Genomic DNA, 72,089 nt, shown 5'->3' with positions numbered 1-72,089 from the left:
CTCAATAATTTTTCTAGTGTAATTATTTAGCTTATTGTCATTCAGTTCCAAGTGTCCGAATTATGTGACTTCGGTAATATGGTCGGTTTCATTAGTTCGATTACTAAAGATTAATTATCATTATAATGAATCGGGGTATTGTTTTTCCCCGTTATGCTCAGTACGGGTAATATACTATTATCAGAAGTATTTTGTCTTTTACCAATCGTAACTCGCTATGTATATTATAACAACATCATAAACGAAAATTGTCCCGCTACAAAGCACAAACCCAAAATACTCGTTAAACTAACCAAAGAAAATTATACATAACATAAGTCCTTTGAGTCTTGTTTTACTCAATGCAGCCATACAAATATTAATGATCACATCCTTCATCTGTCGGTTAGTAGTCAGTAACTACACTATATACAAACAACAAACAAAGAAATATACAACAAACCATCTACCCAATCAAGATTGAAATAAACAAATAATCACAAGGATAATCATTTTTTGTCCATTTGGACATTTGGTATTTTCAGTTCGGGAATTTAATCCATATAATTACCATTTTTTTCTTTATCTTTTTTATGAAACGAAGAAAAAACTAACAAAGAGCTGAAATGATGACTAAGCCAAGTTTGGGGTTACGGGTAGGAGGAAACATGAGTTGTGTTGTAAACAAGGACGATCTTGTGGCTAAGTATACGAAAACACCATCAATTTGAAAAGCAAACCTTCTATCTATCGGCGGTAGACTAACTTTAATAAAAGCGGTACTTGGTAGTTTAGGCATTTATTACTTTTTTCTATATAAATGTCCGGTAACTGTAATTGATAAGCTTGAGAGGTTACGAGCTAGATTTTTTTTGGGATTGTTCCGGGAATGAAACTAAATTACCTTGGATAAAATGTGAATAAGTCATAGCTTCTCGAGAATGTGGTGGGCTCGACATTGGTAGCCTATGTGCATTTAACGACGCTCTTTTATTTAAATGGATTTGGCGATTTCATATGAATGAAGAGGCGATGTGGGTAAAAGTCATTCGAGTTATTTTTGGCATTGATGGGGGGAGTGAATGGATCTATTAACAGTTCCAGTAATAGTTCCTGGCCACCAATTGTTCGCTGTTTCTTAAAGGCAAAACACGATAATGTTATTTCGCCAAATACGTTACGTGTGAAGATTGGTGATGGTCTCTCGGTGAAATTTTGATCGGACAATTGGAAAGGAGACGAGACGTTGAAATCTAAATACAATCGCTTGTTTCACTTAACATCGAATACTGATTGCAGTCTAGCATAATTGCACCGAAATGGATAGTGGAAGTGGGCCTGGACCTGTGATATTGGGCCGAGGAACCAATCACTTTTGCATTAGCCGACTTTGTGTATAGGTGATATTACACTGTCAGATTCTAGAGATTCTAGAGGTTCAGGAATGATATTCTTTTTGCTAATAGGTCGATGAAGAAAGATTATTTGTTTGATTCTATTCAGTTGGTTTTTTTTAACTGGATTCGTAATAGAAGTTCATGTAATGTTCATTGGGATTCGTGGCTTATGAAGCCTTTGTATTGGTTGTATGTTTTTCGCTTCTCCTCCCTAGCTCCTTGTTACAGGGAGTAGGTTTGTTATTAACAAAATTGTTGTTCTAAATAAAAAGAAAAAGCCAAAATTTTCAATTACTCAAAAAAGAGTCTAACAAAATCAAATACATCGTTCTTTTTCTTAAACTATTATCCTTTTATACTAACTAGTTTTGGAGCCCTCGCTTCGCGTCGGGGGCTCCTTTTTGAATGCGAGTTAAAAAAAAAGTCTTGATCTTTTTTGTAAAAAAGAATTTTTTTTCGACATCTAGCATTGAAGGGTTGTTCCTTTTGCGAAAGTTGCTTCTTTTAGCGTTCCTCTTTTTTTTTTTTTATAAAGTTAGTTGATCTATTTTGTAAAGAAGAATGTTTTTCGACATCTTTTGGTAGCATTGAAGGGTTGTTCCTTTTATGAAAGTTGCCTCTTTTATCGTCGAGGGGGAAGAAAAAGGTAGTTGATTTATTTATATAAAAAAATTTTTTCGACATCTTTTGGTAACATTGATGTGACACCCCGTACAAAACCATCATGTACGATTCGTCAACAACAGGATCCTTACACGGTCAAACACTAAATGTTGTTTGAAAACAGTTTTGCATTCATAAAAAGATAGTGTTTACAAAAGATAACGTGACACAGAGGTCATTACAAAGCCATTATTCAAATAACACAAGTTGCGAATGCAAGATAAAAGTTTCATGATTGAGACATCTCTAAGTAATGCAGCGAAAATCTAACACAGCAGGTCCATAACAGCAATTCTATAACACCAAGACAGCAAGTCTAACAGCGGAAGCAACATCGTCTAAGCACCTGAGAAATACACGCTTAAAAAGTCAACACGAATGTTGGTGAGCTATAGTTTGTTTGTAATAAGTAATGTAATGTAGGCCACGAGATTTCAGTGCTTCAACCGGCGGTTTAAATCAGTAATTTAAATCAGTATGATAAAGTATATGCTTATCTGTGGGCACCCGGTAACTAACTTAACGTAATATTACCCCCTAAAAGTACACTTGGTGAGTGCGTAAGTTTACGAAGTATTAAACACCCGTTAAACGCTAGCGCGACTAGCCCGAGTGGGGATGTCAAACCCTATGGATCCATATCTAAGATTCGCGTTCACCGGTTCAAAAACCAATGACTAAACGTTACCGAGCTAAGGGGAAAGTTTATGCCGTTGTATAACCCACACATATATAAAGTTTAAGTACTCGTGCCTAGTATGTAAAACGTAAAAAGCGCATGTATTCTCAGTCCCAAAATAGTTAAAGTAAAAAGGGATGCTATAACTCACAGTGATAAAAGCGGTAAAGTCGATAATGAAAGTATGCAAGTAGTAAGTCGTCCGAAAGGTCGTCAACCTAAGTCAAAGGTCACTAAGTCAGTATGCTGTCCCAAAAAGGTTTGAAAGTGCATAAATTAAGTTTAAGTGTCATCATCATCATCATCATTCATCATCGTAAAAGCTAAGCAAGTTTAACAAGTGTAGAGATCGAAACGATAGGCTGACTTGGATCAGCTGCTACGACCTCTACGTAAATCAAAAGATGCAAAATCAGTGGCTATGGCTCCGTATGGGAGTCCTCTAGTTTCTGACCAATTTCCAGAACCAAACTCGTCTTCGTTTGACAGTGGTGATGGTTTAAGTGTGAGTAGATCAGAAATTTCAGCACAACGTTACAAGGGTGTAGTGATTTTGAAAATGCCATAAATCCCAAATCGTAACTCGGATTGAGACGAGTCTTAAACGGAAAGTCATCTAATCGAACCAGGCTATCTGAAAATAAACTTTTCCAGTAGCCCAGGAGCCTGACCAGATCCCTAAAAACAGTAACAAGTGCTCCGGTGGGGTTCTTAGTGCTTGATGCTCATCACGGTTCTCATCCTTGATGCTTGTAGCTTCAAGTGTACAACTCGTTGATGGGTTAGCATCACCTTGACCAAGATTCTACCATCAACACACAATATGTTAAGACCAAGTAAGAACACAACTCATTTAAGAGTCTTAGATGGATGATGAACCAAGGTTACATCATATCCTTAGTCTTAACACAATTACAAGTTACATTTACAAATAAAGCTACAAACATTACTTCAATCAAACAAGTATGAACATAATCTAAGTCAAATAAAGTGATGGAACCCTAAGCTAGAGAGCTTGGATCCTTTTCACACAAGTTATAAGGTCACAAAGCTTGAAAGCTTGAACCTTTAGTGTTCTTGAAGACCTTGAAGCATAAAGCTTAGATCTTTAAGTTACATGAAGACCATAAACACAAGTTTTGATCTTTACAACAAAATAATGAGATCATAAGTTAGAAAACTTAGATCCAACAAAAGATATGAAGATTCAAGCTAGAAAGCTTGCATCTTGGTTGTTCTTGAAGATCTTGAAGCATAAAGCTTGGATCTTTAAGTTACATGAAGATTACAAACACAAATTTGAATCTTTATAACAAAATAACAAGATTAAAGTTAAAAGATTTAGATCTACAAGTGATGTGTGCGAGGTGGGGTACGAAATACTATTATTTTTATTACAAAATACGTTACAAATTACACAATTTTTAATTATTTATTTACAGATGGGATATACCTAAACCTTGCTACAACACAATATGCAGTGTACCTAATCGTAGAGTAGTATAGTTTTTAGTAAGTCCGGTTCGTTCCACAGGGAGACGACTTATTTTACACTATATTTTTTTAAACAATTATATTTGTACAAAATATATTATATATATTAATAATATATAAAAGGGGTTTACCGTTTAATGACCGGTTTGTCGATTTTATATTTTAAGTCACAATTAAAACCTAATGCAAAATATAAATGACGATAATTAAAGTAGCGAAAATTAAAATGCGATAAGAAATAAAATAAAGGAATTATGCTTAATTAAACTTCCGTAATCATGATGTTTGACGTTTTAATTTATTACCCTGGGTTAATTGTCTTTTGTCCTGAATTATTCGATAAGTCCATCTGGTTTTGTCCATAATAGTCCATCGGTCATAATTATAAAGTGCGAGGGTCTTCACCAAATTAACCTTATACCCGAAATCAAATATTCCAACTAATTGGGGATTTAAACCGTAATAAGGTCTTAATACTTTGTTTAACGATTACACCAGGTTATCGACTGCGTGTAATCCAAGGTTTTAATACTTTATTAAAAATTACACTAATTATCCTTGTATGTAATCCACCCCTGTTTTAATGAGTCCATTGATTATTAATTCATCCCCGTATCCGGTCAAAAGAACAATAATTTGTATTTATAAATATTCCGCTCATCGTATCCGATCGAGCGTATGTGGTTATATATAACTACGTCAAATTGTAAATCTCTATATTAATCAAATATAAAGTCCATTAATATCCCATAGTCCCATTTCCACAAGTGTCGTTCTTTTGTCCAAACCCAATTATGGTCCAAAGCCCAATAACCCCGTCTTTAATATTTAGTCCAACATCATGATTACTTCGGCTTAAATAAGCATAATAATAACTTAAGTACGAGACATTAATTTAAAAAGGAGAACATAGCTTACATTGATTATTTATCGCGTAGTGTTACACGGGCAGAACTTCGACTTCAAAACCCGTAAAATAACCGTTACATTACCTAAACTAACTAATATAAAACTAAACTAATTTATATTATATATATAAATATTATATATATATATATATATATATATATATATATATATATATATATATATATATATATATATATATATATATATATATATATATATATTACAGAGATAGAGAGTAATTGAATTGGTGTAGAGAACTCGGCAGAAGGTCGTGCCTTTTATAGGCAAATTCTGATTTTGGCTGCTCCGCGAGTGCAGAGTTTTGTAGGCAATTTGCTCTGCGAGTGCGGAGTTCCCTGGGCCAGCTCAGCAACTTTTGGATTTTTACTTGTCGACATATTATAAATATAAATATAATATATAAATAATTTATATAATTATTTAAATATTATATTATATTTATGTGCATAGTTGACTCATAATTTTGGCTCCGTTGTTTCGTACGTTTACTCCCGGTTTATGTCTCAGTTCCGGTTTTTCGAACGTCTTTTCGTATATTTTAATATCGTGTAATTTGCGTTCCGCGACTTGCGTTCTTGTCATTTTTAGAAGTTTCTTATCAATAAATTGAACCACTTGGATTGTATCTTGTACATTTGAGCTTTTTGGACGTTTGTGTCTTCAAATCTTCGTTTTCGCCTTTTGTCTTCGCACTTATTTATTTAAACGAATATTACATAAAAATAGAACAATTGCAACTAAAAGCTTTACATATTGGAAGGATATTGCTACTAAATATATGTTCATTTGGAGCACTATCAAATATCCCCACACTTGAACGTTGCTTGTCCTCAAGCAATACAGAACTTGAAATTAAATCACACTTCACTTGAATCACTTTTTTTATTCTCACACTTTATACATCAGTGATTTTGATACGGCGGTATAAACAATGATAGTAACGATGTGGTTTACAGTCTCACATGACTATGAAAATTTAGATCCTTTAAGGAAATTGGATCTTTATGAAAACATTTGATCTTTTGAAAATTCATTCTAGTTTTCACCCTAGATAAGTTTTCTGATTTGAACCACCATCGGTGTTGCAAAATATATTTGTGAATCAATATTTTAGCTAAAAACTTTTAGGTTCGTGTAATCCACTGCTATCCCTGTATCAGAAAGCACACATCCAGTTTACTTGTTCTATATGTTACCTTTCGGCAAACTACCGTCCGGTTGTAAAGGAAAGCGATGAACAAGAAACTGTTAAGGCAATGTCTAATGACATGCATTTATTCATGGTCTAAAACGTGTCGGATGCTATTACTATCCTTTGTAGGAGCAATAGTAAAGATCATCCTATGATTTTTCGGTCTGGCACAAGGTCCTGTCTCCGACCATGCTATGCAACCACCGTTCTTACGGTTGGCACCCGATTTGGTTCAGGTGACCTAATGAATTCCAGGTGAATTCCTAGGATTTTATGTTCAATGGTAATGAACGCATTGAAAATAGGTTTTCAGAAAACAAATCGGTTTTAATTTTGATCAAAATATTTTCTCGTTCAAGCTCGAGTTTAGATATCATCGAATTCCATGAGTTTGTAATTCTCAATCTTTAAGGTCAATCTCAAGGATTGAGTAATATCAGGCTTAAAAGCTGATTTTTAATCTTTAAGGAGATTATCCTTTCTGGGGGTCTGATTCATTAGTCTTATCAAGCTAATTTGCACGGCGCCCTCCCCATTTTATGAGACAGATCCTCTCATAGTTAGGATAAGTCTGACCACATGGCGACCCTGTTTGATGCTGAGGTCCGTGGATTTCCTGCTGATTTTAGAGATGACTTTTCTAGATTTTTCGTCAACCTACAGCTGGTCTGGATGACAACTTCCTGACCTAAATCAAGAAGCGCGTGTCTTTTTCGGAAGACTTTACTTCCTTTTAATGATGGAATTGATTCATTGTGTAGATCCATCTTTTCTTTTCATTCATCGGGTAAAACAGTTAATTTAGTCCAAAACAAAAGCACCTGCAATAACTTTACGGAAACATGTGATAGATAGTTTTTAATTGAATAACTTGGTACATTCTCCCCACACTTGGCTTTTTTCATGCGTCTTTTTATTTCTAATAAATAAATTCAAGCGTTTTAGTTGTTTCTCAATTTATGTCCTCTTTTTAGGGTAACAATAATTTCGGTATTACCACCTAGTTTTATCGTTCATAAATATGTACAAACATGATTTTGAATACATTTAGTTGAATTTTTTTTTTAAATTTTCATAAAATTTAGAAAATAAACCAAGTATAAACCCGAGAGAATTTATAACCCTTCCCCACACTTGAGATCATGCAATGCCCTCATTTGCATGAAATCAGACTCTAATTATAAATTCATGAGGGTGATTAGTGTAGAAAAGTAGTTAAAGATACCATAGATTTGCAGGATGATAGATGTTGCACCTCATCGTTCATTCCTTCTTGTATTATCACACATGTTTTTCTTTAAAAACGGTTGCTTTTCTGAACTGTTTGCTAATCTTTGAAAATGCGTCTTTTACCCTAATCATGCATTTTTATTAATGAGTTATGCACTAACCCGAACCCCTAGTTTAATGTTAAGTGGGGTTAGACTTCCCCACACTTAGCTGACGACATGTGAAGTCGGTAGAATAAGTTCCACGAATTAGAATAGTGAGCCAGTTATTTAAATCTCGGGTGTTGTATAATATATCAATGGGTTTAAAGTTTTGACTCACCCGATCGTCACTAAGTAATTCTTTTTTAAGTGTAGCTTTTAGTAAATGGATATGTCTCTTTTATGGTTCTTGGTCAAATGGATCGATATACACCGACATACATATTTTTATTTGGTGGACAAATTCTAACATTTCCTTTCGTTCATTCTCGGGATCAAAGTTTTCACCTCTATTACCCAATTGGGTAAAATTTGAGGTGTCATTATCGATTACAGCTCTTAGTTCATCTTCAGTGGATAACTCGTCTATTGAGAATATTGGGTTGGAAGGTTGTGGAATGGTGAATTTCGGGATCGAAGTAGATTCTTCTTCATTAACGGTACTTATTGGTCCCACTATTTTGGTCTCGGGGGTAAAATTTTCAACGTTATTGTTTTCCCAAGAGTACCAATTTGTCACCCTTACTTCTTCTTCATCCATTGATGGATCGATGATATTATCGGTAGAGGCTAATGTGTCGATATGTTGTGAAATTGGTAAAGCTGAATAAAAAGTATCATCGGGATAATAGGTGATTTCGGAGCTCTCGAATTCATCAAAATTCGATGATATGAGATTTTCTTGCACAATACTCCTCTGATCAACAGGTGTGTAGTCTGATAGAGTTTCAGCTTGCCTATTTACAAACTCGCTCATATGTTCATTTTGAGCATCAAGTTCTTCGAGTTTGATTTTCATATAATCTAAAATATTTTCAGACACATAATTTTCCCCGTCCTATGGTTGTTGAGTTTGGATATATTCTTGGGAATAATCCCAATTTGAATTGTATTCCTCATAATCATTCCATTCAGGTTCTATGGGTGCATAATTTTCCATAGGAACGTAATAATAACATTCCCATGTTGAGTGATAATCTCCACAGATTTCACAACCAATTATTGTTTCGTCATTCGTGATCCAAGATTGACCGAACGAATTGTCATCTACACCCGTTTGAGAGTATTGATTTCGTATGTCATAAAGAGTTTCCAAAATATTTTCGAGATTTTCCATACTACACTTATTACCAAATTTTAGCTACAATGTGGTGCATTTACTAATTATCCTATTAGTTATAAACTAAAAATTATATAAGTTATCAAATTAATAGATTTTTCTGCTTTTACCCACGTTTCGAATAGCCAATAGATGCAGCAGGTAGCCAGGACCCTTTAAATCGGAAGCCCACAACTCGCCACTAAAAAATACAACTATTACTACGAACCAGAAAATTTTGGATGTCTATCAATTTAACCACTTAAAATAATTTTTCGTCGAAATTTAAAGATTAAAAATTCTATGTCCTAAAACGAGCGCGTAGAAATGAAAAAGAAAAAGAGCGTCGAAAAATGTCAAAAAAAAAAAAATAAATAAAAATGAGAAAGAAAAACATCGAAACTTAAAAGTCTAAAAATTAAATCTAAAAAGTTGCGCCTAAAGGTCTAAAGGTAAATGCAATTTTATTCGAAAAACGACAATTACTTAAGTTGGCACTAAAATCTATTAAAAACTAAAGAGAAAAACGGCGTTGCAAAATTCTAAAGCATCTAAATCTTAATCTAAAAAAAAGCACTTAAGAGATTTTACGAACGATAAAAATACAAATGTTTAAAATATACAATTTATAAAAAGAGACAAAAAAATGATAAAATTACTTATTTTAATAAAAATATTATTTTATATTATTATTTTATAAAAGTATTAATTTTATAATTAATAATAATATTTAAACTTAATATTACAAAATAAATATTAAAACTAGAAATATATATGTTATTTAATTAAACCCTAAATAATAAATAATATATAAAAATTTAACCCTAAATTCGTAATAAATGCAAAGGCTTGACCTGTCAGACCTTGTCCCGCGATTGCGTGGATTTATAGGTGTTACTCTCCGAGATCGCGGAGTTATGTAGACTCAGATTTTAACTGTAGGTTCAAACGCGTTTTTTTTATTGTTTTTCTCAAACTTAAATATAAATATATTTTTACAAATATATATTAAAAATATAGCGTTTCGCCGAGTCCCCGGCAGCGGCGCCAAAAACTTGATGTGTGCGAGGTGGGGTACGAAATACTATTATTTTTATTACGAAATACGTTACAAATTACACAAGTTTTAATTATTTATTTACAGATGGGATATACCTAAACCTTGCTACAACACTATAGGCAGTGTACCTAATCGTAGAGTAGTATAGTTTTTAGTAAGTCCGGTTCGTTCCACAGGGAGACGACTTATTTTACACTATATTTTTTTAAACAATTATATTTGTACAAAATATATTATATATATTAATAATATATAAAAGGGGGTTTACCGTTTAATGACCGGTTTGTCGATTTTATATTGTAAGTCACAATTAAAACCTAATGCAAAATATAAATGACGATAATTAAAGTAGCGAAAATTAAAATGCGATAAGAAATAAAATAAAGGAATTATGCTTAATTAAACTTCCGTAATCATGATGTTTGACGTTTTAATTTATTACCCTGGGTTAATTGTCCTTTGTCCTGAATTATTCGATAAGTCCATCTGGTTTTGTCCATAATAGTCCATCGGTCATAATTATAAAGTGCGAGGGTCTTCGCCAAATTAACCTTATACCCGAAGTCAAATATTCCAACTAATTGGGGATTTAAACCGTAATAAGGTCTTAATACTTTGTTTAATGATTACACCAGGTTATCGACTTCGTGTAATCCAAGGTTTTAATACTTTATTAACAATTACACCAATTATCCTTGTGTGTAATCCACCCCCGTTTTAATGAGTCCATTGATTATTAATTCATCCCCGTGTCCGGTCAAATGAACAATAATTCGTATTTATAAATATCCCGCTCATCGTATCCGATCGAGCGTATGTGGTTATATATAACTACGTCAAATTGTAAATCTCTATATTAATCAAATATAAAGTCCATTAATAACCCATAGTCCCATTTCCACAAGTGTCGTTCTTTTGTCCAAACCCCAATTATGGTCCAAAGCCCAATAACCCCGTCTTTAATATTTAGTCCAACATCATGATCAATTCGGCTTAAATAAGCATAATAATAACTTAAGTACGAGACATTAATTTAAAAAGGAGAACATAGCTTACATTGATTATTTATCGCGTAGTGTTACACGGGCAGAACTTCGACTTCAAAACCCGTAAAATAACCGTTACATTACCTAAACTAACTAATATAAAACTAAACTAATTTATATTATATATATATATATATATATATATATATATATATATATATATATATATATATATATATATATATATATATATATATATATATATATATATATTACAGAGATAGAGAGTAATTGAATTGGTGTAGAGAACTCGGCAGAAGCTCGTGCCTTTTATAGGCAAATTCTGATTTTGGCTGCTCCGCGAGTGCGGAGTTTTGTAGGCAATTTGCTCCACGAGTGCGAAGTTCCCTGGGCCAGCTCACCAACTTTTGGATTTTTACTTGTCGACATATTATAAATATAAATATAATATATAAATAATTTATATAATTATTTAAATATTATATTATATTTATGCGCATAGTTGACTCATAATTTTGGCTCCGTTGTTTCGTACGTTTACGCCCGGTTTATGTCTCAGTTCCGGTTTTTCGAACGTCTTTTCGTATATTTTAATATCGTGTAATTTGCGTTCCGCGACTTGCGTTCTTGTCATTTTTAGAAGTTTCTTATCAATAAATTGAACCACTTGGATTGTATCTTGTACATTTGAGCTTTTTGGACGTTTGTGTCTTCAAATCTTCGTTTTCGCCTTTTGTCTTCGCACTTATTTATTTAAACGAATATTACATAAAAATAGAACAATTGCAACTAAAAGCTTTAGATATTGGAAGGATATTGCTACAAAATATATGTTCATTTGGAGCACTATCAAACAAGGTAGGTGAAGATTCAAAGATAGAAAGCTTGAATCTTCCATGTTCTTGAAGGATTCAAATCCAAGTTCGAATCTACAAGATATAACAAGATCAAAAGCTAAAGAGCTTGATCCTTCATTGATGATGATGAACACGTGAATGAGAAGGGAAGAAGAAGAAGAAAAATAAAAAACTTACAAGTTTTAGAGTGAGAAAGACTAGAGAGGAAATAAGAGAGTAAGTGTATGTGAAATGCAAATGAGAGCAAGTGTAAAATGGATGGAATAAGGCTTGTATTTATAGGTGGTGAGGGCATGGGGAGGGTGTCTAGGCCGTGGGTTATGGGAGGGGACAAGGGAGACACCTTTTTGCTTTTTGGTTAATGGTTGTCTAAAGTTGGTGCTTATGTTAGGATCCCATGCAACAATAAGGATAATACTTGACATAAATGCTAGTATGTTCCCTCTAATAAATGGGCATTTGTCTTACTTATTAATGGGTCACTAGCTATTAATAATTGGGCTAATTAAATAGTCCACTAACTAGTGTAGGGTGGGCTAAGGTCCAATAAGGTAGAAAGTCCAACAAGACTAACTAGTGTGCTCTAGCAAATTACTAAGCGTAATTAAGCATTCAAAAACCCAAGTAATTGTTATTATAAAATAACAATTAATATTTCGTAGAAGTAATGTTCCGGTTACGACAAAAGTTAAACGTATACGCAGTACGCAGTTCGTTAAAAACGTTAAGTGACACCAACGGTCGTAAAAGCATTCGGGGATCAAGTTAAGTGATTACACACTTAATAGCACGTTGTAAGATATTAATGAAAGTAATTAATCATTAAATAAGATCCCAGAGCATAAACTAGCTAAGTACGCACATATACGCAGTTTCGCGAAAGCAAAAAGCACAAAAGCAAGTCGAAAAAGTCAGGTCGTTACAATTGAAGGGTTGATTCTTTTACGAAAGTTGCTTCTTTTATCGTTGAAGACCAAAAAAAGAAGAAGGTGAAATAACATAAATACCCCTGGTTACTATTGATGAATAGTGAAATAGTGTTTTTCTTTTAGAGAGACCAAAAAGGTGAAATGTCAGAAATACCCCTAGTTACTATTGATGAATAGTGAAATAGTGTTTTGTCTTTTAGAAAAAAAGGTGAAATGACGGAAATACCCCTGGTTACTATTGATGAATAGTGAAATAGTGTTTTGTCTCTTAGAGAGACAAAAAAAAGGTGAAATGACAAAAATACTCCTGGTTACTATTGATGAATAGTGAAATAGTATTTTGTCTTTTGGATAATATATAAATATAAATACTAAAAAAACTGTTCATAGTATTTAACATTGCTAATTAACTAGATAAAGAATGGCCGCGCGTTACAGCGGCTAGAATACAACGATCGATGTTGTGTGTTTCTTATGTAGTCAGGCATATTTACATAAACTAAATACCTATAACAATGATACTATCCGAAATACTTACAGTCATACGTAAGTAGTAGTAGAGCTCAAACTTAGCACGACTACCACCATAATCTCACCAGGCACACATACGTTATCACTACATTCCTTTTTCCCTTTGAACTGTTTTCAGTTGACTTGCTGAATCATCGTTTGATGTTGTTAAATGAATCCAAATTCCTCAAGTAAAATCAGATTTACGAAATACATAAAATGAAGTATATCTACAAAAGCAATATGAAAAAAGGACAACCATAAAACCCCCATGTTTGAAGCATAAGAGCAAACCTAAATAAATCTTGAGCTCATATCGACTACAACATAAATCAATTATCCTGAGTATGAAATTAAACAGAATATCAAATGCCTTGTGTGCATCTGCAAAACCATAGTGTAATCTTACGGATAGCGAAAACCTCATCGAACAGACACTCTTTATTGGCATTGCCTTTTCTCGTCTGCCATTATGTTACTTACAATATATCCTCAAGCTATTAAAAAGTTTCAAATTCTCAAAAAAAAAAAAAAAAAAAAAAAAAAAGGTCGAATACCCCAAAACGATTGCACGACAACCTACAAATGATAGCAGATATTAGATATTTTTCGTTTAAAGGAAACAAACTAAAACAAATACAAATCAAAGCAGCCGACAATATAATCACCAAACGTAAACAACTGCAAAAAAATGGTTCAAGAGTCGACATTTTTGTCATAATTCAATTTGATAGCTATTTGCTAAAACAGATTTACGTTTGTAAAAGGTGCAGATGTACAAAGCCAAGTCTCTAACAAAAGAGACATTGGGTGGTGGCTTGCAAGAAACATATGAGTTTCTAATAATTGGAATGACAAACTATTAAAACATACAACTTAAAAAAAAAAACAATTAAACTTATAATTCTAACATCAAAAGGTACGTATGTGGTGGCTCACCACGTGTGGACGATAAGCTAAAAGAGTAGGAACAAAAGGTTTTCGAAAGACTTAAACCCATGTCGGTGCGTAGACGTAAACACCTAACAACCGTTGTGCCAATCAATTAATTCATTAACAAAGCACCTAATATTATATTTATATGTTATTTAAATGAGACATGAAGACCACGCAAAAAACTTAATACAACACAAATTCGGGCACACAATAGGGATGTGCCCGAAAGAAATCATGGTTATGACACATGGTTTAGTCGAAACGCTACTTCGTTAGGTACTGTAATGACAAATTTGTACAAAATGAGCATGACATATGAAACAAAACTGTACCACTGTATATCAAGTCTTGAAGGCAAAGCAACTGAGTGAACATCAGATGTAGTTGTGCCATGCTGCAAGATCATGACATAAACATGCAGACTATTAAATTGATAAAAAAAAAAAAAAATTATGCCTCCCAAGTAGAAACATTTGATATTTTGGGAAAAAAATAATTAAACTACTCACCTTCTTGCAGAAGAAGCTCACGTTCTTTAGAGTTATAAAACAACTTAGCAGGTCATCAATCTTTGGATAATCGTCAGCAGAATTCTTTAGAGTTTTCATTCGAGCAATCATGTTATAGAATAGATTCTAAATCTGGTAGAAGCACACACATCATCCAATTAAAAGGAGATCTTTAATACAAATTCCGAATCTTACTAATCACAGAACAAACTAAAGTCCATATCCCTTTGTTTACTACTACGTAGATTTAGTTTTCTAAAAGTCAAAAGTGTTACTACAATAACATCCTTCCCGAAGATGCAATAATTTCTCATGCCAATTTAACAAAATTTCCATTCCACACACACATCGAAACTTCTAATCACCATACATTATGTTATGACTTCAAATATTATCAGAACCAAAAAAACAGCAAATATAAAAGTTAAAAGGTCTCACCACTATTTGAGTCCCCTTCACAGCAGCATAAGGCTTATTTTCATGCTCCATCACACCATCTCTGTATGATACCCTAGTACATAAAAATAATAAAAGAATAAAAGTAATACATTTATATGAATTAATTCTATATCCTCATGTAAAAGTGTGACGACCCGAAAATTTTCGACCAAATTTAAACTTTATTCTTATATAATTTCGACGCGATAAGAAAAGTCTGATAGGTTGAGTCTCAAAAAATTTGAACTGTTTCATATATTCAATCACCCTTCGACTAGTCCGGACGATTCACGAACACTTAATTGTAAATAGATGTGTGTATATATATACATGGTAATTAAAATTCTAATTTGTAATATTATATGTTGTAATATATATTAAAATGTAAAAAAAAATAATACTAAATAAAAGTTATTATATAATATATAATATATAATCATTACAAATTTACATGATTAATAATACATAATAACAATGTATTAAATTAAGTACAAGTTAAAAAAAATAAGTTGTTGTAATAATATAATTACTGTTGTCATTATTATTATTAATACTAATATCAATGTTAGTATTATTTATATTATTATTATTATTACTGTTATTAATAAAATTCAAATAATTTTTGGGTTATCAAAATAAAGATTTCTAAATTTAAATGTTATTGTAAAAATAATTAAAACTATAATCTTAATTATTATTATTATAATTATTATTACTATTATTATTACTAAAAATCATCATTACCATTTTACTCTTATCATTATACTTATTATTATTAAGTATTATTTTTGATATTATTATTAATATTATTATTATTAATTCTATTATTAATATTATTACTAGTATTTTGATTATTATTAATATTAATATAATTATAATTACTAAATATTAATTAATATGAAAACTCATACAGATAGATACAAGAATATGTTTCCTTTCACAAATAAATTTTAGTAAATTACATTTCTTATCTGATCGAATCTTCAATCACATTTATTCAATTGTACAAACCAATTGAATTTAAACAATCTGTATCCGTTTTATTCTTCTTCTTTTGTTTTGTTCTGCTTCTTTTTCTGACTCAAATTGATTCTCTGTCGACCACCTTCTTCGCTGCAAAGCAATCAAGATCAAAATTTTTTAGCTGTCAATAACAGTTAAAGCGTACGAATCCGTTGCAAGTCTCTATCTATTTCTATTTTCTTATTTCCTTCTCTTGCTCAAGATTCTTCGTCGATCTCAATTAAACACTACAAAACAAACAGATACAAAATTATGAGATATTGATATCAAATGTAGTACGAATCTGTTAGCCATCACTTTATACTTTCTATTCTTTTCTTCTTGAGTGATTCTTCTGGTCGACTGCTCCCAAGCTATTTAACAAAATATGTCAGAAATAAATATCAAATAATTGTACGAATTTGTTACATGTCACTATCTGTTTTGTTTTTCTTTCCTGACTTCTTCTGCTGGAGTATTATGACGACACCTTCTTGAATATAAAACAATCGATCGTACATTTGAGTTCTATTACAATCATTTAAATGTACAATATATATACTGCAATTGTAAATATATAGGAGAGATATTAAGATACATATACATATATTACGTACACTCAAGCAATTGCAGAGAGATATTTAGGAGTCATAATCGAAACTCAACCCACCATCTTCATTTGATTATCTTCACGGCACCACTTGAAATCACCATCACCTTATTGATGAAACCTTTCACCATCTCACCACCCATTTGTTCTTCTTCCTTATACCAAACGAAACCCACCTTTAATTCACCACCACTTCACGACCTCCTGTTCTTTTTTTTTTTGTTTGAGAAACAACCATCAATCACCACCTTTCTTTATAATCACCATAACCGGACATCACCTTCATCAAACTCACCATAGATCACCACTATTGTGATGACCCGGAAATTTTCGATCAAATTTAAACTTTAATCTTAATATTATCTCGACATGATAAGCAAAGTCTGTAATGTTGAGTCACAAAATTTTTGAACTATTTACATCGATTCATTTGACCTTTAACTATTCCTGATGATTTGTAAAGACCCGTCCTAATCCATCTGGACGAAGTCCATATCGATTACAAACGATTCACAATAGTTGATTACATCGCGAGCTACTTGACCTCTATATGATATATTTTACAAACATTACATTCGTTTTTAAAAGACAAACTTGCTTTACATCGAAAGTTGACGGCATGTATACGTTTCATAATATATCCAACTATAATTGACTTAGTAATAATCTTGATGAACACGACGACTCGAATGTAACGTCTTTTGAAATACGTCATGAATGACTCCAAGTAATATCTCTAAAATGAGCAAATGCACAGCGGAAGATTTCCTTCGTACCTGAGAATAAACATGCTTTCAAGTGTCAACCAAAAGGTTGGTGAGTTCATTAGTTTATCATAATCATTCATTTTCATCATTTTAATAGACCACAAGATTTCTGTTTATAAATATATGTACACTCGTAAGTGTATAAAAGTATTCTATAAGTTGTAGGCACCCGGTAACAAGCCTTAACGTTCACGTTTTACCCTCTGAAGTACACCAGATCAGGTGTGTTTAAAATAACCTCGAAGTACTAAAGCATCCCATAGTCAGGATGGGGTTTGTCAGGCCCAATAGATCTATCTTTAGGATTCGCGCTTACCGTACATAGACAAGTAGTTTAATGTTACCAAGCTAAGGGTATATTTCTGGTTTAAACCCACATAGAATTAGTTTTAGTACTTGTGCCTATTTCGTAAAATATTTATAAAACAGCGCATGTATTCTCAGCCCAAGAATATATATAAAAAGGGAGTAATGAAACTCACCTAATGTATTTTGTAGTAAAAATACATATAACGTCATTGAACAAGTATAGGGTTGACCTTGGATTCACGAACCTATATAATTTGTATATCTATTAATACACACACCCGTAATCGAATACATTCATATATATATATATATATATATATATATATATATATATATATATATATATATATATATATATATATATATATATATATATATATATATATATATATATATATATATATATTTAATTTATTAATTATATCATTTTTATTTTAATAATATATATATACCTCATATATGTTTTTTCGTATATGAAAATATTTATTTTTGTTATGTTATCTGTTTTAAATATGTTATATATATATATATATATATATATATATATATATATATATATATATATATATATATATATATATATATATATATATATATATATATATTATTGGTTTATTATTAATAGTAATTTTAATGATACAAAAGTTATATTAATATTGAAAATAATAATATTGATATTTTACTAAAATAATAATGTTAATAACTTTATTATTGGCAATACTAATGATATTAATTATAATAACTATAAAAATATTAATTTTTCTGTTAATGATTGCTGTGAATATAATTTTAGTAATTACATAATAATAATACTCGGGTTAAATAATAATTCTAATAATCATATTAATGATAATAATAATAATCTTAATATAAATACTAATGATAATAATAACAAATTTAGTTATGATAATAATTATAATACTTGTCAAAATAACAATAATTAATAATAATAATAATGAAAATCATAAATAAAATTTTAATGTTCATCTTACATAAACATAATATTTACAATAATCATATTACTTACTTACAATAATAATAATAATTATAATTGTAACTATTTTTATAATAATAAGAATGTTTGATAGTTAATGCTTTTATTAGTAATAACATATTAATAATAATATACTTACCATAATTAAAATAGTGATAATAATAAATAACAACACTAATAACTATAACATTAATAATAATAACAATACTAATAATAAATAAACTTTTTATATAAAGAACTACCTTCTAAGGCTTTTATAAAAAGAATTGCACCGAACCGGGATCGAACCCGAGACCTCTCGTTAACCCAACACTACACCAAACCATCCAATCTATTCTGTTTTCTGGAATAATACACGTTTTACATTTATTTAAACCAGTTATAATTTGTTTCCTTCATCTTCTACCCATGACAGTTCGATCTCAGGTACCATAATCAAAATTTTGAATTAATTTGTTGGGTTTGGGTATTATAACAGAAACAGATAGGTTCGGTTTTTGTGTAATTGAATTAACAAATAACAACAAAACAAAAATATAAAAAAATTAAATCAAACAGCAGTAGCTGTTGTTCGAAGAAAAAAAAATATGAACACAATCTCTGATTCAAAAATCTAAACGCTTTTATGCTAAAATTTCAACACGAAATACGTTGTAAATGACCCCTAGAAACTATTTGCATCATTAATTGATCATAAAACATGAAACATAATTCGAATTTCACAATGAACTCTTCGGTTGACTTTGAAAACCAAACCTTGACTCGAAAAATTAGAATTCAATTTAAAGAATTGGGGTTTCAAACTTTGCAGAAAGTTAAACCTATAGTTTCATAACAAGACTACATTTAAAAATTTTGAAATTTCAATCAGTATCGAATTATGAGCGAAAAGATGAATATACATAGCAGTCTTTTTTTTTTCATTTATATTTTTGGTTTTAATTCAACAATTTGAATTAATTATGAATGGTAATTGATAAGGATTTTGGAGAGAAATTAAAATGACTGAATCACACAAGAATTTGTTGATTTTTATATCGAATGAAACTTCACAGATGGTACGATTAATAATAGAAAAAAATAAAGTAGATTATGATCTTAACTGATTTTGGTGTTTTGTGTGGATTCAATCTCGACTGAATCTCCTTTAAGGACAGAAAATAAAGTATGAAAGGTGCTTGTAACAAAATGGTACCCTTTTTATTATTTATATAATTTTCATAATTATTTTTAATAAATAATTAAATATACTAGTAATATTAATATTGATTAAATATAATTTATAATATTGATTAGTAGTAATAGGAATACTAATTTTATTAATGTTGCATTAATAGATTGTATTATTTTCCAATAACTATAATGATATTAATGATACTAATATTGATAAGGATAATAATAATGATAATAAATTTGTAATAATAAATAATACTGATATTAATGTTAATATTTATGTACTGAATTATATAATAACTTTTATTGAATATTTACATATATTATTTTTTTACATTACTATACTCATGTAATATTAATTGTGTACAAAATTCATATATATTTCTATGTATATTTGTTTTGATAACATCTTAATTATTTAGTATATTACTTAACATATCTAATTCAAATTAATATATATATATATATATATATATATATATATATATATATATATATATATATATATATATATATATATATATATATATATATATATATATATATATATATATATATATATATATATATACTTATATTTATATTTACATATATTTATTTATTTTATATATATAATTACACACAATTTTTCGTGAATCGTCGGGCATAGCCAAAGGTCAAATGCATATATGAAAATAGTTCAAAAATTTTGAGGTTCAATTAATTAGACTTTGCTTATCATGTCGAAACCATATAAAATTAAGTTTAAATTTGATCAGAAATTTTCGGGTCGTCACAGTACCTACCCGTTAAAGAAATTTCGTCCAGAAATTTGAGTGTGGTTGTCATGGTTGACCATAAAAATGTTTTCATGACGAATATGGGTCGATAAATAGAGTTTTATCGTTATTGATTAATATAAATAAAATGATTTGATTATGCGGAGCGTACGAGTGAAGCTGTTACAAAATAGTGAAATGAAAGGATAAAGATTTGTCTTAGCTTTTGACAGAGTCAGGTTTGAATTTAGAAAATAAGGTGCGTCTTAACTTTTGACGTTGTCTTGGTTGTATTCCAGAATTCAAGAGATTTAAAGAAAATCTTCGAAATCTAAAAGATTTGATTCTTCGGCGAGTAAGGAAATTAAGATTTCTATAATTAAATACAGTGATCTGCCTCGATTACTCTGTCTGATATTTCAATTATAAATTTAACTCCTCCGTTCCATTTTTCTCACCATTCCAATGCTTTCTTTCTTAGTTCATACATCCTAAAGATTGTGAAAATGCTTAATCCCGCTCTGATCCTTGATATTTTTCCAATTATTATTTCTGTCATCCTTCTTTTCAATCTTCCACCAGAAAAATCTGTTTACTTCTACTATCGCCTTGGGGTGATACTATTCTTACTTATACCGTGTCTTTATATTGCTATTCGTATTAATATCCATGGTTTGTAATTTCTGTGTTGTTGTCGAGTTTTATATCTTCCCTTATGTTTCGGAGCTCTTTGCCTTTTTCTTCTCTTCTCGACCTCTAGTAAAGCGAATAATGGTCCAGAATTCGTATATAGAGAGTTTCGAATGATTATAATGTTCTAAGTAGGGTGGGACGTGATAGCACAATTTGATTTTCAAATTTATCAAAATTACAGAAGATAGAACTATCAAGAATATATTCTTCTTGATATGTTCGGAGGTTATGTAGAATAAAAGAGTTATGTAACATAACACATGATGATGGTATGATCTAATGTGAGCTATCATCACGTTTCATTAGAAACTCAGCATGACTTACTGTAATATAACCACGTTGGCCGGGCGTCATTATATTATACTAACCCATGCTTCAATTCCCAACACTTCTCCACAATTCATTCATAATTTATATTTGAATTTTACAGAAGTTTCCAATATAATGGAATACAGAAAACACGAAGAGGTAGATAATTTCGGACAAGAATATTTATGGAAATATCTTCAGAAATATCGAAGATATTTGTGATGATATTTTGGAAATTTCTAAGTTCGAAAGTTGATAAATAAAATTTTTTCGTAAGATTTTAACATGACTTCGGAGCAAAATATTCTCTAAAGATTTCATCGGGTCCAGAATTATCTGGGTTCTTTAAATATAGGATTTGGTCCTTGTATTTGTCCTTAATCTCCTTCATGATTTGCTCAATCCATTTTTCAATACCAAATTTTCTATCGAGTGTTCCCAACACTTAATTCTTTTGTCATCACTTTTGGCCATTAAGACCATTTACTACATGCTGCTTCGTCAGCATTTTCAAAGTTAACGGATCTGGATCATTGATTATCAAGCGGAGGGTTTCAAGAGAATTGTGTTTTAGATGATTAAACGCTGATGGTAACATGGTGGAATATAAAAGGTTCTCTGGTAACAATGAATGAGCACGCATATATATCAAGGTTATAATAAGGTTGTTTCGAACGAAAAGTCGAAGTTGATTTGCTGGAGCTGTGACAAAATTTGCTATTTTGAAAGGGATTACCAAATTATTTTGGGTAATAATAACACTAGAGGAATTAGCACAGCTACGTGTTAAACGTTTACTCAGTTTTCGAGAGTTTTTCAGGTGTATAACTATACGCATAAATCGTTCCTTCCGTAGATGATGTGCGATCGGTTCATCCTCTCAATTATGGTGTTTTCAAGAATCACGAAAGGTTTGAACGCAGATTGTAATCGTCAAGATACAAATGAGATTTAAGATGAAATCAAGTGGCAAACTTGAAAAATTTGTTTAGTTTCATATGTTATAATCAATATTTTAATTCATTTTTAATTGTCCAATCTTGATAGTCCACAGTCGATAGTCCACAGTTAATAGTCCAATAATTCATATATAGTTTAATTTATAATATTCGAATTAATTAATAGGTATCGTGACCCGTGTACATGTCTCAGACTCGATCACAACTCAAAGTATATATATTATTATAAAATCAACCTCAACCCTGTATAGCGAACTCGATCATTACAGCATATAGAGTGTCTATGGTTATTCCAAATAATATATATAGATGCGTCGATATGATATGTCAAAACCTTGTATACGTGTCCCGATATTTAAAGTGCGTAATAATAAATAACAGAAATTAAATGACGATAAATAAAGTACGTAATGTAAATAACAGAAATTAAATGACGAGAATGTAAATTGCGATAATTAAATTACGATAAATAAAATGTAATCAGTTAGCTAGGAACAATTAGCTAGGAACAGTTAGCGTGGATTCTTAACAAAATTTCTCATAGTTAATTTGTTTGTTTCTAACAAATTTTATTTTGTCCAATGTTTTCTTCATTATGCCACTTGTTGGATTCTGATAGGTCAAAATCCGAATGTGAAATTGAATAAAAATGGTTATTCTGCGGTGGACAAATTCGTATATCTGTGGATGTAAGTAGGATAGTAAATGACTATTGAATCAACTTCGACGAATGTACAGTGTAACTTATTAAGGTGAAATCTAAATATTCCTCGGGTATTACCTACCCGTTAAAATATTTTTACCATTAACAGTTTGTACAAAAGAATTTTTAATTGTAATCTTTATGAAAATATGTATACATATATATTTTTTTCAAATGAAATCATGAATTTAATGAGTTAATATAGTATTAAACTCATTTGGTTTACCGTCAAAACTAGAATACATAATCTCTAAAACATTAGAGATTACATAATCGTCATGTCGAACGAAGATAAATGATGTAGAATAATACGTAGAACGATGATTATACTCGAGGTACAGAATGAGATGTTGAGGCATGGATTATTGATGGTACGGGTGCTGTTACTGATGGTACTGTTGGTGCCGGTAATGTTGCCGAAGCTGGTATGTTTTGCACCATATTTTCCAAAAATCATTACTCAGGCAAGAAGCTCGTTGACTTCTTCGATTACTCCTAGATGATTGTCGGTAAGAACGAGCGAATGAATAAGGTTTAGAATCTGAGATAGTATGTAATCATGACGAGATATTCGGGAAATGAGGGTGAAAATGGTATTTCGGACTGGTCCACTGGTAAGTGCTTCAGGTTCATCGCCAAGAGGTAAATTCGGTTGGTGAAAAGGATCTCCTTCTTCGCGTCTCCATAGATTAAGTTGACTACGAACCTATCGCCAATTCATCCCGAATTGATGATGATTGATTTTGTTGATCCATTCCAGTTATACTACTTTCGAAGCTCAAGTGTGTTTCCATATCGGAATAGCTGTCGGAATTCGAGGAACTTGAACTGGTTGAGGGATTCATCTCGTACGATCAGATGAAGGATTTTCGATAAGAATTATATTATAGGATGTAGATTAGTACCCTGCAATACATAATTTACATATGCATATATACTACTAAAATCTCATAAGTTACGGAGGAATCTACGGAAGTTGTCAGGCAAAGTCTACGGTAACAGATATGCTAAGATATGAATTTTGTCTATACACTATTCATGCAATCATTGCAGTAAGATGTGTCTAGACTAAGAATGATATGAAGGTAATTTCCTAAGGATGATAAACAGATGATTTCCGACAAAAATTATAAGCAAAACTTTTGACATGCAGACACGGTCGAAGTCCAGACTTACTAATGAATCCTAATGACTATAAGTTAGACACACTAATGCAAGACCTGGTTCACTAAGACCACCGCTATGATACCAACTGTAAAGACCCGTCCTAATCCATCTGGACGAAGTCTATATCGATTACAAACGATTCACAATAGTTGATTACATCGCGAGGTACTTGACCTCTATATGATATATTTTACAAACATTGCATTCGTTTTTAAAAGACAAACTTTCTTTATATCGAAAGTTTACGGCATGTATACGTTTCATAATATATCCAACTATAATTGACTTAGTAATAATCTTGATGAACACGACGACTCGAATGCAACGTCTTTTGAAATACGTCATGAATGACTCCAAGTAATATCTCTAAAATGAACAAATGCACAGCGAAAGATTTCTTTCGTACCTGAGAATAAACATGCTTTCAAGTGTCAACCAAAAGGTTGGTGAGTTCATTAGTTTATCATAATCATTCATTTTCATCATTTTAATAGACCACAAGATTTCTGTTTATAAATATATGTACACTCACAAGTGTATAAAAGTATTTTATAAGTTGTAGGCACCCGGTAACAAGCCTTAACATTCACGTTTTACCCTCTGAAGTACACCAGATCAGGTGTGTTTAAAATAACTTCAAAGTACTAAAGCATCCCATAGTCAGGATGGGGTTTGTCAGGCCCAATAGATCTATCTTTAGGATTCGCGCTTACCGTACATAGACAAGTAGTTTAATGTTACCAAGCTAAGGGTATATTTCTGGTTTAAACCCACATAGAATTAGTTTTAGTACTTGTGCCTATTTCGTAAAATATTTATAAAACAGCGCATGTATTCTCAGCCCAAGAATATATATAAAAAGGGAGTAATGAAACTCACCTAATGTATTTTGTAGTAAAAATACATATAACGTCATTGAACAAGTATAGGGTTGACCTTGGATTCACGAACCTATATCAAATGTAAAAATTATGAGATATTGATATCAAATGTAGTACGAATCTGTTAGCCATCACTTTATACTTTCTATTCTTTTCTTCTTGAGTGATTCTTCTGGTCGACTGCTCCCAAGCTATTTAACAAAATATGTCAGAAATAAATATCAAATAATTGTACGAATTTGTTACATGTCACTATCTGTTTTGTTTTTCTTTCCTGACTTCTTCTGCTGGAGTATTATGACGACACCTTCTTGAATATAAAACAATCGATCGTACATTTGAGTTCTATTACAATCATTTAAATGTACAATATATATACTGCAATTGTAAATATATAGGAGAGATATTAAGATACATATACATATATTACGTACACTCAAGCAATTGCAGAGAGATATTTAGGAGTCATAATCGAAACTCAACCCACCATCTTCATTTGATTATCTTCACGGCACCACTTGAAATCACCATCACCTTATTGATGAAACCTTTCACCATCTCACCACCCATTTGTTCTTCTTCCTTATACCAAACGAAACCCACCTTTAATTCACCACCACTTCACGACCTCCTGTTCTTTTTTTTTGTTTGAGAAACAACCATCAATCACCACCTTTCTTTATAATCACCATAACCGGACATCACCTTCATCAAACTCACCATAGATCACCACTATTGTGACGACCCGGAAATTTTCGATCAAATTTAAACTTTAATCTTAATATTATCTCGACATGATAAGCAAAGTCTGTAATGTTGAGTCACAAAATTTTTGAACTATTTACATCGATTCATTTGACCTTTAACTATTCCTGATGATTTGTAAAGACCCGTCCTAATCCATCTGGACGAAGTCCATATCGATTACAAACGATTCACAATAGTTGATTACATCGCGAGCTACTTGACCTCTATATGATATATTTTACAAACATTACATTCGTTTTTAAAAGACAAACTTGCTTTACATCGAAAGTTGACGGCATGTATACGTTTCATAATATATCCAACTATAATTGACTTAGTAATAATCTTGATGAACACGACGACTCGAATGTAACGTCTTTTGAAATACGTCATGAATGACTCCAAGTAATATCTCTAAAATGAGCAAATGCACAGCGGAAGATTTCCTTCGTACCTGAGAATAAACATGCTTTCAAGTGTCAACCAAAAGGTTGGTGAGTTCATTAGTTTATCATAATCATTCATTTTCATCATTTTAATAGACCACAAGATTTCTGTTTATAAATATATGTACACTCGTAAGTGTATAAAAGTATTCTATAAGTTGTAGGCACCCGGTAACAAGCCTTAACGTTCACGTTTTACCCTCTGAAGTACACCAGATCAGGTGTGTTTAAAATAACCTCGAAGTACTAAAGCATCCCATAGTCAGGATGGGGTTTGTCAGGCCCAATAGATCTATCTTTAGGATTCGCGCTTACCGTACATAGACAAGTAGTTTAATGTTACCAAGCTAAGGGTATATTTCTGGTTTAAACCCACATAGAATTAGTTTTAGTACTTGTGCCTATTTCGTAAAATATTTATAAAACAGCGCATGTATTCTCAGCCCAAGAATATATATAAAAAGGGAGTAATGAAACTCACCTAATGTATTTTGTAGTAAAAATACATATAACGTCATTGAACAAGTATAGGGTTGACCTTGGATTCACGAACCTATATCATTTGTATATCTATTAATACACACACCCGTAATCGAATACATTCATATATATATATTTAATTTATTAATTATATCATTTTTATTTTAATAATATATATATACCTCATATATTATTTTTCGTATATGAAAATATTTATTTTTGTTATGTTATATGTTTTAAATATGTTATATATATATATATATATATATATATATATATATATATATATATATATATATATATATATATATATATATATATATATATTATTGGTTTATTATTAATAGTAATTTTAATGATACAAAAGTTATATTAATATTGAAAATAATAATATTGATACTTTACTAAAATAATAATGTTAATAACTTTATTATTGGCAATACTAATGATATTAATTATAATAACTATAAAAATATTAATTTTTCTGTTAATGATTGTTGTGAATATAATTTTAGTAATTACATAATAATAATACTCATGTTAAATAATAATTCTAATAATCATATTAATGATAATAATAATAATCTTAATATAAATACTAATGATAATAATAATAAAATTTAGTTATGATAATAATTATAATACTTGTAAAAATAACAATAATTAATAATAATAATAATGATAATCATAAATAAAATTTTAATGTTCATCTTACATAAACATAATATTTACAATAATGATATTACTTACTTACAATAATAATAATAATTATAATTGTAACTATATTTATAATAATAAGAATGTTTGATGGTTAATGCTTTTATTAGGAATAACATAATAATAATAATATACTTACCATAATTAAAATAGTGATAATAATAAATAACAACACTAATCAATATAACATTAATAATAATAACAATACTAATAATAAATAAACTTTTTATATAAAGAACTACCTTCTAAGGATTTTATAAAAAGAATTGCACCAAACCGGGATCGAACCCGAGACCTCTCGTTAACCCAACACTACACCAAACCATCCAAGCTATTCTGTTTTCTGGAATAATACGCGTTTTACATTTATTTAAACCAGTTATAATCTGTTTCCTTCATCTTCTACCCATAACAGTTCGATCTCATGTACCATAATCAAAATTTTGAATTAATTTGTTGGGTTTGGGTATTATAACAGAAACAAATAGGTTTGGTTTTTGTGTAATTGAATTAACAAATAACAACAAAACAAAACAAAAATTTTAAATCAAACAGCAGTAGCTGTTGTTCGGAAAAAAAAATATGAACACAATCTCTGATTCAAAAATCTAAACGCTTTTATGCTAAAATTTCAACAAGAAATACGTTGTAAATGACTCCTAGAAACTATTTGGATCATTAATTGATCATAAAACAAGAAACAGAATTCGAATTTCACAATGAACTCTTCGGTTGACTTTGAAAACCAAACCTTGACTCGAAAAATTAGATTTCAATTTAAAGAATTGGGTTTTCAAACTTTGCAGAAAGTTAAACCTATAGTTTCATAACAAGACTACATTTAAGAATTTTGAAATTTCATTCAGTATCGAATTATGAGCAAAAAGATGAATATACATAGCAGTCGTTTTTTTTTTCATTTATATTTTTGGTTTTAATTCAATAATTTGAATTAATTTTGAATGGTAATTGATAAGGATTTTGGAGAGAAATTAAAATGACTGAATCACACAAGAATTTGTTGATTTTTATATCGAATGAAACTTCACAGATGGTACGATTAATAATAGAAAAAAATTAATGTAGATTATGATCTTAACTGATTTTGGTGTTTTGTGTGGATTCAATCTCGACTGAATCTCTTTTAAGGACAGAAAATAAAGTATGAAAGGTGCTTGTAACAAACTGGTACCCTTTTTATTATTTATATAATTTTCATAATTATTTTTAATAAATAATTAAATATACTAGTAATATCAATATTGATTAAATATAATTTATAATATTGACTAGTAGTAATAGGAATACTAATTTTATTAATGTTGTATTAATAAATTGTATTATTTTCCAATAACTATAATGATATTAATGATACTAATATTGATAAAGATAATAATAATGATAATAAATTTATAATAATAAATAATACTGATATTAATGTTAATATTTATGTACTGAATTATATAATAACTTTTATTGAATATTTACATATATTATTTTTTTACATTACTATACTCATGTGATATTAATTGTGTACAAAATTCATATATATTTCTATGTATATTTGTTTTGATAACATCTTAATTATTTAGTATATTACTTAACATATCTAATTCAAATTAATATATATATATATATATATATATATACTTATATTTATATTTACATATATTTATTTATTTTATATATTTAATTACACACAATTGTTCGTGAATCGTCGGGCATAGCCAAAGGTCAAATGAATATATGAAAATAGTTCAAAAATTTTGAGGATCAATTAATAAGACTTTGCTTATCATGTAGAAACCATATAAAATTAAGTTTAAATTTGGTCAGAAATTTTCGGGTCGTCACACGATTCACGAACAATTGTTGTAAATAAATATGTAAATGTATATATATATATATATATATATATATATATATATATATATATATATATATATATATATATATATATATATATATATATATATATATATAATAATTTGAATTAATAAAGTATTCATTAAACGATTAGAATTAAAAATGTAAAATAATAAACAAAATAATTAAGTTATTATTACAAAGAATATATATAAATAGATATATAATATTTTTATGAACCTGTATAGATATATATAAAAGATTTCTATTAATAACTAATGTATTGTAATATATATATATATATATATATATATATATATATATATATATATATATATATATATATATATATATATATATATCAAATATTAAACTATGATATTATATAATATAAGTAATACATAATTAAAAATATATTAGATTCAATCATATAAATAATTATTATAATAATATTGTTATTACTTTCAATATTAATATTAATATTAGTGATATTAATATTATATATAATCTATGGATACGAAATTGTTATATATAAATGGTTATAGTAATATTATTACGAATATTATTATTAGCATTATTATAATTAGTATTATTATCATTAATAATATTATTACCATTTTCATTATAATTATTATTATTTATTATAATTATTATTTTTAAGATCATTATTAATATTATTATTAATAATTATCAATCTACTTAATATTAATATTAGTATTATTATTTTTAGTATTATTAATGTTAAAGGTATGATTATTATTATTAATATATTTATATTTATATATACTAAATATTAATATAAATTTATAAATCCAATAGAAACCAAATGAGTTACACATTTCTATCAATCTGTATACAATTGTTTTCCTGTCTCCACCAGTTGAAATCGAATCATAGATATAGCCAAAAATCAGTACAAATCAATTTCAATTTTTATTTGTATCTGTTTAAATTTTCTTCCAGTTACTGCACAAGATTGAATTTTCTGTCCAATCTGTTACAAGTCGATTTCAGATAATGCAGTCATGTTTCTACTTCAATTATTCAACATATTATATAAATCCTTAACTGCAATTGGAAATGGAAAAAAAAATCAAAAACCCATACGAAAAACCTCTGTTCTTACACTTTTTGGTCTTATTTCGAATACGAACGAATTTTCAAAATGTATAAATGTAAAGTTGTTAGGAATAATTCATTTAAACTTTATGCAAACTCTCAAATCCCAATTCCTAATAACGAATTCGAATTTGCGAGTCAAAGTTATTTTCTCAAAAGTCAACCAATTTGTTCATCAAGAAATTAGAGCTTGTTTTGATGTTTTAAATTCAATTGACGATTCCAATAACTTTTATATATGATTAGCAAACTAATTCGTGTTATAATCTGTGGTGACCCGAACTTTTCCGAACCTTTCTATGATTATATATTTAATGAAAACTATATTTACATGATTAAATGTTTCCAACATGTTAAGCAATCAAACTTGTTAAGACTTGGTTAATTGAAACGGAAATTTTGTAAACGTCTGATTACCCAGTTTGACCAATGATTCACGAACGCTATAAGTTGTATATGACATGATGATACATAAATGAATAAATATATATGTTTAACATGATATAATGATCATCAAGTATCTCATTAAAAATAGTAACAATAAGTTATATACTTAAAAAGGAGACTATTGACGTATGAAACTCGAAACGATACATATAACGATTATCGTTATAACCACGTCTTACTAAATATATATGAAGCATATTAATACATTGTTATATTATATATAACATGATAATATGATAATTAAATATATCATTAAGTGTATTAACAATGAACTACATAAGTAAAAACAAAACTACTAACTTAAGGATTTCGAAACGAGACATATATGTAACGATTATCGTTGTAACGACATTTAAATGTATATATATCATATTAAGATTTATTAATATATCATAATATCATGATAATATAATAATTTAAAATCTCATTTGATATTATAAACTTTGGGTTAACAACATTTAACAAGATCGTTAACCTAAAGGTTTCAAAACAACACTTACATGTAACGACTAACGATGACTTAACGACTCAGTTAAAATGTATATACATGTAGTGTTTTAATATGTATTCATACACTTTTGAAAGACTTCAAGACACTTATCAAAATACTTCTACTTAACAAAAATGCTTACAATTACATCCTCGTTCAGTTTCATCAACAATTCTACTCGTATGCACCCGTATTCGTACTCGTACAATACACAGCTTTTAGATGTATGTACTATTGGTATATACACTCCAATGATCAGCTCTTAGCAGCCCATGTGAGCTACCTAACCTTGTGGGAACCATCATTTGGCAACTAGCTAGAATTATTACACAAAATTACAAACTAATGGAGCCATTAAAAGTACTCCTCATTCACATTTTTGTTTACTCTCCATAACACTTTCATTTTGCAATTTTTATGAATCAAATTACTCTCTCTCAAGTGTTCTTCATTTGTTCTAAGTGTTCTTCATCTTTTTCTTCATAATCTAGCTCAATCTAGTTCATAAATCCTAAACTAGATCAACATACAAAACAACAACTCAAGAACACACCAACAACACTTTCAAGTTTGCTAGCTCACTTCCAATCTTGTAAGGTGATCATCCAACCTTAAGAAATCTTTGTTTCTTACAGTAGGTTATCATTCTAATACAAGGTAATAATCATATTCAAACTTTGGTTCAATTTCTATAATTATAACAATCTTATTTCAAGTGATGATCTTACTTGAACTTGTTTTCGTGTCATGATTCTGCTTCAAGAACTTCGAGCCATCCAAGGATCCGTTGAAACTAGATCCATTTTTCTCTTTTCCAGTAGGTTTATCCAAGGAACTTAAGGTAGTAATGATGTTCTTAACATCATTCGACTCATACATAAAAAGCAATCATATTCGAAGTGGTAATCTTATAATCACTAGAACATAGTTTAGTTAATTCTAAACTTGTTTGCAAATAAAGTTAATCCTTCTAACTACACTTTTAAAATAAACTATACACATGATCTATATCTATATGATATGCTAACTTAATGATTTAAAACCCGGAAACACGATAAACACCATAAAATCGGATTTACGCCGTCGTAGTTACAACCGGGGGCTGTTTTGGTTTGGATAATTAAAAACTATGAAAAACTTTGATTTAAAAGCTATACTTTTGGGAAAATGATTTTTCTTATGAACATGAAACCATATCCAAAAATCATGGTTAAACTCAAAGTGAAAGTATGTTTTTCAAAACAGTCATCAAGATGTCGTTCTTTCGACGAAAATGACTACCTCTTTCAAAAATGACTTGTAACTTGTATTTCCGACTATAAACCTATACCTTTTCTGTTTAGTTTCATAAAGTCAAGTTCAATACAAAACCTTGGCCGCTTAAATCACTCAAAACGGATTAGAAACGAAGAAATGGCGAGCAAAACAAAATTGGTAAAAACTACTCATTTTAGCTACGTGAAAATTGGTAACAAATCTATTCCAACAATAACTTAATCAACTTGTATTGTATATTATGTAATCTTGAGATACCATAGACATGTATACAATGTTTTGACCTATCATGTCGACACATCTATATATATTTCGGAACAACCATAGACACTCTATATGTGAATGTTGGAGTTAGCTATACAGGGTTGAGGTTGATTCCAAAATATATATAGTTTGAGTTGTGATCAATACTGAGATATGTATACACTGGGTCGTGGATTGATTCAAGATAATATATATCGATTTATTTCTGTACATCTAACTGTGGACTACTAGTTGTAGGTCACTAACGAGGACAGCTGACTTAATAAACTTAAAACATCAAAATGTATTAAAAGTGTTGTAAATATATTTTGAACATACTTTGATATATATGTACATATTTGTTATAGGTTCGTGAATCGACCAGTGGCCAAGTCTTACTTCCCGACGAAGTAAAAAATCTGTGAAAGTGAGTTATAGTCCCACTTTTAAAATCTAATATTTTTGGGATGAGAATACATGCAGGTTTTATAAATGATTTACAAAATAGACACAAGTACGTGAAACTACATTCTATGGTTGAATTATCGAAATCGAATATGCCCCTTTTTATTAAGTCTGGTAATCTAAGAATTAGGGAACATACACCCTAATTGACGCGAATCCTAAAGATAGATCTATTGGGCCTAACAAACCCCATCCAAAGTACCGGATGCTTTAGTACTTCGAAATTTATATCATATCCGAAGGGTGTCCCGGAATGATGGGGATATTCTTATATATGCATCTTGTTAATGTCGGTTACCAGGTGTTCACCATATGAATGATTTTTATCTCTATGTATGGGATGCGTATTGAAATATGAAATCTTGTGGTCTATTGTTATGATTTGATATATATATATATATATATATATATATATATATATATATATATATATATATATATATATATATATATATATATATATATAGGTTAAACCTATAACTCACCAACATTTTTGTTGACGTTTAAAGCATTTTTATTCTCAGGTGAATACTAAGAGCTTCCGCTATTGCATACTAAAATAAGGACAAGATTTAGAGTCCATGTTTGTATGATATTGTGTAAAAACTGCATTCAAGAAACATATGTCGATGTAACATATTTGTATTGCAAACCATTATGTAATGATCGTGTGTAAACAGGATATTTTAGATTATCATTATTTGATAATCTACATAAAGCTTTTTAAACCTTTATTGATGAAATAAAGGTTATGGTTTGTTTTAAAATGAATGCAGTCTTTGAAAAACGTCTCATATAGAGGTCAAAACCTCACAACGAAATCAATTAATATGGAACGTTTTTAATCAATAAGAACGGGACATTTCAGTTGGTATCCGAGCGTTGGTCTTAGAGAACCAGAATTTTGCATTAGTGTGTCTTATCGAGTTTGTTAGGATGCATTAGTGAGTCTGGACTTCGACCGTGTTTACTTGAAAAATGATTGCTTAACAAGTTTTGTTGGAAACTATATATTTTTAACATGTGAATATTATGTGATATATTAATCTCTTAACGTGTTTGATATTATGTGATAGACGCCTACCTCTAGAACAAGTCCCATTGACTCACCTAATAATAATAAAGAGTCAAATGTAAATTGGAATGATTCGTGCACTGATTCACAAGTTCCCGAAGAGGAACCGGAAGAAGAGTCAGAACCGGAAGAAGAATTGGAACCGAAAGAAGAAATAGAACCAGTGGGGGAAATAATAAAACGGTTAAGTAGAAGAAAATCCTCAACTAACCGACCAAAGTTAATTATGGTCAATGGTGTTTCCGCCAAGGAAGCAAAGTATTTGGAGGATTACCAATTCTTCGATGAATCGGATCCCGACAAGGATTCCGATGATGTTATAGAAATTATCCCAATACAATTTAATAAGGTAAAAGAGAACAATAAGGGAAAGGGCATAAAAATAGAGAAATTTGATTCCAAACCCGATGAACTTTATATGTATCGTCAACACCCGTATTTCTTAAGTTGTGACAATAACCCGGGAACCTCTAAACCACCAGGTTTTTCTAAACCAATATGGAAAACGACGGCTCGTATTAGGGGAACATCATATATCCCTAGAAACTTGGCAAAACGAACCAAAATCGAAAAAGAAGAAACGAGCGAGTCAGAATAAGATAGTTGTATTCGTGTGGTGTAATATATGTAATATAGTGTGCTTATGCTTTATGATATATGTAAAAATTGCTTGTATTATAAGTATTTTTTTTATGAATCTAACTCTTGTCTATTTTACAGTATAAAAACACAAAATGGATAGACAACCCAATATTTTAAGAGACCTACCCGGAGACATGATTGATGAAATCTTGTCTAGAGTCGGTCAGAATTCCTCAGCACAACTATTTAAGGCGAGATCGGTTTGTAAGACATTCGAAGAACGTTCCAAGAATGCCTTAATTTATAAAAGACTTTCGTTCGAAAGATGGGGGATATCACATTGGGAAATCCATAAGTTACGATGTGTTTACTTTGACGCATATATGGCGGGGAACCCAAATGCTATTTTACGCAACGGGTTAAGAAATTATTTTGACTCAACATATCCGAATATAGGACTTCGTGATTTAGAAAAAGCGGCTAACATGCAACATAAAGAAGCATGTTATGCTTACGGGTTAGTAATATTCGCTTCTCACCAAAGTGAGAACAAGAACATCGGGCTACAACTATTAAACAAAACATTCCCACAAGTGACGGAGTCGGTAATTGGGGTAAGAAATGAGGTTTTTAGATTGTTACGGGACTGTTGGACATTACGTAACCCTCGTCCCTTTGACGACGTTACAACACGCTGTCTTATCAACGGCCATGACAGTTATGTTCCACAAGACCAAGGATGGGAAGTAGTACTAGTAAAACCAGAATGCATGACTTGTTTCTGGACGTATGAATTACGTGTCTTTATTGCCTTTGCTGAACGACTTGTGTACTAGCTAGAATTATCTTCACAACCATCTTGTATCAAATTTATTGTGTGCTATATTTCATGCTATATGTAAAATAAGCGGTATTGTAAGTTTGTAAAATATTGTGTAAAAGTTTGAACGAAAAATATTATTATAATCAGTTTTTCATATAGAATTGTAGTAGTTGAATTGTATATTAGCTACTAAGTATGAACTTAACGGGTAGGTACTACCCGAATTTAAACTTATAAAACGCTAATATGAAGAAAAAGCTTTTATAAATGAGTTCATATTATGCTACGAGACACTATTGACTACTCTTAATATTCTGTATGATTAACTTGTTTCATTTAACTATTTTGAAGGAAATGGCACCAACTACTCGACACACCTTGAATATGAGCGAAGAGGAATTTCGTGCCTTTCTTGCTTCAAACATAGCCGCAGTATAGGCTGCGCTACATACCAACAATAACCTTGGATCTAGCAGTACAGGAAATCGTGTAGGATGCACCTACAAAGAATTCACTGCCTGCAAACCTTTGGAATTTGATGGAACCGAAGGACCGATCGGATTGAAATGGTGGACCGAGAAGGTCGAATCGGTGTTTGTCATAAGTAAGTGTACTGAAGAGGACAAAGTGAAGTACGCTACGCATACCTTCAAAGGTACTGCGTTAACATGGTGGAATACCTATCTAGAGCAAGTGGGACAAGATGATGCTTACGCACTACCGTGGTCAGCATTCAAGCACTTGATGAACGAGAAGTACAGTCCCAGAACCGACGTCAATAAGCTCAAGATAGAACTTAGAGGGTTACGGACCCAAGGATTTGATATTACCACGTATGAAAGACTATTCACATAATTATGCCTATTGTGTCCGGGAGCGTTCGAAGATGAGGAAGAGAAGATCGACGCGTTTGTGAAAGGATTACCGGAAAGAATCCAAGAAGATATAAGTTCACACGAGCCCGCCTCCATACAACAGGCATGTAGAATGGCTCACAAACTAGTGAACCAGATTGAGGAAAGAATTAAAGAATAGACGGCTGAAGAGGCCAATGTGAAGCAAGTCAAAAGAAAGTGGGAGGAAAACGGTGATAAGAATCACCAATACAACAACAACAGCAATTACAACAATAATCGCAACAACTATCCCAACAATCGCAACATCAATCGCAACTACAACAAACGGCCCAACAACAACAACAACAACAACAACAACAACAACAACAGCAACTACAACAATCATCCCAACAACAATAACAACCGCAACAACAACAACAATTAGAAGCAGCTATGCCAAAGGTGTGAAAAATATCACTCGGGGCTCTGCACCAAATTTTGCAACAAGTGTAAAAGAAATGGTCATAGCGCGGTGAAATGTGAGGTCTACGGACCAGGGGTTAACATAACGAAAGGAACAAATGGTGTCGGAATGAGTAATGGCGGAACAAGTAGTGTCGGAGCAAGTTATGCCAATGTAGTTTGTTATAAATGTGGAAAACCGGGCCACATTATTATAAATTGCCCGAACCAGGAGAACACGAATGGACAAGGCCGCGGAAGAGTTTTCAATATTAATGCGGCAGAGGCACAGGAAGACCCGGAGCTTGTTACGAGTACGTTTCTTATTGACAATAAATCTGCTTACGTTTTATTTGATTCGGGTGCGGATAGAAGCTATATGAGTAGAGATTGTTGTGCTAAATTAAGTTGTCCATTGACGCCGTTGGATAGTAAATTTTTACTCGAATTAGCAAACGGTAAATTAATTTCAGCAGATAATATATGCCGGAATTGAGAAATTAAACTGGGTAGCGAAATATTTAAGATTGATTTGATACCAGTAGAGTTAGGGAGTTTTGATGTAATAGTTGGCATGGACTGGCTGAAGAAGATGAAAGCAGAGATTGTATGTTACAAAAATGCAATTCGCATTGTACGAGAAGAAGAAGAACCCTTAATGGTGTACGGAGAAAAGGGCAACACGAAGCTACATCTTATTAGTAATTTGAAGGCACAAAAACTAATAAGAAAAGGTTGCTATGCTGTTCTAGCACATGTCGAGAAAGTACAAACTGAAGAAAAGAACATCAATGATGTTTTTTGTCGCAAAAGAATTTCCCGATGTATTTTCGAAAGAATTACCGGGACTACCTCCACATCGATCTGTTGAATTTCAAATAGATCTTGTACCAGGAGCTGCACCAATAGCTCGTGCTCCTTACAGACTCGCACCCAGCGAGATGAAAGAACTGCAAAGTCAACTGCAAGAACTATTAGAACGTGGTTTCATTCGATCAAGCACGTCACCATGGGGAGCTCCTGTTTTGTTTGTCAAGAAGAAGGATGGTACATTTAGGTTGTGTATTGACTACAGAGAGTTGAACAAACTTACCATCAAAAACCGTTATCCACTGCCAAGAATTGATGACTTATTTGATCAACTACAAGGCTCGTCGGTTTATTCGAAGATCGATTTACGTTCTGGATATCATCAAATGTGAGTAAAGGAGGATGATATTCCAAAAACTACTTTTAGGACGCGTTATGGTCATTACGAGTTTATGGTTATGCCGTTTAGATTGACTAACGCAACAGCTGTGTTCATGGACCTTATGAACCGAGTGTGTGGGCCATATCTTGACAAGTTTGTCATTGTTTTCATCGATGACATACTTATTTACTCAAAGAATGATCAAGAGCACGAAGAACATTTGAGAAAAGTGCTAGAAGTATTGAGGAAAGAAAAACTGTACGCTAAGTTTTCAAAGTGTGCATTTTGGTTGGAAGAAGTTCAATTCCTCGGTCACATAGTGAACAAAGAAGGTATCCAGGTGGACCCAGCAAAGATCAAAACCGTTGAAAAGTGGAAAACCCCAAAAACTCCGAAGCATATACGTCAATTTTTAGGATTGGCTGGTTACTACGGAAGATTCATCCAAGATTTCTCCAAAATAGCAAAACCCTTGACTGCATTAACGCATAAAGGGAAGAAATTTGAATGAAAGGATGAACAAGAGAAGGCATTCAGTTATTGAAGAAAAAGCTAACTACGGTACCTATATTGTCATTGCCTGAAGGGAATGATGATTTTGTGATTTATTGTGACGCATCAAAGCAAGGTCTCGGTTGTGTATTAATGCAATGAACGAAGGTGATTGCTTATGCGTCTAGACAATTGAAGATTTACGAGCAAAATTATACGACTCACGATTTGGAATTGGGTGCTGTTGTTTTTGCATTAAAGACTTGGAGGCATTATTTATATGGGGTCAAAAGTGTTATATATACCGACCACAAAAGTCTCCAACATATATTTAATCAGAAGCAACTGAATATGAGGCAGCGTAGGTGGATTGAATTGTTGAATGATTACGACTTTGAGATTCGTTACCACCCGAGGAAGGCAAATGTGGTAGCTGACGCTTTGAGCAGGAAGGACAGAGAACCCATTCGAGTAAAATCTATGAATATAATGATTCACAATAACCTTACTACATAAATAAAGGAGGCGCAACAAGGAGTTTTAAAAGAGGGAAATTTAAAGGATGAAATACCCAAAGGATCGAAGAAGCATCTTAATATTCAGGAAGACGGAACCCGGTATAGGGCTGAAAGAATTTGGGTACCAAAGTTTAGAGATATGAGAGAAATGGTACTTAGAGAAGCTCATAAAACTAGATACTCAATACATCCTGGAACGGGAAAGATGTACAAGGATCTCAAGAAACATTTTTGGTGGCCAGGTATGAAAGCCGATATTGCTAAATACGTAGAGGAATGTTTGACGTGTTCTAAGGTCAAAGCGGAGCATCAGAAACCATCAGGTCTACTTCAACAACCCGAAATCCCGGAATGGAAATGGGAAAACATTACCATGGATTTCATCACTAAATTGCCAAGGACGGCAAGTGGTTTTGATACTATTTGGGTAATAGTTGATCGTCTCACCAAATCAGCACACTTCCTGCCAATAAGAGAAGATGACAAGATAGAGAAGTTAGCACGACTGTATTTGAAGGAAGTCGTCTCCAGACATGGAATACCAATCTCTATTATCTCTGATAGGGATGGCAGATTTATTTCAAGATTCTGGCAGACATTACAGCAAGCATTAGGAACTCGTCTAGACATGAGTACTGCCTATCATCCACAAACTGATGGGCAGAGCGAAAGGACGATACAAATGCTTGAAGACATGCTACGAGCATGTGTTTTTGATTTCGGAAACAGTTGGGATCGACATCTACCGTTAGCAGAATTTTCCTACAACAATATCTACCATTCAAGCATTGAGATGGTGCCGTTTGAAGCACTTTATGGTAGAAAGTGCAGGTCTCCGATTTGTTGGAGTGAAGTGGGGGATAGACAGATTACGGGTCCGAAGATAATACAAGAAACTACTGAGAAGATCATCCAAATTCAACAAAGGTTGAAAACCGCCCAAAGTCGACAAAAGAGCTACGCTGACATTAAAATAAAAGATATAAAATTTGAAATTGGAGAGATGGTCATGCTTAAGGTTGCACCTTGGAAAGGTCGTGTTCGATTTGGTAAACGAGGGAAATTAAATCCAAGGTATATTGGACCAGTCAAGATTATTGATCGTGTCGGACCAGTAGGTTACCGACTTGAGTTACCTCAACAACTCACTAAAGAAGATCTCACTATTCCGTTGGACGAAATCCAAATAAATGAAAAACTTCAATTCATTGAAGAACCCGTTGAAATAATGGATCGTGAGGTTAAGAGACTTAAACAAAAAAAGATACCGATTGTTAAGGTTCGATGGAATACTCGTAGAGGACCCGAGTTCACCTAGGAATGAGAAGATAAGATGAAGAAGAAGTACCCGCACTTATTTCCAGAAGATGAGCCAACACCTCCAATCGCTTAAAATTTCGGGACGAAATTTATTTAACGGGTAGGTACTGTAGTGACCCGAACTTTTCCGAACCTTTCTATGATTATATGTTTAATGAAAACTATATTTACATGATTAAATGTTTCCAACATGTTAAGCAATCAAACTTGTTAAGACTTGGTTAATTGAAACGTAAATTTTGTAAACGTCTGATTACCCAGTTTGACCAATGATTCACGAACGCTATAAGTTGTATATGAAATGATGATACATAAATGAATAAATATATATGTTTAACATGATATAATGATCATCAAGTATCTCATTAAAAAGAGTAACAATAAGTTATATACTTAAAAAGGAGACTATTGACGTATGAAACTCGAAACGATACATATAACGATTATCGTTATAACCACGTCTTACTAAATATATATCAAGCATATTAATACATTGTTATATTATATATAACATGATAATATGATAATTAAATATATCATTAAGTGTATTAACAATGAACTACATAAGTAAAAACAAGACTACTAACTTAAGGATTAGACATATATGTAACGATTATCGTTGTAACGACATTTAAATGTATATATATCATATTAAGATATATTAATATATCATAATATCATGATAATATAATAATTTAAAATCTCATTTGATATTATAAACTTTGGGTTAACAACATTTAACAAGATCGTTAACCTAAAGGTTTCAAAACAACACTTACATGTAACGACTAACGATGACTTAACGACTCAGTTAAAATGTATATACATGTAGTGTTTTAATATGTATTCATACACTTTTGAAAGACTTCAAGACACTTATCAAAATACTTCTACTTAACAAAAATTCTTACAATTACATCCTCGTTCAGTTTCATCAACAATTCTACTCGTATGCACCCGTATTTGTACTCGTACAATACACAGCTTTTAGATGTATGTACTATTGGTATATACACTCCAATGATTAGCTCTTAGCAGCCCATGTGAGCTACCTAATCTTGTGGGAACCATCATTTGGCAACTAGCTAGAATTATTACACAAAATTACAAACTAATGGAGCCATTAAAAGTACTCCTCATTCACATTTTTGTTTACTCTCCATAACACTTTCATTTTGCAATTTTTATGAATCAAATTACTCTCTCTCAAGTGTTCTTCATTTTTTATAAGTGTTCTTCATCTTTTTCTTCATAATCTAGCTCAATCTAGTTTATAAATCCTAAACTAGATCAACATACAAAACAACAACTCAAGAACACACCAACAACACTTTCAAGTTTGCTAGCTCACTTCCAATCTTGTAAGGTGATCGTCCAACCTCAAGAAATCTTTGTTTCTTACAGTAGGTTATCATTCTAAGAAAAGGTAATAATCATATTCAAACTTTAGTTCAATTTCTATAATTATAACAATCTTATTTCAAGTGATGATCTTACTTGAACTTGTTTTCGTGTCATGATTCTGCTTCAAGAACTTCGAGCCATCCAAGGATCCGTTGAAGCTAGATCCATTTTTATATTTTCCAGTAGGTTTATTCAAGGAACTTAAGGTAGTAATGATGTTCTTAACATCATTTGATTCATACATAAAAAGCTATCATATTCGAAGTGGTAAACTTGTAATCACTAGAACAAAGTTTAGTTAATTCTAAACTTGTTCGCAAATAAAGTTAATCCTTCTAACTATACTTTTAAAATCAACTATACACATGATCTATATCTATATGATATGCTAACTTAATGATTTAAAACCCGGAAATACGATAAACACCATAAAACCGGATTTACGCCGTCGTAGTTACAACCGGGGGCTGTTTTGGTTTGGATAATTAAAAACTATGAAAAACTTAGATTTAAAAGCTATACTTCTGGGAAAATTATTTTTCTTATGAACATGAAACCATATCCAAAAATCATGGTTAAACTCAAAGTGAAAGTATGTTTTTCAAAACAGTCATCAAGATGTCGTTCTTTCGACGAAAATGACTACCTCTTTCAAAAATGACTTATAACTTATATTTCCGACTATAAACCTATACCTTTTCTGTTTATTTTCATAAATTCAAGATCAATACGAAACCGTGGCCGCTTAAATCACTCAAAACGGATTAGAAACGAAGAAATGGCGAGCAAAACAAAATTGGTAAAAACTACTCATTTTAGCTACGTGAAAATTGGTAACAAATCTATTCCAACCATAACTTAATCAACTTGTATTGTATATTATGTAATCTTGAGATACCATAGACACGTATACAATGTTTCGACCTATTATGTCGACACATCTATATATATTTCGGAACAACCATAGACACTCTATATGTGAATATTGGAGTTAGCTATACAGGGTTGAGGTTGATTCCAAAATATATATAGTTTGAGTTGTGATCAATACTGAGATATGTATACACTGGGTCGTGGATTGATTCAAGATAATATATATCGATTTATTTCTGTACATCTAACTGTGGACTACTAGTTGTAGGTCACTAACGAGGACAGCTGACTTAATAAACTTAAAACATCAAAATGTATTAAAAGTGTTGTAAATATATTTTGAACATACTTTGATATATATGTACATATTTGTTATAGGTTCGTGAATCGACCAGTGGCCAAGTCTTACTTCCCAACGAAGTAAAAAATCTGTGAAAGTGAGTTATAGTCCCACTTTTAAAATCTAATATTTTTGGGATGAGAATACATGCAGGTTTTATAAATGATTTACAAAATAGACACAAGTACGTGAAGCTACATTCTATGGTTGAATTATCGAAATCGAATATGCCTCTTTTTATTTAGTCTGGTAATCTAAGAATTAGGGAACAGACACCCTAATTGACGCGAATCCTAAAGATAGATCTATTAGGCCTAACAAACCCCATCCAAAGTACCGGATGCTTTAGTACTTCAAAATTTATATCATATCCGAAGGGTGTCCTGGAATGATGGGGATATTCTTATATATGCATTTTGTTAATGTCGGTTACCAGGTGTTCACCATATGAATGATTTTTATCTTTATGTATGGGATGTGTATTGAAACATGAAATCTTGTGGTCTATAATTATGATTTGATAATATATAGGTTAAACCTATAACTCACCAATATTTTTGTTGACGTTTTAAGCATGTTTATTCTCAGGTGATTATTAAGAGCTTCCGCTGTCGCATACTTAAATAAGGATGAGATTTGGAGTCCATGCTTGTATGATATTGTGTAAAAACTGCATTCAAGAAACTTATTTCGTTGTAACATATTTGTATTGTAAACCATTATGTAATGGTCGTGTGTAAACATGATATTTTAGATTATCATTATTTGATAATCTACGTAAAGCTTTTTAAACCTTTATTGATGAAATAAAGGTTATGGTTTGTTTTAAAATGAATGCAGTCTTTGAAAAACGTCTCATATAGAGGTCAAAACCTCACAACGAAATTAATTAATATGGAACGTTTTTAATCAATAAGAACGGGGCATTTCATAATCTTCATCTATAGCGTTATAAAAATTGAAAATCAAATTTTTTTTATCAATAGCAGCGACAACAGCTTATATGTTTGTTTCTTTTATTTTTTTTCTTTCAAAACATTTAAGCACTAATTTATTGGTTTTGTATCTATTTTTAGTCCTAAAACTAAGCATAAGTATTACTGGTAAATTTGGTGAATTGGTTGATTGTTTAGAGAGAAAGGAGGAGAAGAAAGTAGAAACAGAAAAGAATGAGTTAAATTAAATCAGATCTGTAACTTAATCAGAAAAATAGAACTAATCGGATGGTAATGGGTGTTTTCGGTTAAGCGGGAGGTCACGGGTTCGAGCCCGGGAAGTGGCTATAATTTTTTAAGCTGTTTCTACAAAGGTTGTGATCTTTTATTATTATTATTATCATTATTATTATTATTATTATTATTATTATTATTATTATTATTATTATTATTATTATTATTATTATTATTATTATTATTATTATTATTATTATTATTATTATTATTGTTATTATTATTATTATGTTATTAATATTACTAATTATCATTATTATTATCGTTATTGTTATCATTGTTAGTATTATTATTATCATTAGTATTATTACAAATAGATATTTTTATATAAAAAAATTACATTACAAGAATATTAATATTACATATCAATATAATTTTATTATTAAAAAGATAGTAACTAAGCTATATATAAAATATATCAATTAATATATATACATATATTTTATCATATATAAACTCTAATATAAATTATTATTATTATTAACATGTTATAATTAAAGATAAACACTAGTTAAATAAAATATGTAAATTAAATATATCTATATCTATATAACAAATAATTTAACGAGTATATTATTAATGATAATATATATATTTATTCGATTTCGATTATGTGTGTTAATATATATACAAATGATATAGGTTCGTGAATCCGAGGCTAACCCTGCATTGTTCAGTTCCGTCGTATGCATATTTTTACTACAAAATATCGTATTGTGAGTTTCATTTGCTCCCTTTTTAAATGCTTTTGCAATATATATTTTTGGGACTGAGAATACATGCGCTGTTTTTACAACTGCTTTATTAAATGCTTTTAGAAATATATTTTGAACTGTGAATACATGAAATGCTTTTAAAAATGTTTGATGATATAGACACAAGTACTTAAAAACATTCTTCGAATGAGTTATGAGTACACCGGATATCACCCCTTTATAGTCTGGTAATCTAAGAATTAGGAAACTGAGCTCCTAATTGACGTGAATCCTAAAGATAGATCTATGGGCACTAACGAGCCCCGGTCAGAGAATTTAAACTGCTTTAGTACTTCAAAATAGGTATACAACCGCCAGCTGTAAAAGATATGATCTGTTTGTGAGGTGTACACAACCATCATATTTAAAAGAGTGGCCTGATTGTATGCTTTTTGCAAGACCGTGCGAAATGCCGGTATGCGGGGGACATTCTAGATGCATTTTGTTAAGGTCGATTACCAGGTGTTTGTAGTTCGTATGAATGACTTTTATACACAGGTTATGTGTATTAGTTTTTGTGCACGAGATATGTGTACGATTATTAAAAATCGTGAGGCAACCTACGGGGGAGAAAAGGATACGAACCTACTCTGCTAAGCATTATGAAATATGGGTTCGTACACGAGATAGGTGTACTATATTTAAATCTTGTGGTCTATTAAAATGATGAATTTTATTGTTTGCGATAAACCTATGAACTCACCAACCTTTTGGTTGACACTTGAAAGTATGTTTATTCTCAGGTATGAAAGAAATCTTTCGCTGTGCATTTGCTCATTTTAGAGATATTACTTGGAGTCATTCATGGCATATTTCAAAAGACGTTGCATTCGAGTCGTTGAGTTCATCAAGATTATTATCAATTCATTTATAGTTTGATATATTAGGAATTGGTATGCATGCCGTCAACTTTCGATGTAATGAAAGTTTGTCTTTTAAAAACAAATGCAATGTTTGTAAAATGTATCATATAGAGGTCAAGTACCTCGCGATGTAACCAAATGTAATGTATTCATCCAGATGGATTAGGACGGGTCATTTCAGTTGGTATCAGAGCGGTGGTCTTAGCGAACCAGGTCTTGCGTTAGTGTGTCTAACTGATAGTTGTTTAGATGCATTAGTGGGTCTGGACTTCGACCGTGTCTGCATGTCAAAAGTTTTGCTTATCATTTAGTGTAGAAAATTATTTGCTTATCATCCTTAAAGTCTAGACACCTCTTACTTCCTCTATTGCATAGATAGTGTATAGAAAATTCACATCTTAGCGTATCTGTTATTGTTACCTTTGCCTGACAGCTTTCGTAGATTCCTCCGTAACTTATGGGATTTTAGTATTATATATGCATATGTAAATTATGTATTGCAGGGTACTAATCTACATCATATAATCTATTTCTTATCGAAAATTCTTCATTTGATAGTACGAGATGAATCCCTCAACCAGTTCGAGTCCCTCAGATTTCGATAGTTATTCCAACAGCTATTCCGACATGGATATTCACCTAAGCTCCGAAAGCGGTGTCACCAGAATGAATCAATCAATCAGCCATCCTCAATTCATCTGATGGGTTCGTAGTCGACTTAACCGATGGAGACGAGAAGAAGGTGATCCTTTTCACCCACCAACCTGCACTCTTGGCAAAGAACCTGAAGCACTTACCGGCGAACCCATTAAAAACACCATTTTCACAATCATTTTCTGAATATCTCACCACGATTATATTCTATCTACAATTCTAAATTTTATTCATCCGCTCGTTCCGACCGACAATCATCCCGGAGTAATAGCAGAAGTCAACAAGCTTCACGCTCGAATTGTAACTTTGGAAAATATGGTGCAAAATTTATCAGCTTTAGCAACATCACCGGTACCAACAATACCATCAGTAACAGCACCAGTATCATCAAAAATCCATGTCTCAACATCTCATTTTATATCTCGAGTATAATCATCGTCCTACGTATCGTTCTACATCATTTACCTTCGTTCTACATAGCGATTATGTAATCTCTAAAGTCTTAGAGATTATTTATTCTAGCTCAAACCGAAAAGCAAATGAGTTTAATATCATATTGACTCATTAAATCTATGATTACATATGAAGAAATTATATATATGAAAATATATGTTTTCATAAAGATTGTAATTAAAAATTCTTTTGTACAAACTGTTAATGATGAAAATATTTTAACGGGTAGGTAATACCCGAGGAATATTTAGATTTCACATTAATAAGTTACACTGTACATTCTTCGAATCTGATTCAACAGTCATTTACTATCCTACTTACATCCACATATATACTAATCCGATTCACCACAGAATAACCATTTTCATTCAATTTCATATTTGGATTTTAATCTATCAGAATCCAACAAGTGGCATAATGAAGAAAACATTTGGCAAAATAAAATTTGTTAGAAACAAACGAATTAACCATGAGAAAAATTTTGTTAAGAATCCATGCTAACTGTTTCCAGCTAACTGTTCCTAGCTAACTAATTACATTTTAATTATCGCAATTTAATTATCGCAATTTTATTTATCGTCATTTAATTTCTGTTATTTAATTTACGCACTTTATTTATCATCATTTAAATACTGTTATTTACGCATTTTAAATATCGGGACACGTATACAATGTTTTGACATATCATATCGACGCATCTATATATATTATTTGGAATAACCATAGACACTCCATATGCGGTAATGACCAAGTTAGCTATACAGGGTTGATGTTGATTCTACAATAATATATATACTTTGAGTTGTGATCGAGTCTGAGACATGTATACAATGGGTCACGATACGTATTAATTAATTCGAATATTATATATGAATTGCTGAATTACTAACTGTGGGCTACAAACATTGGACAAGTAAAATGAATTAAAATATTGATTTTAACATATGAAACTAAACATCTCTTCAAGTTTGCCACTTGATTTCATCTTAAACCTCGTTTGTATCTTGACGATTACAATCTGCGTTTAAACCCTTCATGATTCTTGAAAACACCTCAATCGAGAGGATGAACCAGCCGCACTTCATCTACTGGAGAAAATATTTATGCATATAGTTATGCACCTGAAAACACTCGGAACCAATGTTTAACACGTATCTGTGCTAGCTCCTTTGGCATTATTATTTCCGAAAATAACAATGCAATTTCTTTTCAAATTAGCCAATTTTGTCACAGCTCCAACAAATCAACTTCAATGTTTCATTCGAATAAACCTTATTATAAAGATCACACCTTCATCATCGTTACCGAAGAACCATTTATATTCCACCACATTAGCAGTAAACTTACCAGCAATTTCACTACTTATTGACTTAAGTCTCTCTAAAGAACCATATTATATTTGCTCATTAAAACCTTATCATATACTCATCCACATCTTATAACCAGAATTGCCATACCAATTACCGAGAATTAGCAATCAGTATTTTAAATCTCGCAGCGTTACTACATCAATAGTTATATGTATACATATAACATTTACCTCTTAGAATTATGACCTTCCATTCTAAAACTCTGAAAAGCACCTAGTCTACGAATCAATACTCGTAATGTTGAAAAAGTTGAATGAAGCAGCAGAAACTATAAACAAACGTAAACGATCTTAACCAATGGAAGTTTGATGATAAAGAATAGTATGTTGGCAAAGCTCAGAAAAATTGAAACTGGAAAACAGATTTAGCAACCCATGAAGGAGGCTGTGGACAAATCATAAAGAATAAACCTGTCTTCAAAGAATTCAAATGATTCAGTACCTACGGAAGTCATTAACGAATACCTTGCTCCTGACGCTACACTTTTACGAACAAATCTTCATCATCATCCATTGATATTAGAAATTCTAAGATATCATCGTATCTTTCATTATAAATATCCCCGATATTTCTGAATATGTTTTCATAACTATTCTTAGCTAAAATCATTTATCTCTTCATGATATCAGTGTTACATCAGAAAGGAAACTGTTTTAGTTTCTAAATTCTGAAAGATTTGAATTTAAAAATATGAATGTTTTTGAAGTAGTGTTAGGAACTGAAGCATTAGTTAGTATAATATAATAACACTTGATCAACGTGATTATATTACAGTAAGTCATGCTGAGTTTCTAATGGAACGCGATGATTCACAGACTATAACGTCATCATGTGCCATGTTACACGACTCTTGTATTCTATTTAAATCTCTAAAACATCAAGAAAATATTTCTTGATGATTCGGTCTTTTTCGGGATATCCTGGTAATTTAACAAATCAAGATCGTGCCATTACAATTTCCTTATTAGAACATTAATTATGTTCATTCCGAAATTCATATCTACGAATTCTGGACCATTACATGCGGTGCTTAATAGCAAGAAGAGAAAACAAAAGAATGAAGCTCCGAAATAGAAATTAGAGTATAAATCACAGCAAATAGGAGAGAGTATTATCTGTGGATGACAGTGATTATAGAAGACAGAAGCAGGGACTTTGAAATATAAGGGAAGATATAAAGCCCAACAACAACCCTGAAATTACAAACCATATATATCGATGCATATAGCAATATAAAGATAAGGGAGAACTAAAAACACTATAAAACCAAGAGTATAGTAGAAGTAAATAGATTCTTCGGCGGTAAATGAAAAAGAAGAATGACAGATATGAAGGTTAGAAGTATATCAAGAATCAGAACTGGATGAAGCATATTGACGAATACTTTAAAGTATGAGTTGGGGGAGAAAGAATAAACGGTGTGAGTTGTAAGGAAACGAAGGTGGTGGATTTATAGTAAAATATCCGACAGAGCAATCAAAACAGATGATCGCATTTAAAGTGGATCCTAATTCCCTTTATTACCGAAGAATCAAATCTTCTTAGGAAGATTTTCTCCAAATCTCTTGAACTTGGAAATCAATCCTATCTACGTCAAAAGATATGACAAATCTACACCTACTCATTTCACTCTTTTGTGATAGCTTCACTCGTACTCTTCACAAAATCAAATAATTTTATCCATATTACTCAATGATGATAAAACTCTATTTATCAACTCATATTTTTCATGAAAACATTCTTATTGTTATCCATGATGACCTCGATCAAATTTAAACTTTAATCTTAATATTATCTCGACATGATAAACAAAGTCTGTAATGTTGAGTCACAAAATTTTTAAACTATTTACGTGGATTCATTTGACCTTTGACTATTCCTGACGATTCACGAACAATTATTGTAAATAAATATGTAATTGTATATATATATATATATATATATATATATATATATATATATATATATATATATATATATATATATATATATATATATATATATATATATATATATATAAGTATATATATATAATAATTTGAATTAATAAAGTATGCATTAATCGATTAGAATTAAAAATGTAAAATAACAAACAAAATAATTAAGTTATTATTACAAAGAATATATATAAATAGATATATAATATTGTTATGAACCTATATAGATATATATAAAAGATTTCTATTAATAACTAATATATTGTAATATATATATAAATAAATAAATATATATATATATATATATATATATATATATATATATATATATATATCAAATATTCAACTATGATATTATATAATATAAGTAATACATAATTAACAATATATTACATTCAATCATATAAATAATTATTATAATAATATTGTTATTACTTTCAATACTAATATTAATATTAGTGATATTAATATTATATATAATCTATGGATACAAAATTGTTATATATAAATGGTTGTAGTATTATTATTACGAATATTATTATTAGCATTATTATGATTAGTATTATTATCATTAATAACATTATTACCATTTTCATTATAATTATTATTACTTATTATTATTATTATTATTTTTAAGATCATTATTAATATTATTATTAATAATTATCAATCTACTTAATATTAATATTAGTATTATTATTTTTAGTATTATTAATGTTAAAGGTATGATTATTATTATTATTAATATATTTATATTTATATATACTAAATACTAATATAAATTTATAAATCCAATAGAAATCAAATGAGTTGCACATTTCTATCAATCAGTATACAATTGTTTTCCTATCTCCACCAGTTGAAATCGAATCATAGATATAGCCAAAAATCAGTACAAATCAATTTCAATTTTTATTTGTATCTGTTTAAATTTTCTTCCAGTTACTGCACAAGATTGAATTTTCTGTCCAATCTGTTACAAGTCGATTTCAGATAATACAGTCATGTTTCTACTTCAATTATTCAACATATTATATAAATCCTTAACTGCAATTGGAAATGGAAAGGAAAAAAAAATCAAAAACCCATATGAAAAACCTTTGTTCTTACACTTTTTGGTCTTATTTCGAATTCGAACGAATTTTCAAAATGTATAAATGCAAAGTTGTTAGGAATAATTCACTTAAACTTTATGCAAACTCTCAAATCCCAATTCCTAACAATGAATTCGAATTTGCGAGTCAAAGTTATTTTCTCAAAAGTCAACCAATTTGTTCATCAAGAAATTAGAGCTTTTTTTGATGTTTTAAATTCAATTGACGATTCCAATAACTTTTATAATTGATTAGCAAACTAATTCGTGTTATAATCTTCATCTATAGCGTTATAAAAATTGAAAATAAATTTTTTTTTATCAATAGCAGCGACAGCAGCTTATATGTTTGTTTCTTTTTCTTTTTTTTAAAACATTTAAACACTAATTTATTGTTTTTGTATATAATTTTAGTCCTAAAATCTAGCATAAGTATTATTGGTAAATTTGGTGAATTGGTCGATTGTTTAGAGAGAAAGGAGGAGAAGAAAGTGGAAACAGAAAAGAATGAGTTAAATTAAATCGGATCTATAACATAATCGGAAAAATAGAACTGGTCGGATGGTAATGGGTATTTTCTGTTAAGCGGGAGGTCACGGGTTCGAGCCCGGGCAGTGGCTATATTTTTTAAGCTGTTTCTGCAAAGGTTGTGATCTTTTTTTATTATTATTATTATTATTATTATTATTATTATTATTATTATTATTATTATTATTATTATTATTATTATTATTATTATTATTATTATTATTATTATTGTTATTATTATTATGTTATTAATATTACTAATTATTATTATTATTATTATTATCGTTATTGTTATCATTATTAGTATTATTATTATTATTATTATTATTATTATTATTATTATTATTATTATTATTATTATTATTATTATTATTAGTATTATTACAAATAGATATTTTTATATAAAAAACTTACATTACAAGAATATTAATATTACATATCAATATAATTTTATTATTAAAAAGATAGTAACTAAGCTATATATAAAATATATCAATTAATATATATACATATATTTTATCATATATAAACTCTAATATAAATTATTATTATTATTATTAACATGTTATAATGAAAGATAAACACTAGTTAAATAAAATATGTAAATTAAATATATCTATATCTATATAACAAATAATTTAACAAGTATATTATTAATAATAATATATATATTTATTCGATTTCGATTATGTGTGTTAATATATATACAAATGATATAGGTTCGTGAATCCGAGGCCAACCTTGCATTGTTCAGTTCCGTCATATGCATATTTTTACTACAAAATATCGTATTGTGAGTTTCATTTGCCCCCTTTTTAAATGCTTTTGCAATATATATTTTTGGGACTGAGAATACATGCGCAGTTTTTATAACTGCTTTATTAAATGCTTTTAGAAATATATTTTGAACTGCGAATACATGAAATGCTTTTATAAATGTTTGACGAGATAGACACAAGTATTTAAAAACATTCTATGAATTGAGTTACGAGTACACCGGATATCACCCCTTTATAGTCTGGTAATCTAAGAATTAGGAAACCGAGCTCCTAATTGACGTGAATCCTAAAGATAGATCTATGGGCACTAACGAGCCCCAGTCAGAGAATTTGAACTGCTTTAGTACTTCGAAATAGGTATACAATTGCCAGCTTTAAAAGATATGATCTGTTTGTGAGGTGTACACAACCATCATATTTAAAAGAGTGGCCTGATTGTATGCTTTTTGCATGTCCGTGCGGAATGCCGGTATGCGGGGAATATTCTTGATGCATTTTGTTAAGGTCGATTACCAGGTGTTTGTAGTTCGTATGAGTGACTTTTATACACAGGTTATGTGTATTAGTTTTTGTGCACGAGATATGTGTACGATTATTAAAAATCGCGAGGCAACCTACGGGGGAGAAAAGGATACGAACCTACTTTGCTAAGCATTATGAAATATGGTTTCGTACACGAGATAGGTGTACTGTATTTAAATCTTGTGGTCTATTAAAATGATGAATTTTATTGTTTACGATAAACCTATGAACTCACCAACCTTTTGGTTGACACTTGAAAGCATGTTTATTCTCAGGTATGAAAGAAATCTTCCGCTGTGCATTTGCTCATTTTAGAGATATTACTTGGAGTCATTCATGACATATTTCAAAAGACGTTGCATTCGAGTCGTTGAGTTCATCAAGATTATTATCAAGTCATTTATAGTTGGATATATTAGGAATTGGTATGCATGCCGTCACCTTTTGATGTAATGAAAGTTTGTCTTTTAAAAACGAATGCAATGTTTGTAAAATGTATCATATAGAGGTCAAGTACCTCGCGATGTAACCAAATGTAATGTATTTGTCCAGATGGATTAGGACGGGTCATTTCAACTATAACCCTTTCTCTCTCATTTCTCTCTCCTCCTTCTTCTTTGTTCGTGAACCTCAAACCACCGAGAACAATCATTAACAAGTACCACACACGACCACCATAGCCTACACAACCCCATCGATTCCTTTTGTGCTTTCTATCGATGATCCACCATCAAAGGGCTGCTTTAAAATTCACTGTTTTCTATTTTAAATACAACAAACAACCACAAGAGTAAACCACCACCTCCATCATCATTTTTATCATTATTATTTTTCTTCCGTTCCTATTCTGATCGACGATTGATTCACCTATTTTCCTGCTGCTACAGTCACGTTTTTCTCCTGGAACACTAACGAATGAAAAGGGTATGAAGGGTTCCCAGTTTATAGTGTAATGTAATAATTCGGTAAATTGAGTATTAAACATAAAGATGGCACTTTATCATACTAGTGGAACAAACAGCAAATCGTGGCCGACAAATTATAAACAAAATAAACCCTACTTGCTTTATTCACCTGCTATACTTTCTATTTTTCTGCAACCCATCGAGAATCCATTGATTTGTTCAATTACTATTATCTTTCATTTTCATTCTGTGGAACAAACCTAATACCAAACCCTTCTTATTACGTGATAATATGATAACTGATAATGCTAAAAACGAACATATATTTCATAGCATTATCCCTCAAGAAAGACAAGCTTTTAGTTGCAATTGTTCTATTTACAAGTGATATTCGTTTAAATATTAAAATGTGAAGACAAAAGGCAGATTCGACGAATTGAAGACGCAAACGACCAAAAAGTTAAAAAGTACAAAGTACAATCAAAGAGGTTCAAATTATTGATGAGAAACGTCTCAAAAGTACAAGAGTACGAGCCGCAAAACGCAAAGTTCAAATTATTAAATCGTACAAAAGGACGTTCGAAAATTCGGAACCGGGACCAAAGTCAACTCTCAACGCGCGACGCAACGGATCAAAAATTACAAGTCAACTGTGCACAAGAATATAATATAATATATAATTAATTATATATATTATTATATATTATAATTAAAAGCCGCCCACGTTTTGGATCTTTTATGTGAGCTGTATTTCATACCTCCGCACTCGGGGAGTTCTAAAGAGCAAAAGCTCCGCACTCGCTGAGCTGCACAGTAAATTGTGGGCCTATAAAAGCCATCGAATTCTGCACAAAAAATCACACCTTTTTCTAATCTATCTCTTACTCTCTACGATATATATATATATATATATATATATATATATATATATATATATATATATATATATATATATATATATATATATATATATATAAAATTTATAATTTTAATTTTAATTTTAATTTAATAATAATAAGGGTATGTTAGCGAATGTTGTAAGTGTGTAAGTCGAAATTCTGTCCGTGTAACGCTACGCTATTATTAATCATTGTAAGTTATGTTCAACCTTTTTAAATTAATGTCTTGTAGCTAAGTTATTATTATGCTTATTTAATGCCGAAGTAATCGTGATGTTAGGCTAAATATTAAAATTGGGTAATTTGGCTTTGTACCATAATTGGGGTTTGGATAAAGGAACGACACTTGTGGAAATTAGACTATGGGCTATTAATGGGTTTTATATTAACTTAATGATACCTCGTTAATTTAATATAAAGGTTATAATTTGACGTATCTATAAATAACCACTTACGCTTAATTGGGTACGGTAGGCGGGATATCTATAAATACCAATAATTGTTCATTTTACCGGACACGGAACTGGATTAATAGTTAATGGACTAGTTAAAACAGGGGTGGATTACATTCAAGGGTAATTGGTGTAATTGTTAACAAAGTATTACAACCTTAGTTTACACGCAGTCGATAACCTGGTGTATTCATTAAACAAAGTAATAAGACTTTGTTACAGTTCGAATCCCCAATTAGTTGGAATATTTGACTTCGGGTATAAGGATAATTTGACGAAGACTCTCGCACTTTATATTTATGACTGATGGACTATTATGGACAAAACCGTATGGACATATCGAATAATCCAGGACAAAGGACAATTAACCCATGATAATAAACTATAATCAAAACGTCGAACATCATGATTACGGAAGTTTTAATAAGCATAATTCCTTTATTTCATATTTAATTGCACTTTTAATTATCGCACTTTAATTTATTGTCATTTTAATTATCGCATTTTTTTTTAATTATCGCAATTTTATTTATTGTCATTTTATTTATCGCACTTTAATTTATCACACTTTAATTATTGTTATTTACTTTACGCTTTAAATTAAGTCTTTTATATATTTAATATTTTACATTAGGTTTTAACTGCGACTTAAGTTTTTAAATCGACAAACCGGTCATTAAACGGTAAAAACCCCCTTTTATAATAATAATAATAATACTTCTTATATTTATATATATATATTTATATACAAATATAGTTTTTAAAAATATAGCGTTAAACTTGGCTAGTTCCCGGTGGACGAACCGGACTTACTAAAAACTACACTACTGTATGATTAGGTACACTGCCTATAAGTGTTGTAGCAAGGTTTAGGTATATCCACTCTATAAATAAATAAATAACTTGTGTAAAATTGTATTCTATTTAATAGTATTTACTAGTAAAATATTATAGTATTTAGTACCCCTTCGTGATAACACCAATAACATTGGTTGTGATTTTATGAGATGATAGTAACGAATTTATTGTCGATGATGATGAAGAAAAATGTTTGATAAAGGCTGCGTATTGTTTTCCTGCCCACTGCAATCTAACAGATCAAACTATTTTATTTACTCTTGGATCAGTTTATATATATATATATATATATATATATATATATATATATATATATATATATATATATATATATATATATATATATATATATATATATATATATTGTGATTATCGGACTGTAAGATCTTAAACCCAATTAACCACAATCAATTCATCTTAAAAGTATTATTGGACTGATGTATGTTGGGCTGTGAGTCAATATGCAAACAGGCTGCTATTAATCGGGTTATATAGATATAAGCTAGAGGTTAAATCAGAAAGACGAGGTCAGCTAAATGGTTTGGGATGTTGTTGAGTTATCGAGAGATCATGAGTTCGAGCCTGGGTTGGGGCAATTCTTTTTTGAAAAGCTTTTAAAGGTAGTATTACTTATTTTATTATTATTATTATTATTATTATTATTATTATTATTATTATTATTATTATTATTATTATTATTATTATTATTATTATTATTATTATTATTATTATTATTATTATTATTATTAGTATTAATTATGGTTATTATTATTAAGTAAATTATTATTATTTACATTAATACAAGTTATATCATTATCATTATTATTACTAGTATTATCATTATTATTAATATTAATATCATTTATATAGTTTATATTATTATCATTATTAATTTTACTAGCTTAAACATTATTAACATTATTATTATTAGTATTAGTATTATCCTTAACTTAGTAATATGACAATTATTAATTTTTGCAAACAGAAGATATTTATATAAAAATATATTTATGTATACTAATATTGCATAATATTATGTTTTAACTAATATAATATTATTTATATTGACATAACGTTAATTAAATCATTTATCAAATAAGCATTATAATATATTATAAGTATTAATAAAATTATGTATAAATATTAATACACAACTAAATATATAAATATAAATTTGTTCGATTACAATTATGTGTGTTTATATATATATATATATATATATATATATATATATATATATATATATATATATATATATATATATATATATATATATATATATATATAATGATATAGGTTCGTGAATCCGAGGCCAACCCTGCATTGTTCAGTTCTGTCGTATGAATATTTTTACTACAAAATATCGTATAGTGAGTTTCATTTGCTCCCCTTTTAAATGCTTTTGCAATATATATTTTTGAGACTGAGAATACATGCACTGCTTTTATAACTGCTTTATTAAATGCTTTTGAAATATATTTTCGAACTAAGAATACATGAAATGCTTTTATAATTGTTTGACAAGATAGACATAAGCAAAACATTCCTCGAATGAATTATTATGTAGACAGAAGTTCTGTGGATTATTATTGAATTAGTTGGACGTGATAATTGCCACTAATTGTTGTGAATATTTTCCCCTGATTATGATTGCTTGGTAACCTAAGAATTAGAAACGGGTATGACCCTAATTCACGCGAATCCTAAAGGTACCTACCGGGTTTAACACCCACACCCAGAATGTTCACTAGACGGAAGAGCTAGTAGGCGTGGTGTTTAGTACTTCGAAGTTTATATATTATACAGACGAGATGTTCTATTTTGGGGATATTATTTATGCGCATTATATGTTAAGGTTGGTTACCATGTTGAGCAATGTAATCAAAATTTAATGTTATGTATCGAGAGAATGATTTTTATACACAGGTTATGTGTATTATTTTTGTGCACGAGATATGTGTACGGTTATTTAAAAATCGCGAGGCAACCTACGAGGGAGAAAAGGATACGAACCTACTCTGCTAAGCATTATGAAAAATGGTTTTGTACACGAGATAGGTGTACTGTATTTAAATCTTGTGGTCTATCAAAATGATGAATTTTATTGCTTATGATAAACCTATGAACTCACCAACCTTTTGGTTGACACTTGAAAGCATGTTTATTCTCAGGTATGAAAGAAATCTTCCGCTGTGCATTTGCTCATTTAGAGATATTACTTGGAGTTATTCATGGCATATTTCAAAAGACGTTGCATTCGAGTCATAGAGTTCAACAAGATTATTATTAAGCCATTTATGATTTGAATATATTATGAAAGAGTATGCATGTCTATCAACTTTCGATGAAATGAAAGTTTGTCCTTTAAAAACGAATGCAATGTTTGTAAAAATGTATCATATAGAGGTCAAATACCTCGTGATGTAATCAACTATTGTGAATCGTTTATAATCGATATGAACGAGTCCTTTCAAAAAGACCATTAAATTTCAACAAAAGATCAAAATAAAAAATAAACATACTTATAACCATGCAATTCACCACTTGTTATAGTGGTGAATGTAACATGAGCAACATAAGTTATGCTTGCTAATGCTTCATCTCTGAACCCCTTTGACTTAACTGACTGCAAATCTTTAAATGATGACAGCTTCATGTCGTATGCCTCATACTGTAAGTCCTCATAATGTAATAAAAATATAAAATAAAGGTAGAAAAATAAATAACTTACCAAATTCTATTCAAATAAAGGAAGAAAAAAGTATATCTTTCAGTCATACAACTCCCAAATACTAATTCTATTCAAATATCGAGATGCATTGTAAAAGCTCAAAAAAGTAAAAACAAAGGTAAAGCTTGAAAAGGATAAATATTCACAACTCCTTCACTCTCAAAAACCATAAATGAAACTAAATGTTAAGCAAATATACAAAATCAAGCAAAAATATAACCCTAAATTCCCTAATTTTGGTCACTAAAATTAGTTACTTTACAGGGAAGAATCTGACTGTGTCAAATTTGGAAACGCAAAAGACGGATACGTTAGCGGCAGAGGTGTTGGTTGTAGCATCAGCAGCGACAAAGAAACATCGATGACATCTAAACCAAACCGTAGAGAAAAAGTAACCCAAACACCCTAAATCAACACATATTTAGCCTTTGTTTCCCTCCCTTTCTTCCGATCAAGTCCTCTGGTACTACTATGGAGGTCACGACTTTGGTCGCCAAGGGGGCGGCAGTGGCGACGGTGGAAGAGTAGAGCAATGATGGTGGGATTCTGTCTAGCGTGCTGAATGCATCAATTAAATGCAAGCTAAGGTTAAAATTAACTCTATGTTTTTCATTATATTTTACTACTATTACTTATAACTTTTGGTATCATCTTTCATTAGGTTTTTCCTTTCTGCTTAATGCTAAAGTGATGTAGACTTTTAAGTTGATTGTTGTGGAAATTATTTTATTTTTTAAAGGGAATAAAAGCTACGAACATTACAAGAAGGAAGCATTAAGCATAGTTATTTTTATTTTTTTATTTTTGTGTGTGTGCCTGATTTGAATTATATACGGTGATAAATGTAATGTAAGTTATACTTTTCGTTGTGTCTGATTATCAGCTACTTTTCGTTCCCTCTAGCGAAAACTTTCCTAGGTCTGTCTCACTTCATAAATTTACTTTACTATTTTTTGTAGAAATAATTAGGGATAATTGAATATAGACCTCACATAATTGTGTGTTGCTTTGTTATCTAATTTCATATTTAAGAACAATTAAATCCTATGCTAAACTTCAGGAGTAAGTCTTATAAAAGAGCAAAACGGTGTTTGGTTATTTGCATTGGGAAATCATGTAGATAATAGTTATGCTCCAAAAGAGGATCTTTGTGATAATGAAGGAAGAAAAAGAAAAACTAAAATTCCAAATTGATATAGTGCGATTTATAGGTAGGAGGGTTACAAGTAGTCTACAATTGCGTGTGATTGGTGTTACATCATATATGTTGTATTTAAAATATTAGAGCTTATAAAGAATTTCAGAGTAAAATTTGAACTCTAGAACAAAGGTGATTATTAACATTTGGATTGGGAATGCAGGAACTTCTGCATTATAGGACCATAATCTGTTTCATATTGTTTTCAGATGCAAACAAAGGAAATACATGATAATACAATGAGTAGGCTCAATAAAATCTCCCTCTTCATCGAAGAGGTATCAACTTTTAAGTTTAGAAGCATTTATTTTACTGTTTTTTGTTAGTAACTTTTTATCAATGAAAATCGTTGTTAACAAGATGAGTATGATGTGTTAAACTTGCAGGTGAGGAGGTTACGAGTGCAACAGCTTGAAAAACATAAAAGTCGTTAAGAGTAGCCATGTGGACAATGAGATGCCTTATTCCATCTTCAATTCCTTTTCTACCTACCGTGGTAAATTAGACTTTATCTTGCGATATTAGTTCTCAAGTCATAAGCTATTTGTTTGTGTTTGGTTAGGTTCTTTGTCTTCTGTTGTTGAAATATATAAGTTACAAGATTATGTTTTAGAATATTTGGTTCTATTCTCTTTTGATGGTTGTTTTTCTGTAGAAATCTTCGTGTGGTCATGTATTGGTTTTTAGCTATTGTCTGCTATTGTCTGCTACTGATGAAGTTAATCACTCTTTAGATTTTTTTCTCTACGGTTGTTTTAGACCAACTGTTGTTAACATTTTAGTTGTACGATGGACTGTTATTAACAGTTTCTATTTTTCTTTTGTTTGTCCATTGTGGTGGATCCGTTTAAGCAAATAGATTTGTTTCCTTTTGTTGTTTGCAGGTTTGAAATGTGTGTTTGTGTTGCTTTTTAACAGCTATGAATTCTTTTAACATTAGCCTGTTGTCGTACTGACATCAACGGGTAAGATTCTGAATTCTGTTTTACTAGGTTATTATAATTTTTCATTCAAAAATTTGTAGTGCTTTATGTGTTGGAACTATATAGATTATAGGTCAAATCGCATCATGTTGAAGATATCATACATTTATCGTACGGGTGAATACCACATTAGTTAATTTATATAGTGCTACAAAGAAAGTTTAACGGTGTTAGGTATATTATACCTATATACTATTAGTGACCTGGTTTTGTATCGTTATGTTATTTCATTGATGTTTACTATGGTCTATGGGTTATATATATATATTTTTGGCATTGTGTAAGTGGTAGTTGATATGCTACTAACAGACGGTTTTATTTGTGCGGTGTCGTTAGGTCGTAGGATGTCCGATTCGGTAGCACACAGTGTCTTCGTTATTTATATTTTGCGGGGCCTAAATTTACTTTTACTTTCTAAGGTGTAGAAGGTGTAAGTTAACCCAGTATCGTATTTTTTTGCTGATTAACGAATTGAAGATCAAGTGGATAATTGTCTTTTAGTTAAATTACCTAGATAAAAGATAGTAGTTGATTTTAGCTAAAAGTCCTAAATGCAGAAAAGTAAATAAAGTGGAAGGATATCCGGAGTGTGCAGATCAGGAAAATGTTGACCAAGATATTAGTATTGGGTTTGGGAAAGGTAATTATGCTTATGTTAAGACTATGCTTGGAATGATGTAGATCTGGTTAGATGAGCCAATTACACAGACCTACTTGTCTCTGAACTCTCGGAGTTCTCTTTGAGCAGCGAGAAGTATGTCACTTGGTCGTATAATTGAAAGGTAACAATACCTCGGAGGTTATCCTCATTAAAGTACTCGAGGTTGGTTAGTGAGTTAAGCTCTAATCCTAACCCTCGTTATCAGTTTAGGTAACTGAATAACAACGTGCCGTGTTGATTCAACACTGATCACAAACGGAAGGAATCCGTCGGTTTAAGTTGGAAAAACCTTAAATGAAAATTAACAACCATTCCATCATACTAATGAGATCATAACAATTTAAACATTATATAGCATCACAGTTAATTAATATACTGATAGTAAAGTAGATAGAAACCTAATGAATACCTAAACAGTTGACATGACTAAGACTTAGGGCAACAATCAGACAAGAACATGCAATAGGCTTAGGTCATACAGTAAAGGCACTAACTAGATCTTAACAGCTCCTAAGAGGTCTCTTCGGAATAGTCAATGGGCATACTAGGTCATTCATGTCTCAATTCCTAAGTTCAGTGTCCTAAAAGTGCATTAGATGCCTCTCGGAACTCCGACCATACCGAGTTCATAGAATCTTCAAATACAGTATAAACAGGAGTCTTAATCCTATGAAGTAGCTAATTTCATATAGGTGGACAAGTCCTGATCACAACCTAGGTTGGTCAATTCTTAAGATGCTAGCATACAAATCTATCAGACTTCCTAGTTCAGCATTATAACAATAATCGTACTAAATTAATATAATTTCGCTAACCCAAACTTCTATCATGGTAACATACAGATTAATTAAGCTATCATGGCAATATCGGAACGCATTATTAAACATAAAAAGTAAGAACACATGTTTAATACAAAAGACAAGAGTTTCGGATAAAAACCTAAAAAGGCCGAAGAAATCTACCCGAGATCGCAGGGACTCGCCTGGATATTTTTCAGAAAATAAAAGCTAAGCTAACTACTACTAAAAACTAACTAAAAGTTTGAAAATATGAAATGAATTACAAATTGAGTGCGTGTTTGAATGGATGGAGAGAGCCATTTAAATAGACTCCATTTTTGCATGCAAACGGCTGGCAAGCCGTTTGGCAAGCCTTTTGGCAGACCGTATTTGGTAAGCCGTTTATCGAGCCTGTTTATCTGACCGTTTGGCATGCCGTTTGCCATACTGGCAAGCCGCTTGGCAGGCCGTTTTTGGGCTTGGTCAGCCTTGATTCACTGGATCGGAACTTGATTTTTTGTCTTTCACCGTTTTCGCTCTAGAATCTTCGTTTTAGATCCGTTTTATTTTATTCTTTTTGCATCGCCTTCGTAATTACTTAATCTACAAAATCAACCAAAAAGCGATAATTTTGCCGACAAAGTTTAAATCTTTATTGTTCTAGGGCTTAATTTCGGGATAAAAATGTGACTTTTTGCCCGATATCAAATACCCCACACTTGGCTTTGCTTATCCTCAAGCAAAAAGCGGGAATATCAGGATCTTCCTAATAGACTCTCCTTTGCCCCATCAGTAGATCTTTTTATTATGCCTTCATCAGAAGTTGGCACATCTTTCGAAAGTATTAGAAAAAGTTTCGAGCTTCGATGATTTGATCGCTAGATTTCAATTGCGTCTATAGTGAAAAAGGCGTACTTTTCAACTCTCAGATGTAGAGTATACATGATGAGGCTCCTCACTAGCGGATCACTCATATTACTCAAGTGTTTAGGGTTTCCTATTCTAATTTGTATTGTTGCTCAGAAGCCATTCGTGTAACAATTCTCATCATAGGCTTGGTAAAGCATCGATATCTCCACCGGTTAAGTAAGGACGGCACTGATCTTCTTCCTAAGCATTTTTTTAAGAGGAAGACGGGTTATAGGGTTTTGTTGGAAATTTATAGATCGGTGAAAGGTATCCAGATCTTTTGATTTTTGAGAGAATTGATAGACTTTGATTCTTCAGAGTATTCATTTTTGGATAGAGAATGGCTTAGAATTCTGTAAAAGTTTTCTTCGGAAGAGGTGGATTTTGCTAAGACTTTGTCTAGAATTTTCTTTTGCTCTTCCAGCATTCTTCTTCAGGGGATCTTCTCGGGTTTTTCTTTGCCTTATTTATAGAGACTTTGCTCTAGAGACTTTGCTCTTTCATAATCAATTTTTTTTGGCATACCGGCATACCCTTTCTTCATAACTTTTGTCTTTCATTCCTGGTGCCCAGAGAGGAAGTGATAATCCACTAAAAATAGGTCTTTGACCTATCAAAAACAATCAGGGGTTCGGAATCTTTCAACATGTGCTTTTGAAGCGAATTTGATCCATCTATCTCTTTATTAGTCTCTGGATCTTTCGATGAATGTAAAGGGGAATGAAATGTGAATGGTGTATTTTGGGAGTGAATTTGGGGTGAATATTTCTGTTTCCTCAACTCTTTATGTGAGTTGGTCGGTTTAAATTGCGTGGAGTGGAAACGAAAACGGATGGCTTTTTATCTTCTCTATTCAGAATGATTTCGGAAGGAGTATCGCACCTGCACCACGTATGGCGCTCACTAACCATTGGTCTTGAAACGTATGTCTGAACCAAGTTCTAACTTGAACCACACACCGACACGCTCATCAATTGAAATAACAAAGTACTGTAGATTTGATGGGTCATACAGATACTTTGGGTCCAAGATCCTTACCTTATTGGGGAGTAGGGGTCGTGCTTGATCATGCGTAGCCTTTTTCATATTTTTTTAAAAGAAACCTTTTGACACAAAACATAAGTTTCAACTTAATCATTCCGTTCTAATAAATGTTTCGAAAATCGATTTCTACAAATTTTATTAGATCTTTTGGGCAAAAAACATGGTAAGAATTTTTCAAAATTACCCAATATCAATTGCTTAGTTATTTTTGGACAGAAGAATTTTTCAAAACTTGGCGTTTTACGGTTACTCGACCTTAAAAACTTCTACCCATTACCCCACACTTAGAAGAACATTGTCCCTAATGTTCTCTAAAAAGAATATTTTAATGCTTTATAAATTAAGGACATTGACTTCTAAAATTCTAAGTTAATTGCGGGGGTTACCCCACACTTAGAGATTTTAGTGCGTTATAATTGAAATAGGTTTGAGGAAGGATTACTTCCCTATGGTCATGTTACTTTCCTAGTGCTGGGCCTTCCTACGGTCAATCTCCTAGGTACCAGTCTCTTTTGATAATATTTCTGCATGAAGAACACAAAGAGAACGGTAGCATTTTCACTATATATATATATATAACTTTTTCAGTACAATGCTTTAAAAAGATAAAACTAAAAGTAAAATAAAGTAGTCTATGGGATACTATCCTGGTCAATGTGCTAGGTCGTCTCTGCGAAGTATCCAAAGATCTCATCATCATCATCCTCTAGGTTCGGCAAGTACTCGAGAGGTTGCCCTATATCCAACTCAGGGCCTAGTAGTGAATTCAGACATAAGTCTGACGGCAACTTCAGGTGGGATAAGCTCGGGAAAGGCTCCTCGTCAGGTATGCTCCCAGTGATCTCAAATGCCTGGGCCGTTGGTGGCTCAACTGAAATGGGAATAGTGACTAGGTGACAACCCTCAGGTAACTCAGTGACTGGAACTGGCTCGGTGACTGGAGCAGGCGGCGTGATGGGAATAGGAGTAGCATGTGCAGGCATAGCAGCTGAGGCAACCGAGTGAACTGAGGACGGTGTGGAACGCCTGGGCATAGCTTGTCGTGTTGGCTGAACACAACACACTAGCCTAAATGAAGACGGGCTCAGAGTTCTGTGCGGCATCTCCTCGCGTTGGAGGTATGCTCTCAAAGCTCTGTCGAGTCTCTACTGATCTCTGAGTAGTGCCCATGCAACATCAGGGCCACTTAAGGTGGCTCCGTAATGTATCACTGTCTGTGGCTCATGTGTCTGTGGCAACTGTGTGTGCTCGGCTGGTCTCCTGACTAAACGTCTAACGGGAGGAGCTGGCGGTGCTGTGCCGATATCCTCCTCAACGCTCTCCAATATCAATCGCCTTAGGCCTAATTGCCCTGTTGATGGCCTGTTCTGATCAGCACTGCTTCCGGATGAGTAAACTCTAGGAGTCCTCCTCCTGCGAACTGGGATGTAAGCTGAAGCTCCTGAACTTGGCATTTTTGCCTGAATACATTCAACAAACTTGTAAGTACTAAGCACAAGTATGGCGCTTAGTTGTTAGTACACAGAGATAATATCTTAAGAATGAAAATAATTGTAATAAAAATAAATAAGAGTAAAAGGATAAGCAAGGGGTGCCTCCCAAGAGCGCTTTGTTTATCAAGTCGTTACAGCTCGACTTTTCCTTGTCAGATCCTCAGAATGGATCAAAGGAGAAGAGGTGCTCCTCCTTATCGTGGTCTTCTAGATAAGCTTTCAACCGGTGACCGTTGACCTTGAAGTTACCAGTAGGTCTTTCCAATTTCACGGCTCCGTGTGGAAAATCATGTACAACTTTGTATGGGCCACTCCATCTTGATCTAAATTTTCCAGCGAACTTCTTGAACCGAGAATTGAAGAGAAGAACTTTATCTTCAGGGGAAAACTTTGTAGGAATCAATTTTGCGTCATGCGTAAGCTTCCTTCGTTCCTTGTAGATGTATGACGTTTCATATGCTTGGTCTCTCAATTTGGCGAGTTCGTTCATTTGCATTTTTCTATGTTTTATGGTAACTGAGGGATCGAGGTTGCAGGTCTTCAGTGCCCAAAGAGCTTTATATTCAAGTTTCAGCGGGAGGTGACAGGTTTTCCATAGATCATGCGGTAGGGTGTAGTCCCTAGAGGATTCTTGTAAGCAGTCCGGAATGCCCACAGAGCATCATCTAGTTTCTCAGCCCATTTATTTCTATGATGGCCGACAGTTCGTTTTAAGATTCTTTTGAGTGCTCTGTTCGTGACATCTGCTTGTCCGTTGGTCTGCGGATGATAGGCAGTGGACATTTTTTGGGTAACTCCGTATTGTTGCATCACCTTCATAAATTGAGTATTACAGAAGTGTGTGCCTCTATCACTTACTATAGCACGGGGAGCTCTAAATATGCAGAAGAGTCTCTTCAGGAAGTTGGTGACGACTTTGGCATCATTAATTGGAAATGCTTGGGCTTCGACCCATATTGAGACGTAATCTACTGCTACGAGGACATATTCTTTCCCGTTAGACTTTGAGAATGAGCCATTGAAGTCTAATCCCCATATATCGAAGATCTCGCAAGCTTGGATATTAGTCTGAGGCATCTCGTTCTTCATAGAGATAATACCTTTCCTTTGGCATGCGTCGCAACGCTTTACAAGCTCTTGCGTATCTCGGAATATAGACAGCCAATAGAATCCTGATTCGTAGACTTTTCTCGCGGTTAAATTTGCTCCATGATGACCTCCAGTTAGTCTATGGTGACATTGGTGAAGAATCCCTGCTGTTTGCTTTTCATCTACGTACCCCCTGATTATCTGATCAGGGAAAATTCTAAACAGGTAAGGATCTTCCCAGTAGTAGTACTTGGCATCCCTGAAGAATTTCCTTCTTCGGGAGGTGCTCATTCCCTTTTGTACTACTTCAGCAAGTAGGTAGTTGGCCATTTCGGCATACCAAGGAGTGTCAGTAAATTGTGATCCTATGTGAGTTTGTCTTAAACTCATAAGTTGTTCTTCCGGAAATTTATCTCTGATATCTTGTTCAGCAAGTTTTTCCATCGCTGGGTTCTCCAAACGACTAAGATGGTCTGCTGCGACGTTCTCTGCTCCTTTCTTATCTTTAATCTCAATATCAAATTCATGAAGGAGTAAGATTCATCATAGGAGTCTTGGTTTCGCGTCTTGCCTAGTGAATAGATATTTGAGGGCTGAATGATCTGTATAGACTGTAGTTTTAGACAAGATGAGATAGGAACGAAATTTATCAAAATAGAATACTACGACTAGCAGCTCCTTTTCCGTGGTAGTGTAATTCTATTGAGCTCCGGTTAAGATTTTGCTTGTGTAATAGATTGGATGAAAGTGTTTATCTACCCGTTGTCCAAGCACAGATCCAACTGCGAAATCGCTCGCATCACACATGATTTCAATGGGTAGACTCCAATCAGGAGCTATCATGATGGGCGCATGTGTTAACTATTTTTTCAGATAGTTGAACGCTTTTCGACATTCTTCATCGAAGACAAACGGGACTTCCTTTCCTAGGAGATGAGTGAGAGGTCGTGTGACCTTTGAAAAATTCTTAATGAAGTGTCGTAGAAACCGGCGTGTCCTATGAAACTCCTTACCGCTCTTACTGTGGTAGGTTTTAGAAGCTTAGTAATGGTCTCAATCTTAGCCTTATCAACTTCTATTCCTGCTTTTGAAATCTTATGTCCTAAAACTATCCCTTCTTTTACCATGAAGTGACATTTTTTTCAATTCAGAACTAAATTTGACTCTTCACACCGGGTGAGCATCTTGTCAAGGTTTGAAAGGCACGAATCAAAGGTACTACCAAAGACTGAGAAATCGTCCATGAAGACTTCCATACAACGTTCAATCATTTCGTGGAATATTGCTACCATGCATCGTTGGAATGTGGCTGGTGCATTGCATAACCCAAAGGACATACGTCGATAAGCAAATGTTCCATAAGGACAGGTAAAGATTGTTTTCTCTTGGTCCTTTGGATCGAGGGGGATTTGAAAGTAGCCAGAAAAAACCGTCAAGGAAACAGTAGTATTCATTTTCTGATAGACGTTTCAACATTTGATCGATGAAAGGTAATGGAAAATGATCCTTCCGGGTTGCATCGTTTAGTTTACGATAATCTATGTAAACCCTCCAATCGGTGACTTCCCGAGTTGGAATAAGTTCATTATTCTCATTTTGAATTACGGTTGTCCCTCCCTTTTTGGGTACCACTTGAACAGGACTAACCCATGGCGAATCAGAGATATGATAGATTAGACCGATGTCCAGAAGTTTGATTACTTCTTTCTTGACGACTTCTTGAATTATAGGATTAATCATTCTTTGCCTCTGAACTGAAGGTTTGAAATCATCTTCCATGAAGATCTTGTGGGTGCAATAGTTGGGGCTGATCCCTTTGATGTCAGAGATCTTCCAAGCAATTGCCTTCTTATGTGATTTCAAAACTTGAATCAATTTTGCCTTTTCTTGTGGCGTGAGGTCTTTCGAGATGATTACAGGGAGTTGCGATTCTCCTTCTAAGAATGCATACTGCAGATTGTTGGGGAACTTCTTCAATTCCAATTTCGGAGGTTCCTCGATAGATGGCTTCATCCTAGCTATTTCTTTTTGGTCTAACGAGTCATACTTCTCCTGGAATTCTGATTCTTCAGTAGCGGTCACTGATGCTATCTGTTCTTTATTTCTGGAAATCGTCCTTAATGCTTCCTCTTCAGAAACGTCTTCTTTAGTTTCGAAGGTTGGTTCGGGAAACTCCTCACAGTCCTCCCTTGACTGGGGTTCCTGATATACCGAAATGAAATCTATTTCTTCATTCGGTCTTCTCCTTAGTAGATGTAAAGGAATGCCTTGTCCTAGCGGTGCTATTTGAATAGTATTGCAAAGAAAGTTACTTTCAGAGAAGGGAGATATGTGTTGACTAAGGTTTATGGCTGAATGGTTGTCAAGATTTCTTGTTCATTTATTTATTTTTTAGTTTTATATATTTGTCGTATGCCTTTTTGCCTACTTGCTTTCTTGTTTCATATATGCTTTTTTTTACTTTAGCATATCTCAACATGTTGTCTGCATTACACTATACTTATTTACAAGCTTTATTGCATTATACCGTTATATGTTTGTATTATAATATATCGCATTAAATTATACGTATTTACATGCTACATGTCTTTATGCTTACATAGTATACTTATTTGTTTTATATTGCATATTATACCTACATGCTTCATACCTACATGTTTACATATACATATTATACTTGCATGGTTTGTTATACTTGCATATTTGACACTTACTTATTTTACTTATATGTTCTATTACTTTACTTTGTTACATGCTATATTTATGTATACTTTTCCCATGGTAAGGTTTCTATATTATCTTTTCTACCTGCATTTAGCTACTTCATTTAATAGAATTCATGGTTCTTTCTGGCCGTAGGTCCTTAGGAAGCAGCCTCTCTGCACTCTAGTATAGGGATGGACGACTTCTACCCGCGGACCGATAGGTATCCTTGGGTGGAGAAATGACTTCCTTTTTACTCTAGGGTAGAGGAAAGACTGTCTACATCTATCCTCCCCCATACTCCACTTTGTTGGAATTGGTTATTGTTGTTGTTGTTGTTGTTGGTTGTCAAGTTTTCCTTCAGGAGGTGTAAAGAACAGATCCTTAGAAATTTGATCTTGACTACATATAGCCATAGTCTCTTCCAGGTATTCGTTGACGAGTTCTTGAAAAGAATCAGAGAGATTCACATCTTCTTCCTTAGGATGGTTCATGAGGCGAGCAACATTGAATGTGATTTCTTCTCCTCCAACCCTTAACTTTAATGATTTCTCGTGAACATTAATTACGGCCTTGGCAGTATTCAGTAATGGTCTGCCAAGAATGAGTGGGGCCTTCGTGTCTTCCTCAATATCCATAATGACAAAATCAACGGGAAATAAAAACTTATCCATTCTAACTAGGACATCTTCAGCTATTCTCCGAGGAATCTTTACTGATCTGTCCGCGAGTTAGATAGTCATTCTGGTGGGTCTTAAGTCTTTTAATCCTAGCTTTTTGAATAACGAATAGGGCATTAGGTTTACACTGGCTCCTAAGTCTGCTAACGCATTGCTAACTTGGACGTCTTGCAGGTTGCAAGGTACCGTAAATCTTCCTGTATCTCCTAACTTAGGGGGAATTTCATGTTGCAACATTAACGAGCATTCTTCACTTAAGGGCAAGCTAACTATCTCTCTTAATCTCTCTTTGTTTAAAAGCAGTTCTTTGAAAAATTTAGCGCAGTTTGGCATCTCTACTAAAGCATCTACTAGTCGTACATTCAAATGCAAATTCTTAATAATATCCCAATACTTAGCGAATTACGCTTCTTGTTTTTCCTTCCTAAGCCTACCTGGGAAAGGTATGCGGGCGCGCGGAATAATTTCCGGGGCCTTAGGAGAGATGGGTTCCGGTGGATTGACAACTGGGTCAATTGACACAGGTTCCTTATCGGAAAAATCTTGTATGGGTATATTGACAGTTGTTTCCTTCCCTCCTCTAGTAATTACTAGGGCATTAAACTCACTACACTCTATATCAACTTTAGTGGTTAATCGTTTAAGCGTAAGCTGAAAATTAGTGATTAGTTCTTCAAAAGTCTTTATCAAAGTGTCGAACTTATTCTGGCATTCTATGACTTGAAGGTTTATCGTGTATTGCTTTTTCATAAATTCAACTAAAATTTTCTTAGAGTGGAGAGTAGGTTTGTACAACGGGAAGATTATACTATGATCCGAGCTATTTTGTTGTTTGTGTGCCCATTTAGGGTAAGGATACCTTAGATTGGTTCTAGT

General features: G+C 31.6%; 1 long non-coding RNA gene across 1 annotated transcript; it reads right to left on the bottom strand.

Annotated features, from left to right (window-relative positions):
• Window positions 1-14,707: 14,707 nt before the first annotated feature.
• On the bottom strand, window positions 14,708-59,672 carry LOC139904505 (uncharacterized). Its single transcript, XR_011778844.1, has 3 exons — window positions 59,473-59,672; window positions 15,110-15,182; window positions 14,708-14,803 (listed from the first exon to the last, which is right to left on the bottom strand). It is a non-coding gene; the product is annotated as an uncharacterized lncRNA (long non-coding RNA).
• Between the last annotated feature and the right edge of the window lie 12,417 nt (window positions 59,673-72,089).

The sequence above is a fragment of the Rutidosis leptorrhynchoides genome, chromosome 4 (genome assembly GCF_046630445.1).
Source record: "Rutidosis leptorrhynchoides isolate AG116_Rl617_1_P2 chromosome 4, CSIRO_AGI_Rlap_v1, whole genome shotgun sequence".
Classification (NCBI taxonomy): Eukaryota; Viridiplantae; Streptophyta; class Magnoliopsida; order Asterales; family Asteraceae; genus Rutidosis; species Rutidosis leptorrhynchoides.
The sequence above is the reverse complement of the archived record's forward strand: the minus strand, read 5'-3'. Positions and strand labels throughout refer to the sequence as shown.